Below are 67,572 nucleotides of genomic sequence, written 5' to 3' on the forward strand. Positions count from 1 at the left end.
CTAGACCTTCCAAAAGGCTGAGGCCGAGTCACAGAGACTGGAGGATTTGAGCAGGGAACTTGGCTGTCCTGACAGTGTGGTGCATCAGTGGGTACATGATGTCAGACAGTGGGCTACTGATGCTACAGTATTTTAGGGAAGTACTGGAGTGATTTGGGCTCTAAATAAATTGGAGCTTGAAACTCTTTAAATGTATAGCCTAGAAGATGTCTGAACTGTTTATTTATATTGTTGTTGTTTTTTAAGATTCTGCAGGTACCAGATGTGGAGACCAACACAGCCTTCAGAGATCCATTGAACAGATGTTTCTTGGTGTTCATCAAAAAAAAGCCAGCCTTTATAATCATACTGGTATGTTTATAACTTTCGTAATGTTTTTGATAGATATTTTACATTATATTTTGTTTTGTTATATTACTTGCAGATGTCGTATCTGAATTGTTGTGGTATCAATCTGAAAGGCCTTATTTTTAAAATGTCTCCCTTTAAATCCTCCAGATATTAGGCCAATCATGCCTTTCAAGTCATTCAGTCTTCTAACATTTATATTTATTTATTTTTTATTCAGTCATAAGTCTTCAACAGTATTGCATTTACCTTTTACCTTATCTGTATACACACGCTTTTGCATAATGTTTTCTGTGTTTGCAACTGTATAGACAGCAACAAAATTCAACACCTGCGACGATGGAAACTGGGGGAAGAGAAGAAAAAACTCATGGAAACAATCAAGCTCTACAATGAGCAAGTGCTGGAAGCAGAGCGCATCGTTGAGGAGGTGGTGGAAAGCAAACTGTCTGTAGTAGGAGGAGACAGTGGGGCGGACAGTCTAATATGGCTGTGGGAAGTGCACAGCAGTGGTAGGGAACAATCTGTGAAACAATCTCTCTATTAGACTACTGTGTGTGTCTGTGTGCATTATTAAGCAGACTGATGTTATACAGTAGATGCTACAAAATACATCTGATTTCAGAGTGGGCATTTTTGTGCAGTTTTTAAATTTTAATTATTTTAATATCACATTTCGTCTCGCTGTGTCTTGCTTCCTTGCCGTGGTTGTGCACAAATTCTTCAAAGAAGGGCAATATGTCCAATACCACATGGTTCAGTGAAAACACTGGATTTTATATTACACACAATATGATTGACTTGAATGTTTAAGAGATGAGAATAGTAGAAAGTATAGATGAAATAGTAAGAAACAACCCATACACTGAGGATTCGCTCTCTTATTCTTTATTACAGAATAACATTTCAACCTGTAGGTTTTCAGCAGGCTTACACCATTTGTGCGATTAAAAAAATGATATTGCACCCTGCACATTGTTATGGGATGTGCATGCGCTACTTTTGGTTGCTGCAGGTATGATAGCTGTTTACAATGTACAGGTCAAATATGTGTTGAAGGGATGTTATTTGTGTAACCACAGAATCCAGCAATATCCTCACCAAAAAGAAGGTTTTTGACGCATGCATGTGAAAAGTGCGGCTTCAAGAGGAAAAGGTCATTCTGATGAGGGAGGTGAGACAGCACTGCACCTATCTCAGAAGGCTGGCTGAGAACATCCGGAGAATGATGTCAGACATGTCTTCTGGCAGAGACAGTGGTAAGAAGCTCACTCCTGGAACAATCCTGTTGATTTTGGTAACTCCATGACTTAACTCAATGGAAATATTGGCATGTCTCTCTTTCACTTTTCCCTCCAGACAGCTTAAGTGACGAGGGGCATCAAGGGCCACTGTCTTCTCCAGAAAAGGCTCGCTGATGTGGAGGACAAGTTCCAAGTGGCAAGACTAAGTTACAGCCAGGCTTTAGGACCAAATGCTGCTTTTCTGCTGGAGGATTTGCCAGAGGAGATACTGGAGGAGCATAAAGAACAGTATGAGAGTTCAGATGACAGTGACTTTGAAGCTGTGTAAATTTGTCAGGGTGCTAGGCTGTCGTCCTACTTCCTTGTTGTCTGGTGTGTGTGTGTGTGTGTGTGTGTGTGTGTGTGCGTGTGTGTGTGTGTGTGTGTGTGTGTGTGTGTGTGTGTGTGTGTGTGTGTGTGTGTGTGTGTGTGTGTGTGTGCGTGCGCCTGCCTGCCTGTGAATCTGGTGCTGGGCATGGTCTAAAGTCTCCCGGTTAGATGATAAATACCCATAGTTGAGTCTTGAGTATAGTATTTCCTCTTATTACTGTTATTACCATGACAACTAATGCAACTTTAACAAGTCATTACTTCAGGTAGCTGTAAAACTATGTGTTGCAGTGCATGGAATGTAGTTCATTCAGAGGTGTTTTGTTTTTCTCTGTCTTGAAGATAAAATATGTATGTGAATGTGCAGTTGTTTGTCATTTCTTTGTCCATAGTGCAGTCCAACTCCAACCTGTTCTACTTTCGGCACAAGGTGGAGCGCTGAGTGGTAATTTGGCTGACCACCGGTGCAAGACCTCAAAGGCAGGTTTTCAGAGTGTCAGGCATATTTCAGTGGAATATATAATCGCAACAAACACTATTCAATGCAACTATCTGAATCACCATATACATTTACATCGCTGTCGATTGTCCGTCACATCTGTGACAGATCAAAGGTGTAATGGAAGCTCAATCCACAGCTGTAACTGTGATGCAAACTAACGAAAAACTATATGTGTGTGTGTGTGTGTGTGTGTGTGTGTGTGTGTGTGTATTATATATATATATATTCAGCTTCTCTCATATCAGAAAATTCCAAAGAAAAGAGAAAAAGGGAGACGCTCGCCACAGAGCTCGACGATGCGTCCTTTGCGCACAGCTGCTTCTGATTTTATCCCTGGTGCGCATGGTGTTTGTTTCCACTGGCAGTGGCGCCGCCAGCCGGAATCCTGTACGCACTGTGCATACTTTTTTTGAAGGTGAAAAAAAAAATGAAAGCAATTTGTATTCTGTGTAACTTCTCTCTCCCTCTGCTTAGCGTGAAAGCGGGAACTTGGGGTCACTTTTTCACAGCCTATATCGCTATATTTGCACGTTTGCAAAGTTTGGATGAAAACTGTGGTGGAAATTTCTGTCAATAAAAGAGTAAAGTCAGATCTGTCTTTTCGGTAAGTTTAATCCAACCATCTGCAGATGGACTCACCACACAGTCAAATTCATGAGCTGAGTGAATGAGCCCAGAGTAAAGGAGTGTTCACAATTTATACACAGATATCAACAAGGTCAGGGGAAGAGACAAGCACTCTCGCTGCCAGCAGTGATTAAGCTACACACATACGTACATACGACTATCCCAAACAGACAGGCTTCTCATCCACTCAAGAACTAAAGTTAAAACTTCATGGTGCATGACCTGGGACTCTGTGTGAAGCATAAAATTATCAGACATAAAACATGAGACAAGAAGGCGACTTTCTATCTGAGTTTTGGCTGGTTCATGACTCTGTTACAATCATATATAGCAGAGGTTAGGTGTTCATACGTCGTTTGCATAAGAAATCATATTCAACAAAATAGTTCAAAATTCATCAACCCATAATGAAAAGGAATTTTTCCATCACAAAACCAATGCTGCAGATCTGCAGTGCACCGTCCAGGGTGCTGAAATGGGGCCGCACTGGAAGGTTCAGCGAGCTAGATATCGCGCGTGTGTGCGCAATTGCGCATAGCGTGTGTTGCCCTTCTCCATTACACAATACAGCGCGGCATCAGCTCATGAAAGACTGGTCACTGTAAACTTGAACCCCCGGGACCAAAACATCAGTTTCCTCTTGGAAAAGGTTTGGCCGCCCCACATTGATATCTGACAACATAGGGATGCGATCAGGATGGTCTTTTCATCCCTGAACCAAACCCAAGCACTTCACGCCTCCCCTGGGGCCTCGGTAATGGCCTAGATTGCCAGCATATGTGTTATCTCTTAAAGTGACCCATTGTAGTCACTATTCCCAACAAAAAAGAGAGAAAAAAAACAAAGAAAATCTTCATTTTATATAATGGGTCTTCAAAGTGCCCTCTGAAAGTAAGCCTGGGATGACTTGTGTCAATGAAATGGGAAAATTAAAACTTTGTCACAGAGCTAAACCAAATTCATCACTGGAGAGGTCACGACCAGGAGAGAGACATCTGTCAGCATGAAGAGTCTGCATGCATCCTGCTTTGAAACACTGACCTTTGAACCTTGACCTGGGTGCATTTTTGAAGGTTGATAATTCAGCAAGAGAAGGGGCTACAGACATGGAACCAACTGTTATGGAGAGCTCTGGACCTCAGCTATTATGTCAGTATAGTCAACAATAGGGGGCGCTGTCAAATATTTGTAAAATAAAATTTCACCCATTTAACAATTGCATATTAAAAATTTGATTACACAAATGTGTTGCCCATCCCCTCCTCAGTGCACTTTCAATCCATTACTCACGATTTGCAATGACCGGAAAAACACCAACTTAATTTAAAACTACAATTCCCTAGCACTGCACCCGGCTGCACCATGAGCAAAATAAACAAGCACCATTTTTGTAGTTTTTCTGGTTTGTAAAGTAGGGCTGTGAAATCAAGGTTGTAAAAAGATATATCTGCTGATTAAATCAAATAGCTACTAAAGCTGAACTTGTAGTTACTCTGTATCTAGATGTTGAATGCTAACAAAAAGTACAGATTTTGGGAGAACTTCCCATCTGTCAAGCATACCGTCCACTGATGTGAATGGCAAATCCTTGGCTGATACGTGTCGAATTTCAATGAAACATATTTGATGGATCCCGATCTGAGCGCTAATTTAAGTGTTGTCCTTGACGTGTTCATGTGTATAAGTTAAAAGAATAAAGATGTTTCTCACTACACACTTACGCTTTTTGATATAATCCCTGTTATAAACTTATGCGTAAATAAACTAACATGTGGATTAGAAGTATATATTTACTACAGTAGTAGTAGTATATAGATGAGTGTACTTCTGTAAACGTAAAATGACCTTATAAAACAGTGGTGTCAAACTGATCCAGTAAAGAGCCATTTCATTCCAACCAACCAAGAACACACTTGATCCAAATCAGGTGTGTTCTTGGTTGGAAAGAAACACACCTGATTTGGATCAGGTGTGTTCTTGCATGGTTGGAATGAAAACCTGCAGCCACATGGCTCTTTACTTGAGCAGTTTGACACCACTGTTATAAAGTATACTTAAAGTATACTTTTAGAAACTTAAAATGTTCCAATTTAGTCTGAAGAAGTATTAAATAAGTATACTTTCTAGTACGCTACAAGTACATGGTCCATAGTGCTATACTTACACTCAAGCATACTTAATAAGATGAACTTATAGTATACTACTTTTTGCTAAGGGTTCAGTTTATCATTCTAAAATCAAAGTATTGTATTGGAAAAAATAAAACAAAACAAAACAAACAAAAACATCATCACACAACTGAAAATGCTTTAACATCTCACATAATTAGGCTGCAGTTACGAGCGGCCCTCAGCCCTTATCAGAGACACCAAATAATGAGGACTGGTCAAGTGTCAGGTATTGACCCCTGACCAGTTTTATGATCAGTTATATAACAGTAACTGCAAAGTGATTGCCAAAGATTTTAAACATAATCCCTTCCATTACCTTGTTACTGGAAGAAGATATGTAATTGCAGTAATCAGAGTAAAAGTAATCCAATTGCTTCCAACACTGCCGGTGACAACTATGCCATCTGGTGAGGAAGGGGTATGTGGTATGCTCCAGTCAGGAACAGGAAGTATCAAATTAAGGGACAGTCCCCAGGACACCGTGGGCATCTGGTCACCCTTCCTTATTATTTTCAAGTTGTTGTACTCGGTGATTGTTTACAAAACGCAATTCATCATGACACAATGCACACATCTATAAAACTTTAGGAAGTTCAGTCAGAAAACTCTGAAATGAGAATAAATAATTTATTTAGCATAAGCATGGAAATACAATATAGGTAGGGAGCCTTTTCATGTGCATGGTTCAGCAGGATTGAGTGTAGTATGGCAAGCTGAAGCACAGCACAGGTATCCTTCAGCATGGCTGCAGCAGGTTTGGCGTCAGGCTCTGTCTCAGTTATTCGTTCCCCGAATGATCTGGATTGTCAGACATTACAGGGAATGACGCAAACCCCTGCAGGGGATCATAGAGACAGAGCACACAGGTGGATGCTGGGGAGGAGGTGGGATTACAAAAATCCCTGGGCAGCAGCAGCAATGAGATGTGCTGACAAGATGTGATGGGTGCAGCTTGAGTCGTCTGCCTGAGCTAACTTTGCAGGCTTCACATCATTCACTAACACAGCTTGTAAAATAACTGTTTGTTGCCCTGTAGTTAACAATGTCATTATCAATGTCATAAAGCAGAATATGCACTAGTGTGTTTTATTAAAGAGGAAGCAAATTCATTCTTTGTGTTTTTTTTTTTTTGTTTTTTTTTATTGACCAACATACTGAAACTACTCTGAAATGAAAAATTAGAGCTTTGGGGTCCAGGCACAACAGAAAGTCTTGTAAATGTTATGTAAAACAACCTTCTCACTAACAAGTGTCCTTATCCGCCACCCACTCCAACGGCCACTTTTTTCCACTGTAACACAAAAAGGAAAGATATATTTAGCTGTTTTGGTTATGCAGATAAAATACAGACACAATGAGACACACATTTGGAGTGCTGTAGTTTTTTTACAACAGCTGTGTTGCAGTGGATTTTCATTAAATCACAGTAGGCCAATTATAAGATGGTGTAACAGTTATGTGATTATAGTATGGTACTCATAAAAGAAGCCTGTTCACGTCATTGATCAACTCCTTGTTTTTGTAGACTAGGAGGAACAGTCAATCTCATCTGTCTATCTTTCAGGTTTTGCAGAGAGGACTATTATTATGTTTTGGCCAGGCCTTATTTCCTACAAGAAGCATAGTACCTGGAACTGCAGCAGATAAAAGTACACCAAGTCCGGTAGAGAAGTATACAGTAGGTGACATGTAGCAATGTTAACTTTAATTTGAGTTATCCTGGCATGTTTAGTGAGTCCAAAAATGCACACAAATCAGTGACAAACCATGTCACCAAAGGTCAACTGGGCTCCAGCATGCAATGTCTGCAGCAGTGCTACATGCGAGTGGGAGTTCCACTGGTGAATAAAAGGCTGAATAATCATTATGTGAACTTGTGTGGCTTCATTTTTATTTTTTGCACATTTACACTAAGGAGACCTAAGACCTTCACAGTCACTTCAGAGTATTTCAGCAGTGAATTTTTACTTTGGGCATAATACTTTCTTCATTACATGGACCAAAATGGATTGTTGGTGTACATGTAAATGTAGTCAGTGTTAATGGCAAGTACGATACACAATATATATATATATATATATATATATATATATATATATATATAATATATATATATATATATATATATATATATATATATATATATATATATATATACTAAGACACTTTATATATATATATATAAAGTGTCTTAGTAAGGTGCTGGGCCACTAAGAGCCACAAGAGACTGCTTCAGTGAACTTTGGTATACATTGTACTACTACAAGTCTCTGGAATTCTACTGGAGGCATTGAAGTAATGACAGATCATACATACCAGAGTTGGCATGGCTCTCACTCCACCTGCTTCATCATTTGGCCCTGAAAAATAGTGACACTTTTTTCAGTGTCAGATCTTTGCAAGACATTACAGATATACCATACTCTTGAATACTTTTTGCCCTTTTCAACTGCAACATTCTGTAACTTGGGACTTTCCAGAAGTGGTGAAGTTAAGAGAGAGGAACAGAGTAACACTTCAATTAAAAGCTAAGTGGAACAGCACAACCAAATCAAAATCAGGTTCCAGGGGGGGTGGGGGGCTGTGTAGTGTTTGAGTGGGATTATAACCTTGACAACTTTGTATTTTACAACCCTCTTCACAGGGTAAAAATCCTGGCTCCCTGTCACTGTGTGTGGGCATTCTGAAAGGAAAAAAATAACATTAAGTAACATTACACAAGACAATTTATAGAATGACAGGAGGATATTGAGAAAGGAGGCGTTATACTTATACATGGACATATCGTCCAAACCTAATAGGACACAGCCACTTAAAGATGCAAATATAGCCTTCATGAAGACTCACAACTATTAATGTCAATTCAAATGTTTAAATTTACACAAATTTTCAGTTCATAACACACCTTTCTTTTGATGTGACACACTTCCATCTGTTAATTACAGGAAAACGTTTCAAATATGTAAAAATGAATTTAAAAAGTATTTGAATTTAACAACGTCTACCACATAAACAATAAACTCAGACAGTTTACAATGCCGACGGACTATTCATTTGTCAAAGCTTATTTTCATAACTCGCCAGTTCAATCAAGTCTATTGGTCACTCTATCACTTGAGGGATTTTTATCACCTGAGCACTTGATACATAAACTATGCATCATGGGTGAATTATCCCTTTTAGGATTAACAGACTCTGCCATTGAAATGAAACATTGTACTGTTGATGGGTATTGTCAAGGGCAAACTCTATGTAGAGAGATAAGGCCGGGAGCAGCCACGCCGTCTGTGTGGGCAACACACACTTGAGAACTACATCACTTTAGAGATGTACGCGTTGCTCAGCGCTCACAAACGCTTCCAGTCTGTAATAATTTAGTAATAATAATCTAATGATGACATCAACCAAACCACTTTCATATTTTTTGATATTATTTTTCTCTCCCAGAACTGTTATTACATCATGCTGTCTGTTCATGTCAGAAATCAAATGTTTTGTTGTTTTTTTTTTATTGTTCTCAATAGCTTCACTCAATGAGAGGTCACGGAGAGGGGAGAGGGACAAGGAGATGCAGTACTGTTTCACTCTGGACCTAACAGAGCATATTTTAATAACTGTGTTGCACTCAGTCAGTTTTATGGGTTTTTGTCATTATGACAGCAACAACACAACAGGGTAACCAGGGTAACAAGGCTACATTGAGTAAACAGTTGAGCATACCTGCATGAGCATGCTACAGAACAGTGATGCACTGGCAAAACAATCAGGTCCAACTCGTGCTTCAGAATTATTGATCTGCACGTCAGAGTAAGTGGATATTAAACAGTTTTAACAGTAACTGTTTGTGTCACCAAACGTGTTCTTTGTACAACTGCAAGCACCGAACTGTAACATCCGTACTGTGACAGCTCGGTATGAATACACATACCTACCTACATATAAACACCCATTTCTGCCATCCTGTTTCAAATGGTTTGCATACAGGGTTGCCCAGACATTACACAAAGTAAGTGTATGGTTGTGTGGGGCGTACAACTTATTTCCATGATTCTTGATACAGCTACTTTTCTCCTTACCTTTTTCAAAACAACCTGGGGAGGCTCCTGGAAATCCTCCTGGGGAATGGGGTCTCTTCAGTAGTCCAGTTGGGGCTGCTGGTGGTCTGGTTAAGGCCACTGGGGGATCAGACAGGGGCACTGCTACCGTGGGATATGGTGGGGCCAGTGGTGGTCCACTGGGAGCTTCTGGGGCCGCTGGTGGTCCAGCGGGAGCTGCAGGGGCCATTGATGCTCCAGTAGGAGCTCTGGGGGCCACTGGTGCTCCAGCGGCAGCTGCAGGGGCCAGCGGTGGTCTAGCGGGAGCTGCAGGGGCGATTGGTGGTCCTGCAGCATCTAGTGGGGCCCAGCCTTCATTGGAGGAGTACTCAATTAGTAGTAATAGTGTGATCCATTTATTATTATTATTATTATTATCATTGATAGAAACAGATGTTACCTACTGGCTGGAGTGTTGCAACAACAGACATGCATGAAGGTACTTCTACCAAACACTAGAGATTTAACAGAATCTTCCCAAGACCGTGTCAAGTGATGGAGATGACTGAGATAGTCTAGTTGTATGTATGCTAGGTGACCCATTATTCTACTGGAATTGTATAATTAAAACTATAGCATAGCTAATTACCTTGTCTCACAATTCAATTTCAAGGTGCTATATTGGCATGAAAGTTCAAGAAACAATGTTGCAAAAGCATCAATATTCCGTTACATGTATTCAGAAATGTAATCATTTTCATCATATATTCCCAGTTGTGTTTGTCTGAACATTTTTACCTAGAATGACGACATCATATACGTCCTTCATCCTTTGCAGACATGTACTGGATGTCTCCGTGAGCTGGCAACGGGGAGCCAAAACCTCTGACACCCAGGCATTTGGTCTTTGAGCAGGCAAAGAAACCATGTTAAGTGGGAGAACGAGTTGGAAAAATTGAAAACTTACTTGAAGACTGTGGGGCTTCCAGAAATGAAGCGTGTGCGTGTGTGTCAGTGAGTGTGTGTGTGTGTGTGTGTGTGTGTGTGTGTGTGTGTGTGTGTGTGTGTGTGTGTGTGAGTGTGTGTGAGTGTGTGAGAGAGTGAGAGAGAGAGAGAGAGAGAGAGAGAGAGAGAGAGAGAGAGAGCAGCAGGAAGAGGACAGTGTTGAAGTGGCTCTTCAAAGAGCCGTTGGTTTTTAATGAAGGGGTATCAGTAGAGGAGGTTGGTGCAGGTCAAAGGGATGTGTGGTGGGAAAATGACAGCTGTTGGACAAAGTAGAAAACACATGTCATAAATACAGACTGATCCTTTATTCTATTTATGAAAATGCTGTTGAAGGCAGATTTTGCCGTTTTCTCAGACTATGACCACATAGACCAGGTCCTGATCAAAAACCACTATGCCCAGGCTTGTCAAATCTGGATTAGATTATCCTACAGAGGACTATAACATTCATCATAACACAGTTTCTGATCCTTGAAAACTTTATTCTATATTTGAAAATGCAATAAACGCACATTTCACCGTTTTCTCATCACATAGACCACATTAGACCAGGTCCTGATCAAAAACCACTGTACTGGACTTTTCAATATCTGGATGATATACCGAAGCTATACATTCATTACAACACAGTTTCTGATCTGTGAAACCTTCATATTATTAGTGAAAATGCTGTGAAGGCACATTTTGCCATTTTTCTAAGACTATGGACCACATTAGACCAGGTCCTGATCAAAAACCACTGTATCTACACTTGTCAACACTGGCTGAGATTATCCTACAGAGGCTCTACATTCATTATAACTGACTTTCTGATCTGTGAAAATTTTATTCTGTTTGTGAAAATGCTATGAAGGAACATTTCACCATTTTCTCATCATATAGACCACATTAGACCAGGTCCTGATCCAAAACCTCTATGCCTAGACTTTTTAAATCTGGATTAGATTATCCTACAGAGGATATACATTCATTACGATACAGTTTCTGATCTGTGAAAATTTTATTCTGTTATTGAAAATGCTATGGAGGCATATTTCACCGTTTTCTCAGACTGTTGCAACATTAGACCAGGTCCTGATCAAAAACCACTTTACCTAGACTTGTGAAATCTGGATGATATTATTCTACAGAGGCTATACATTCGTTTACAATACAGTTTCTGATCCTTGAAAACGTTTTTCTATTTTTGAAACTGCAATAAAGGCACATTTCACCATTTTCTCATCATATAGACCATATTAGACCAGGTCCTGATCAAAAACCACTGTACCTGGACTTGTCAAATCTGGATGAGATTATCCTACAGAGGCTATACATTCATTACGATACAGTTTCTGATCTGTGAAAATTTTATTCTGTTTGTGAAAATGCTATGAAGGTACATTTCACCATTTTCTCATCATATAGACCACATTAGACCAGGTCCTGATCCAAAACCTCTATGCCTAGACTTTTCAAATCTGGATTAGATTATCCTACAGAGGCTATACATTCATTACAACACAGTTCATGATCTGTGAAACCCTTATTCTGTTCATGAAAATGCTATGAAGGCGTCTTTTGCCGTTTTCTCAGACTATGGACCACATTGGACCAGGTCCTGATCAACATCCACCATGTCTAGATTTGTCAAATGTGGATGAGATTATCCTACAGAGGCTATACATTCATTCCAACACAGTTTCTGATCTGTGAAACCTTTTTTGTATTTGTGAAAATGCTATGAAGGCATATTTCACCGTTTTCTCAGACTTTGGACCACATTAGACCAGGTCCTGATCAAAAACCACTGTACCTGGACTTGTCAAATCTGGATGAGATCATCCTACAGAGGCTATACATTCATTATAACACAGTTTCTGATGCTTGAAAACTTTATTCTATTTTTGAAAATGCAATAAAGGCACATTTCACCATTTTCTCATCATATAGACCACATTAGACCAGGTCCTGATCAAAAACCACTGTACCTAGATTTGTCAAATCTGGATGAGATTATCCTACCGAAGCTGTACATTCATTACAAGACAGTTTCTGCTCTGTGAAACCTTTATTCTATTTGTGAAAATGCTGTGAAGGTACATTTTGCCGTTTTCTCAGACGATGGACCACATTAGACCAGGTCCTGATCAAAAACCACCATGCCCATACAGTGGAACCCCGACTTACGAAGTGAATTCATTCCAGAGGGCCTTTCATAAGTCAGAATTTTTGTAAGTCGAAGCACCTTTTTGCCTATAAATAGCCTAATTCGTTCCAGGCCCCCCACCAGTCGCGTATTTCTTCTACAAATATGACTTAATATTTGAAAAAAAACACTAAGAATATTCCAAAATACAATCTGAAATGAAGAAAATAATTTATAAATGATAAATGTCTTAATAAATATCAATAAAATAAATCATGTATGTACCTTTTGAGTGAGGCGATGCTGGATGAAGACGAAGTTCTTGGTGGAGGAGGAGGTGGCGAGGCTGAAGAAAGCATACGTATGCATGAAAACATACGTACGTGTGCATGTACATAACATTATGGAATTTAATTCTAAACATTAAAACTAAAACTTACATTTACGTTAATTAATGTATGGACGTACACTGTGCAATGATATTTTTTAAAACATTTTTTTTAAATTATAAAAAAATAAATACATTTTCTATTTCATATTTTTTTTTTAAATTTCGGTCGCGGCAAATTTGAAATTAATGTGAATTTTCCTGTATTTGTGGGATTTCGTTACGCGGGCATTTTGCCGTACCACCGGCAGAAATATTGCCGTTTAAGTGCCTTTGTAACTTGAATTTTTCGTTAAATAGGGTCTTCGTAAGCCGGGATTCCACTGTAGTTGTCAAACCTTAATTAGATTATCCTACAGAGGCTAGACATTTATTACAACACAGTTTCTGATCTGTGAAACCCTTATTCTGTTTGTGAAAATGCTATGAAGGCGTATTTCGCCCATTTTCTCAGGACTGTGGACCACATTAGACCAGGTCCTGATCAAAAACAACTGTACCTAGACTTGTCAAATCTGGGTGAGATTATCCTACAGAGGCTATACATTCATTATAACACAGTTTCTGATCTGTGAAACCTTTATTCTATTTGTGAAAATGCTGCGAAGGTACATTTATCTGTTTTCTCAGACTATAGCCCACATTAGACCAGGTCCTGATCATAAATCACCATGCCTAGAGATGTCAGACTTTAATTAGATTATCCTACAGAGGCTAGACATTGATTACAACACAGTTTCTGATCTGTGAAACCTTTATTCTATTTGTGAAAATGCAATAAAGGCACATTTCACCGTTTTCTCATCATATAGACCACATTATACAAGGTCCTGATCAAAAACCTCTCTACCTATGTCAGGAATCTTGTTTTTGTTTGTTCTTGTGTTTGGTTTTTGGTTTCTTGTATTTGATTTACATCTTTGTATCATGTCTTGTGTTATGTTTTGCCTTTTCCATGTCTTGTGTCTCATGTTCTGATTTTTCCATGCCCTCATGTGTCCTTTAAGTTCTCCTATGTTCTCCCCTCTGTCTCCCTCTGTCTGTTGTCTTGTTCCCTCCTGGTCTGTTCCTCTGTGCTCCTCCCCCTCATTATCACGCCGGGTTTCATTCCTCCTCTCTCTCCTCACCTGTTCTCGTCATGTCATTAGTGTCTGTGTATTTAGTCTCCGTGTTCCCCTCACTCTTTGTCCAGTCATTGTTTTCTGTTTCCTGTTTCCTGTCCATGCTCCTGTCCATGCTCCTGTCCATGCTCCTGTCCTGTTTCGTAGGTTTTTGGATTTATTTTGCATTTTTTTCATGTTTGATTTGTACTTTGACATTGATTTGAACTTTGTATTTTTACTTTGCTTCATTGTCTCGCCCTTAATTGGGTTCTGTTGTAATGAGACCAGGGTCTGGATCCGTGAAAATGGTACTTCTGTCTAGTTCTATGCATTAGAAATTCTGATTGCTGCTTTGAGATATCATTAATCTCTTTTAACAAGATCATGTTTGGTCTCAATGTCCAAAGAGTAATTATTTTGCAAAAGAGAATCTAGTCTGGAAAATTCCAGTTCAAGAGATTGCAATCTGGAAGATTTCACTTTACATAAATTGGAACTAAAAAGTATGGCATTACTTCTTATAAAACCTTTTACTGCATCCCACAAAATCCTTGGGTCATCTACAGAGCCCGCATTAAAAGACAGAAACTCATCCAACCCAGTTAGGAATTGCGCTTTAAAATCCATCCATCCATCCATCCATCATCTGTACACATTATATGTACGCCGCTTAATCCTCTGCAGGGTCGCGGGGGCTTTAAAATCCCCATTCTTTAATAAAGAAGAATTGAGGCGCCACCTAGTGGCATGCTTGGACAAGCATTTCAAAGTGGCGTGACAGAAAACACCTTTATGGTCTGACAGAGCAATAGGAAGCAAAGTAGCAGTATAATTTTTTTTGAAAAAGGTTGGGGGATGAAAACAGAAAATTTAATCTAGAAAATGTTTTGTGCCTGTGAGAGAAGAAAGAGAAGTCCTTTAGGGTCGGATTCATTGATCGCCAAACATCCACTAGACCTAGACTCTGGGCCCAAGATCGCAAAGCAACAGTAGCCAGTTCCTGGTCCCTTGAGGCTCGTGAATGGGAGCGATCCAGAGCAACATCCCACACGGCATTCATATTAGCTCCAACTATTAATGACTACTCAGTCAGTACAAGCGTATAACGTGTTAAGCGGTCATAAAAATCTTTCTCAAATTTGTTTGCCCATAAATCTCCGCTTTCACAATTACCATCCTGCCCACATTGTCCGCCCTGATGTCCAACACCTTGATAGGAAGATTACATCTAGTTACAACCACCACTCCTCTAGTTTTCGTATTAACTGATGAAGATGCAATGACATGGTAAAATCTATTAGCCAGGCGCTTAGAATCAGGATTTAACAAGCGCGTTTCCTGTATAAGGGAAATATCAACTTTCTTACGACGGAGTAGTGACAGCACACTAGTCCGCTTATGTGGTGTATTTAATCCACCCGCGTTCCATACTAAAATAGATAGCTCACCCATTATATTGACCCGATCTCAAGAGTAAGCCGGGGAACTGAAAATATTGGCAGCAACCATAACTAACACCCCTGCACATAAGCAAATAACCATAACCCCCTGACACAAATGTTGAATTTCCCCACATAACATTCAAGATATCTACAGAATGAAATATCCCCCAAAGACGAAAACAACACACAAGGACAAACATTGACAGACAAGACAGGGCATAACTTGAGACATTACACTTAAAATAAAATAGGCAGGCAGACAAAACTCTAGGCTGATCCGTGACCACGTATGGATACGGGGCAGCAATATCCAAAAGCTCAACCCAAAGACCTGTGTCCAACCTGAGCTAAATATGCCACAAAGTTAACAGTAAAACATAACAATCCACAGAATAAGTTCTGCAAACAGAATAGGTTGCCGAAGTAGCACTATACTAATATGCTACTGTGAGAGAGAACAGATTATCCTTATCCTTCACCTCTCCAATGCTGAGAACAAACAGTCCAACAACCGAAAAAAATAAAAATAAAAATATTAATTTTTGCAGCTGTCCATAGTGTCCAATCAATAGTTCAAAAGTGAAAAACAAAAGCAAATGCAATAGGATACCGCTAGTCGAAGATATGAAAAACAAGAATTCAAATGAACTTCAAAAGGTCCATGCAAAGTCCAAAAGCTTCACAGAAATATCGGTTAGCGCCAGGCACTGTACCACGGTCGCAGCCAGAAAGCGCTAGCATTAGCTAGTCCAGGTTAGCGATCCAGTTTAAGCTACTCCAATACCACACAGACAATAGTAAAAAATATATATATATCCACAAGGTATCCTAAAATATGTCCCGGACAGTATATTCCAAAGAGCTGCAAAAAATATGGGGAAAAATAGGAGAGGTGGGGAATGTAGTCTTCTGCAGTTACTCTTCGCCATTAGCCGGCTGCACCTCGTGTCCAATGGAACCTGGTGCGGATTCTCCGTAGCTTCAGCCGTCGACAGAGAGTTGACGAAGTCCTAGGCGTCTTTAGAAGACTGAAACGACTCAGTTTGTTCCCCTGTTTTGATCTTTAACGTGGCAGGGTACCGTAGAGAAAATTCAATCCCCTTGGCTCTCGCGGTATTCATGGCTTGGGAGAATGCTTGGCGTCTCCGGAGAGTGTAGGCACTGTAATCTGGGGAAAGGCGAATCCTTCGTCCGTTCACGGTGGCAGGTGATTTCCTAGCTTCTCGTAGGATGTGTTGATGGGTGGTAAAGCGAAGGACATTGAAAATCATGGTACGGGGACCGGTCCTATTCCTGTCGTCTTTATATATTCGATACGCCCTCATAATTTCGCCATTAAGATCTCCCAAGGTGGGAAACCACTCTGGCAAGGAATTCGTCAGGAATTGTACCGCATTCGATCCTTCCACTCCTTCAGCAAGGCCAACAGTGCGGAGGTTGCATCTCCTGTTGCGATCCTCCATGTCAGCTAGCTTAAATTGCAGCTGTTCAAGTACATCCTCATGTTGACTTAGCATAAAAGAATTGCCTTTCACCTCAGACCTAATCTTCCCCATTTCTGCCTTCACATTCCCAATACTTCCTTTTAAAGATGTTAAGTCCGCCTGTATAGTGGATAACTTCTCTTCGGTGTCTTTCCGATTTGTTCCAGCTGGTAAAAACGTGCTTCCAGGTAGCCATGCTGCTTTTCTAGCACGAGTTCTGCGATAGCTTCAACTTTGCGTGTAGTTTTTTTTGAGGACGAAGCTGTTCCTTTCTTGCTTGCATCAGACATCTTATCCACAAAAGGCAGGATATAACTTCTAATATCAAAAGAAAACTCTCTTACGGGTATATGAAACGTGTTTTACAAGTTGGGGTTGAGGAGAAGAAAATTAAGCCGCCATCCTGTCCAACCGATCATGTGACTCCGGGTACCCAATGTTATAATCAGTTTCTTACCTCTCTTGAGTCCATTAACTGCACAGAGATGTCACCTTATCGTTGAGCACGTGCTTAACGATAAGGTGCCTTAGGTTGAAGCCTAGATATTGCAGATTATCTCTCCAAATCTCGCAAGATTAGATATACCTGGCATTTAAAGGGACAGCGATCAGGCGTCATTTGACAGTGTGGACAGTGCACCATAATTCTTTCTCAAAAGTGATACAGAGGGGCGCTGCATAGCTCAGTCGGTAGCGTGCGCGACCCATGTGCCGAGGCTCTGCAGCGGACCCGGGTTCGACTCCCGGCCCGGGTCCCTTTGCTGCATGTCACTCCCCGTCTCTTACCCTGTTTCCTGTCTAACTCTTCAGCTGTACTATCAAATAAAGCCAGAAAAGGCCAAAAAAAAAAAAAAAAAAGAAAGTGATACAGAGATGTTTGGTCATGCAGTTTGTGAAATTGACAGAGCTGTTGGCTTTTTTACATTATGATATAAAGATAGTGGACCATAATGTCGATGTAGGTCGTCCAGCTCATGGCAGTCAGAGAGTTGGTCATCTGGAGGACTGGAGAGGAATCATGAGCTCAAGAAGCTCCATTCTTCAGTGAATCAGGCAGGGACGAGCATTGTTTCATTCTACTGATGTATCTTTGTTTATAACTCGGTGCATCCGTCTGTGAAATAGTTTCAGGATCAGAATTAGAATCCTTTATTAATCTCTTGCATAAAATTGTTGGATTGCAGTGCTCCATTTCACAGTACATGTAAATATCGAGGAAAGTAACGTAACAAAGATACAAATAAAATAAGATAAAATGGCAATGAAACCCAATCCATGAAAATAAATAAATAATTAATAATAATAATAATAATAATAATAATAATAACAATAATAATAATAATAATAATATAAAATAGAAATACAATAATATAAAATGAAGAAGAAGTAAATGAATATACCCTTCAAAATGAGCACTATATACACAGTTAATATTTACAGACATTTTACACTATTAAATCAAATTGTGCAGATAGAAATTATGTACAGAGTAGTAGGAGATTTTGTGTATTGCACACATAACAAGAGATCCAAAGTGGTCCTAATGTTCAGATGGACCTCAACTTTGCAACAATAGTGAGTGCAATTTAGCACATCATCATAAATATTATTACTGGGACTACTGTAATTTCTAGCCCTGTTAGGATTATTAATGTAACTACTACTTCTATTACTGTCTCTCTCTCTCTTTTCCCACTCAGAGAGATGTAAAAGAAAGAAGACAGGATAAAGGTATTCAGTTAATCTATCTGAATGAATTTGACAGCTGAGTTTCTTACAACATCAAAGAACAAACTTCCTACAGTCTCTAAAAGTAGAATGGGAGGCAGAGCCTTCAGTTATCAGGATGCTCTACTGTGCAACCAACTTCCAGTCTGGGTCCATGGGGCAGACACCCTCTCTCTAGTAGACTTAAAACTTTACTTTTTGACAAAGCTTGCAGTTGGTTCAGGTGTTTCTGCCTCTAGAGACGCAGAGTCTGGATCTCTCTCTCTGATACACCCTGGGCAGATTGCCAGTCTGCTGCGGGGCTAACATGTATAGACAAACAATCACACTCACGTTCACACCTACAGGCAATTTAGAGCATCCAAATTAACCTGATGTGCATGTCTTTGGACTGTGGGAGGAGACTGGAATACCTGGGAAAAACCCCAGGCAGACATGAGGTGAACATGCAAACTACGCACAGAGTAGCCCCAGGCAAACTGGGGCTCAAACCTTGCTGTGAGGCAACAGTGCTGACCACTGTACCACTGTGCACCCTCAAAGTGGATCTGATCCACTTTACTCTTGACGGTGCATGTTGGGTTTGTTATCCTTCACATACTGAGAAGCTGGTCTTCAGCAACCTCCTGAAATGTTGGGTCTGAGTTAGATCACTTTCTTTTGTGACAGATGGACAAGTCATTGGTCCTAATGTTCAGATAGACTGAAACTTTGCAACAAAAGTGAGAGAAAGTCAGCAACGGCAGGTTCAAATTATTAGGTCTTAGCCAGTGGGCTGATGGTCATTGGAGGTCAGCTCAGAGTTTTTTGGATTAAAGGCTCTTAAGGCTAGATGTTGGGTTTGTTAGCCTTTATGAACAGGGAAACTGGTCTTCAGTAACTTCTTGAAATTTGGTGACAATTCCTGTTGTGGTAGAGGAACAAGATAGACGTTAGCTTCTCAGCAAAAGTGAGTGCAAGTCAATACACTTGCACAGTCTATTAGTCAGACATGCTGCAGAGACTGGCCAATGGCTTGTTGAGCTTCTTAAGCCTCCGCCATTGGGATGATGGCCTTTGCTCATCTCTGGACAAATGTCGGTATTTATAAGGATGTAAATAATGATTTCATTTATTTATCATTTACATACTGAGAAGGTAGTCTTACCTGGCTAATGTCAGCTATTTATGAGGACTTTTAAAAAAAGCTTTGACTGCAAAGTAGCATTGGATGACCTGTGTGTGACATTAAATTGAAACATCATGGTTTGGAGCCTTGAAAAGAGCTAGCCACTGGAAGATGCTACCAGGTTGGGTTTCGGAAAGCTGGACAGTTGGGTCTCTGTGTTACAGTGTCCTCCTTGTGTTACCTCCTCTTAAGTTGTGCGTGTGTGTGTGTGTGCTTTGTTGCAGGGGCGTGATGCTGTGCTGTTTGCTGGTCTCACCTGTTCTCCATCAGCTCATCAGATCAGTACATCTATCAAGGCTCCCAGTCACAAGCTGCCAGATCGTTCTTGTTTACCATATGGTAACACTCCAGCCCGCTTAAATAATAATCCAATTTTTTTTCCTACCTCTTTTAAATCTCACACAAACTGTGCTTTTCACTGTGCTTCAGCCCTGTCAGTTCCAGCACAGCTGTCCACCCCACTGCAGAAGTTCTGCTCACAGCTCCTGCTGCCAGTCTCCCCGGCCTCCCTTCAAGCGACCTCACCTTCCCCACCGCTTGCCCTACGCACTTTTCTGGAAGGCTGATCAAGAATCAGTAAAGACGACTGTTCCCACATCAGAACTGTGTCTGTGTCTTGAGTCAGCTTTTGGGGCTCATTCCAGAGTTTTAGCTCAATCTTGGCTCTGCCCACTATTAATGTTTGATGCCACTTGAAGGTCAACAGGTTTTTTTTTTTTTTTTAACATTAAAGGCCCTTAATTGAGCCCCCCAGGGCCACAAACCCATAGTGTTGATATGTCATGTCTATTTGATCACACTTCTCTCTCCAAGACGCTTCGCATTAAGTCCTCGGCCAATAAAATACATTTGTGGCAGGGGATGTGACTTCACTGGCCCAATACTTGTGTAGAAAACTACATTTCCTACAACAATGCCCTTGACAACCACTAACTGGTTCTACAAGAAAAGTTTTTAAGTATTTCTAAGTCTGTGTTAAATGTATTACCATTTCTGCTTTAAAAGAAAAGTCCACACATGTGAAATGTTTTAGTTTTAATTGAACATGTAGAACTGAACTATACACAACCAATTGGTTTCTTTCTCAAAAACATTATGACTTCAAGAATTTTCTATGCATCTTCATGCATGTCATCAACCTCCTTTGTGACCAACCTAACAAATAAAGAACACAGGGGGGTTCAATAGTGGCTGATCAGGCCAAAGACACACAAGAGGAATGACACAACGCATTAATACATTAACTACTAATGAACTAAACTCAATAACCCCAATTCCCCCCTATTGTAGCAGGCTCTTGGTTCAGTCTCATTGGCACTTCTTGAACTGTGCCACTGCCCTGGGGCCTATACTTTTGCCAATCCAGCCAGATGAACTCAGCAAGGACAACAGGAACCCTGGGGCACTGGTAAAACAGAACAAAAAATTAGAAAAAACCTAAGTCAAACTAACCTAACATACTGTTGAATATACATCACTAACTAAATGTGCATGTTACAAATACAGGTAATGTATTTTAAACAAACACTAAATAAATCATGAATATGCTGTATGAACTCCATTTTTTGTGCTCTCAATATTACTAGCAAGGTTTTCTTTTTGTGAACTGAGCATTCACATTCTTGTAGGGAGCCCCAGACACACAGAGACCTACCCAGATAGGGCATGGTCCTTCATATGGTCTCTGGATCAATTTGACCTGCATCCGCAGAGACACACAGAAACACATCCACAGCCACATACACGGACACAAACACACAGAGACATGCACAAGCATATGCTATAATATTCTAAGAATGATGTATTCTAACAGCATTTTCTCACACTAAATGACTTGTACCTGCACTACAAGGGGGCTCCGAAGATATCAGTACCTCTCCATCACAGTACAGAATCTTCCATCATCAGTATAACCAAAAGATTTAGCTGTCAGGGCTGGAGGGCTTTAGAACTTATCTTTGAAGAGAGTCAGGCACACAGCGATGTGAAAGAAGAAGACTTAGAATTTTGAAACATTAATCAGTGAGTCTGAAATGTCCTACCTTTATTTGAATATCTGGAACAGAACTGTAAACTAAAACAATGTTTTTTTCTTATGCATCAAGAACATTCGAACTTCTGCAGGGTAGCAGCTGGATCTCCTTGTCCTCCTTTGTGACTCCATCTTTAATGTTTCTTCTGCAGTAACACAAAAGTGAAACACTAATGTAGGGCATGTGACCATTCTCATATATGATAGAAAAAACCTGCAAGTAAATCACTGAGTCCTCCCCACTCACTCCCCCTCTCACTGACGACAGCAGGGTCAGAGGTCGGCTGACTTACCTGATTTACTTTAATATTAACATTATACAGATGTGGTTAATGTTTGTACACCGACATGACCCCATCATTGTCTCTGCATCCTGTCCCTCCCTGTCCAGATGTTTAGGCTATGTCCAGAGTCTAAAGTCAAAGTCTGAAATCAAGAGTCTAAAGTCAGACTTTGAGTGCGTATCAGAGGACCTACGTCTTTGGTTCATGAACCTCACATTCCCACTTCCTAGACACATTTCTTCAATCATCTGGCAGTTTTAGTTTTCTCACCGGCAGTAGAGGGAACACGGTGTCCCCGCCCTCAAGCTGGTAGCACACGATGGCTGGGTCCATATCAGATAGGTCCTCCATCGGCTCTGAGAAACCAAACTGACACTCTTTATTAAGAGCAGCCAGCTGATGGCAACTTCGACTGATTGGAGAACAAACAAACAGGACACGGGCATTACTTAAATTTAACCTTTAATGTTATTCTAATGTTAGAGTTCTTTATGACCACTGGGGGCACCAATGTAGGACATTTTCAGAATTGTACACAAAGCAAGTTAATAAAGATCAATAATATTCAGACATGTCTTTATTTTGAAATGAGGTTGTCATGGTAATCTGGTGTCTTATGACTTCCTGTGACTGTTCACTTAGTGGTGAAAATACCGACAGATGTTCACTGTGATATCATTATTGTCAATATTAATGTCAGTATCATAATTATCAGTAATATTATCAGTGATATTATCCATTATATTAAAATCAACAATATTATTATCAATAAAATTGTCATGTGGTGGTTTCGTTGCCGTTCACCGTGACCTGAAGGTGTAGTTCTCGTAGTTGTGATAATATCGTCTTCCAGGGTGGTGTAGTGGCAAATAAATCTAGGTTATGATCATGCATATAAATAGATTTGGGAATATCCCATGCAGTCCCAAATGATGCTCTAATAATGAGTTTTGAGCCTGATAAAAGACCAGTTTTTTTTCACCCTTTACGATCACAATGTTAAAATGAATGAGCAACGAGTGCAGCCACAGCTCACCCAAGGCCACAGATAAGGGCCTGGGTGAGACATTTTGTAGGCTTTTACATAACACATTCAAAAATGAAAATAGTAGATAACAGCCTTGTGTGATCATGACGAAGGGGGGTGGTCCAAGTGGGCACTGGTGACCTTGACCCCAGGTATAAAAGTGGGTGATCCGAGGAGATTTCTCAGTTGCCCCGGGGTACCTCATGGATTTATAACTTCTTCTCTTCGAATAAACACCTTTTTGGACTGAAGACTTCCTGCCTCACCTCTGTTTTGGACTTAATCTCTGAGCTGTTCTTGCCTCTGATTTGGACTTAGTCTCTGAGCTGTTCTTGCCTCTGATTTGGACTTAGTCTCTGAGCTGTTATTGCCTCTGATTTGGACTTAGTCTCTGAGCTGTTCTTGCCTCTGATTTGGACTTAGTCTCTGAGCTGTTCTTGCCTCTGATTTGGACTTAGTCACTGAGCTGTTCTTGCCTCTGATTTGGACTTAGTCTCTGAGCTGTTATTGCCTCTGATTTGGACTTAGTCTCTGAGCTGTTCTTGCCTCTGATTTGGACTTAGTCTCTGAGCTGTTCTTGCCTCTGATTTGGACTTAATCTCTGAGCTGTTCTTGCCTCTGATTTGGACTTAGTCTCTGAGCTGTTCTTGCCTCTGATTTGGACTTAGTCTCTGAGCTGTTCTTGCCTCTGATTTGGACTTAATCTCTGAGCTGTTCTTGCCTCTGATTTGGACTTAGACTCAGAGCTGGTTCTCCTCTGATTGGGACTTTAACTCTGAGCAGATTACCAAGGTCTCATAGTGGAATAATTTAACAGATAAGGAAGGTAGTATCCCACTACAGTGGAAATAGGTCAACTGTGGACCAATTAGGTGACGTTTGAGGAAGTGGGCGGAGCTTTTGACCAGAATCCATGAGACTACAGACAGAGACACACACTGACACATAGACACATAGACGCACAGAGACACAGAGACAGAGAGACAGACATACACCACAATCAGTTCAGTCGTGGACCAATCAAACCTGTTGAACATCCAGGACAACAAGTCCCACCTGGAAGCTCCATAGCGAGGAGGTCTGGCTATGGGGTGGTGGTGTGGGGGTGCAGTGGGGGGGTAGGCCATGGCTCCTGGGTAGGGCGGGGTTGGTGGGTGGGGGTGACCAGCGGGCGGGAAGCGGGGGGGGAGTGCAGCGGGGGCGGGGCCTCCATAGTAGGATGGTGGTGGCATCAGAAGCTCTGTCCCCGGCCCTCCACTGCTACCATGAATCTTCCTGAAGTTGCAATGGCGGTGATGACGCCCACCACAAGAGTCCAAGTCTGGATGGGGCCAGAACGAGATCAAGACAGAGTTCAGCAGGGGGACACAGAGGTCAGGGTGGGTCAGAATAGTCACAAGGGGGGATCACAGAGGTCAGAAGGGGTTCACAGATACTCATAAGGGGGGGATCACAGAGGTCAGAAGGGGATCGTTGGGGATTCACAGAAGTCGGGGGGGGGGGGGGGGTCACAAAATTCGGAGGAGTCACAGAGGTCAGGAGGGTACCACAGAGGTTAAACATACCAAGGTCTCCATTTCTGGTAGGAGCAGCAACATTCCAGGCAGGAACTGGATTCAGGTCCGTTGGGGGGAACAGGAGTCTGACACAGAGGCAGAGACAGAGATGTACTGAACTCTAACTAACTCAGACCAGACCTCCTCAAAGTCACCAGTCTGAGGGGATTCAGTCTGTCCTCAGTGGTCTGAGGGTTCAGTGATATTATCAATAATATTAAAATCAACAATATTATTATCATCAATAAAATTGTCATGTGGTGGTTTCGTTGCCGTTCACCGTGACCTGAAGGTGTAGTTCTCGTAGTTGTGATAATATCGTCTTCCAGGGTGGTGTAATGGCAAATAAATCTAGGTTATGATCATTCATATAAATAGATTTGGGAGTGTCCCATGTAGTCCCAAATGATGCTCTAATAATGAGTTTTGAGCCTGATAAAAGACCAGTTTTTGATTCACCCTTTACGATCACAATGTTAAAATGAATGAGCAACGAGTGCAGCCACAGCTCACCCAAGGCCACAGATAGGGGCCTGGGTGAGACATTTTGTAGGCTTTTACATAACACATTCAAAAATGAAAACAGTAGATAACAGTCTTGTGTGATCATGACGAAGGGGGGTGGTCCAAGTGGGCACTGGTGACCTTGACCCCAGGTATAAAAGTGGGTGATCCGCAGAGATTTCTCAGTTGCCCCGGGGTACCTCATGGATTTATAACTTCTTCTCTTCGAATAAACACCTTTTTGGACTGAAGACTTCCTGCCTCACCTCTGTTTTGGACTTAGTCTCTGAGCTGTTCTTGCCTCTGATTTGGATTTAATCTCTGAGCTGTTCTTGCCTCTGATTTGGATTTAGTCTCTGAGCTGTTTCGCCTCTGATTGGGACTTTAACTCTGAGCAGATTACCAAGGTCACATAGTGGAATAATTTAACAGATAAGGAAGGTAGTCTCCCACTACAGTGGAAATAGGTCAACTGTGGACCAATCAGGTGACGTTTGAGGAAGTGGGCTGAGCTTTTGACCAGAATCCATGAGACTACAGACAGAGACACAAACTGACACATAGACACAGAGACACACAGAAACAGACATACACAACAATCAGTTCAGTCATGGACCAATCAAACCTGTTGAACATCCAGGACAACAAGTCCCACCTGGAGGCATCATAGTCAGGAGTTCTGGCTATGGGGTGGTGGTGTGGGGGAGCAGAGGGGTCGTGGGCCATGGCTCCTGGGAACGGCGGGGGATGCGGGTGAGGGTGACCCACTTGCTGCAAGCGGGGGGGTAGTGCAGAGGGGGCTGGGTCTCCATAGTAGGATGGTGGTGGCATCAGAAGCTCTGTCCCCGGCCCTCCATTGCCACCATGAATCTTCCTGAAGTTGCAATGGTGGTGATGACGCCCACCACGAGAGTCCAAGTCTGGATGGGGCCAGAATGAGATCAACACAGAGTTCAGCAGGGGGACACAGAGGTCAGCCGGGGGTCACAGAGGTTAGGAGGGGGTCACAGTGAGTCATAAGGGGGGGGTCACAGAGGTTAGGAGGGGGTCACAGTGAGTCATAAGGGGGGGGATCACAGAGGTCAGGAGGGGGTCGTTGAGGGCGTCACAGAGGTCAGGAAGGGGTCACAGTGAGTCATAAGGGGGGAATCACAGAGGTGAGGAGGGGGTCGTTGGGGGGGGTCACCGAGGTCAGGAGGGTATCACAGAGGTTAAACATACCAAGGTCTCCATTTCTGGTAGGAGCAGCAACATTCCAGGCAGGAACTGGATTCAGGTCCGTTGGGGGGAACAGGCGTCTGACACAGAGGCAGAGACAGAGATGTACTGAACTCTAACTCAGACCAGACCTCCTCAAAGTCACCAGTCTGAGGGGACTCAGTCTGTCCTCAGTGGTCTGAGGGTTCAGTGATATTATCAATAATATTAAAATCAACAATATTATTATCAATAATATTGTCATGTGTTGGTTTCGTTGCCGTTTACCCTAACCCGAAGGTGTAGTTCTCGTAGTTGTGATGATATCGACTGCCAGGGTGGAAGTAGGTCAACTGTGGACCAATCAGATGATGGCTGAGGAAACAGGAGGAGATCCGGCCCGAATTCATGAGGCAGACAGAGACACACACAGACACACAGAGACAGAGAGACAGACATACACGACAATCAGTTCAGTTGTGGACCAATCAAACCTGTTGAACATCCAGGACAACAAGTCCCACCTGGAAGCTCCATAGCGAGGAGGTCTGGCTATGGGGTGGTGGTGTGGGGGAGCAGAGGGGTGGTAGGCCATGGCTCCTGGGAACGGCGGGGTTTGCGGGTGGGGGTGACCAGCTGGCTGGACGCGGGGGGGTCGGGCCGCGGGGGCTGGGCCTGCATTGTGGGATGGTGGTGGCATCAGAATCTCCGTACCCGGCCCTCCACTGCTACCATGAAACTTCCTGAAGTTGCACTGGCGATGATGACGCCCACCACGAGAGTCCAAGTCTAGATGAGGACAGAACGAGATGAAGACAGAGTTCAGCAAGGGGTCACTGAGGTCAGCATTGGGTGACAGAGATCAGAAGGGGGTCAAGGAGCTCAGCATGGGGTCACAGTAAGTCATAAGGGGGATAACAGAGGTTAGGAGGGGGTCACAGAAGTCAGGAGGGGGTCACGGGGGTTAAATATACCAAGGTCTCCTGTTCTGGTAGGAGCAGCAACATTCCAGGCAGGAACTGGATTCACTGGTTTCAGGTCCGGGTGTCTGACACAGAGACAGAGACAGAGACAGAGATGTACTGAACTCTAACTAACTCAGACAAGACCTCCTCAAAGCTTGACCCCCTTCAATGTGAAATATATTTCCACACAACGTCTCAGAATTCTTTGTAAAGATCAGTTTAACTCTCACACTCCATCTGTCCTCATCTGTCTGAGGGTTCTGAGGGTCTGGTTTTAGGGTTAAACTTAGTGTCAGGTATAAGTGGTTTGTTACTTTTTTCTGAGTTCCTCGATGATGAGGGTGACGGCCGTGGAGTCTGTTTCTACTTCCTGATTGAAAGCGTTAGAGTACTTCCCTATTGCCTCCAAATGCACCTGAAACACAGGTGGAGGTGATGACACCCACATGTGAGACAGACAACAAAAGCCGTCCACAACATACACAGTCCTGACCCTGATTCAGTATTAACATCAGTATCGTGAAGTGTAATGTTACCTGACAATTGTCTCCCAGGAGGTACTGCCTTCCTGCAAACAACTTGTAGTCTGTCTTCTGCATCTCTGTCTCACACACACACGCACAGATAGACAGACAGAGAGACACACACACACACACACACACACACACACACACACACACACACACACACACACACACACACACACACACACACACACACACACACAATCAGAACTACTGTCTCAACAGAAACCCTCTATATTTTTCTGTCAGATGTATGTAACCAGTTACCTTCGCAGGTATCCAGCCGGATGTTAAACTCCACATCTCTGTAATACTCTGCGTCCAGAGACCTCATCACCTTATATGAAAGAGACAGTCTGGCGCGGGGCGGGGCTTCTAGTGGACACTGACCAATAAAAACATTCAATTTTGCTCCATTTCTCTGACGAGTTTATGTTTTATTACCTACAAATTTAACTGAAAAGCCACTCAGAGCTCGTATGTGTGAGTCACCATGAGCCAAGCTCAGTTCTGTTCACACGAGCAGTGACCCGAGTCTGAAGAAGGAAGCAAAAACCAGCAGTTCCTTCAGTGGCCACCTGAGGCTTCAAAAGCAAGTCAATCCCCATAGATTCCCATGTTAAAATGTCCAAATTTACAGCAGATATAAAAATGTTTGCAGCCTGGTACAAAAACAGTTTTGGTCATGACAACTGTATGGGGGGTGAGTTTTTCTATAACTCACCCATTTAGATATAATAAGGCTTAAAGTTAGACATAAAAAGGGCATGGCCATGCCGTAGCTGTTTGGTAGCTTTGAGCTAGGTGGGCGTGTTTCATCAACAGGGCTTCATTCACCATTTTTAGATTAGCTGAGACTAGGAGCCCCGCCCACTTTGAGCTTCAGAACAAACCTGCAGGTGACACCATGGATCATGCATTCCCCCACCATCCCCACTCCCACCCCCACCCCCACCTTTGCCCCCTCTGTCACAGCTCCTCGCGTCTCTTCAGCAGCTCCCCCGGACTCCACATCCTCCCTGCTGGACAAACACACAGGTGTGTTAGAGAGTGACATTATAGCAGTTACCTGAACATCACGGACAACAAACAGAAATCCACATCAAGCCAAGAAATCTGACGGCAGTGCGATGATGTCATCTCTACATCAGCTGTCAATCTGTCGAACATTAATGTGTGTACCTGTGAGCTTGATCCTCAGGTGTGCTGTGTCTATAGCGCTGACCTCCAACTCTGCAGGCCTCCATCGCCTGACAGAGCTCCGTCTCTTCTGACAAAAACACCCGAGTGTAGAACAGCTCATACAGGAGAGCTAGACAGACAGACAGACAGACACAAAGACAGAACACTGTTTGTTCTTCTTTACTTGTGAGGGCCCTCACTGTCATGATCTCACCGACACCACCATCGAAATACATCTCACCTGAACCTGGTTCTGACCTGAACCTGGTTCTGACCTGTGAACCTTCACTAAGACCAACACAGTGGGTCTGACACTAAATGTTGCACACAACAGTTGTCAACCATACTGAGCCACCAATCAGTGATCTGCACTCACACTGACGGAGGGCGGCAGAGGCGTGGTAAGTCCTTGGGTAAATGATGTCATAGTGACCATTGATGGAGTGGGACAGCATCACCTGGACAACAGACAAGACAGAGCTGGCCAATCAAAACACAAAGAAGAATGTCATGTGACCTGCTATGTTCATCGTCATGACAACCATCAAAGGGAAAAATAAGAGTATTCACCTCAACTACGAAGTTGTCCTCTGAGATCACTTTGGCTGGAATCCCCGGGTAATCGTAGATCAGGAAACAACACCTACACACACACACACACACACACACACACACACACACACACACACACACACACAGACACAGATAGACACACAGAAACACACAGACACAGCCACACACACACACACCCAAGTCAAGTTCTGATCTAGGTCTAGCTCTGGCCTAAGCTGATCTGTAGGTGAAAGCGATTGACTGATTGAGGTCACAGAAGGTGAGTGAACACCTGAGAGCCTCTCACCTGTACAGCTGAGATAAAGCTTTGATCTCCACCTGACCCACCGTCTCCTGAAAAAACACACTCACTGTCACACATTGCCACAACTATCCACAGGTAAAAACAGTGATTCAATGGTCAAAGGGCACAGCAGCTCACGTTCGGGTTCTCCACACGTCCCAGATGCTTTTCAAAGGAACCTTCAACAAACTGAAAAACAGGGTGGAGGAGAGGGAGGATGTAAGAGAGGAGGTGAGGGAGGAGGTGAGGGTCGAGATGAGGGACGAGGTGAGGATGGAGGAGAGGGCTGAGGTGAGGGTGGAGGTGAGGGAGGATGTAAGAGAGGAGGTGAGGGAGGAGTTGAGGGTTGAGGTGAGGATGGAGGAGAGGGCAGAGGTGAGGGTGGAGGAGAGGGCCGAGGTGGAGGACGAGGTGAGGATGGAGGAGAGGGCAGAGGTGAGGATGGAGGAGAGGGCAGAGGTGAGGATGGAGGAGAGGGCAGAGGTGAGGGTATAATGAATAAATTCATTAGTTAACGATCTCAGACTCACCAGCTCAAATTTACATCTGTTGGCTCTCATGAAGTTAGCGCAGTGCTGACGGACCCTCCGGTGGTAGTTCTGAGAGTAATACAACTACACACACACACACACACACACACACACACACACATTAATTAAGCATCGTGACAAATGTTAGCGTGATGATAATCTGTCTGTGTATATATTTTGTCAGATGAAAGAAGTAAACTGGCCAGGTACAGTTTTATATTGAGGCCAGTGTACTAAAAAGCCTGTGTAAATGTGTAAATGTATTATTTTATTGGTAAGAAATATTAGCGACTAAGGAGTGAGTTCATGAGCTTGGTCAAGAACTCACAGTAGGGAGGGAGTGACATAAACTAGTTTATTTGGAAATATTTTTCATCATTATTGTGATTAATTCGGTTATAAGCTGCTCATAGATATTCCATCTTTTGTTATGTTTATCTTAGCTGGATCAGCAGCAGCCAGGGGTCAGAGGATGCTCAGTCAGTAAAGCAGCACAAGATGGAAGAGCAGGGCCAGATCAGATAACTGAGCCATATCAGCCTAATGCAAAAGAAATAGCAGTTCAAAACTTGCAAGCAGAACCCTACATTTCCAAGAGAAATGGTTTAAAAGAATTTCCTTGGATTCATTACAGTCATAGTATGAATGTAGTCCTGTGCTTTTACTGTGTAAAAGCATTTCAACTTGACAAGTCCTCACTGACGAAAAACACTGATTCAATATTTGTCTCCGCTGGGTTCAGAAATTGTAAAAAAGGCTGTGGAGAAATGTACAGATCATACAAAAATCAAGTCTCATAAGCTGACAGTTACTACACATTGTCAAAAAGCAAATCCATTTAATTCTCAGCTTTCTAGTGCATTGGCAGCATCACAGCAAATAGCAAGGGCATGCTTGATGAAGATCATGAGCTGTGTGCATTTTCTAGGCAGACGAGGCCTGGCTCTCAGAGGAAGGAAATCTTTCTTGTGATGCCATTGTGGACCAGTATCCAGAGATTAACAGGAGGATGTTGGATGTGCAGTTAGCCATGTTCACGTCAAAGAACACCTACATATCAAGCACAGAAGCTGCAGACATCCTGAGAGGCATGCTGCCTGAAGTCAGAGGTCTATTTGATCAGGTGGAGGTCCTTGTGAGGCTGTTGTTGGTTGTTCCAACATCGTCTGCTGAAGCTGAGAGGAGTTACAGTGCACTGAGGAGGTTAAAGACCTGACTCAGCAACTGCATGAAGCAGAAACGCCTGAACAATGTGGCAGTTTGTCACATACACCAAGAAAGTGTTGATGCCTTGGACAGGAAGAAACTCTGCCAGAATTTTATCTCTGCCAATGATCGAAGACGTCATGTGTTTGGAACCTTTGGATGAGTTGATTATGTTGACCCTCCTGTGGACTTTGGGTCAAAATGACCCTTGTTCACTTTACATTTACATCAAAAATAGGATTTTCTTCCATATAACTGCCTTTAAAATGAGTTTTACACCCATTTCAAATAAAATTGATTACTTGACTACTTACTCTGAACTATGGACATTTTATTCAATTTCTCCCCACCTGTGATATTCCTACCAGTTTGACCTGCCCACTACTGGGTGGTGATATGTAAATGAGGACTGTTATTATTTTATTATTATTAAATATTATTAATATTTAAAAATAAATAAAACTGGTTTGATGAGTTGGAGTGAAAACAAGGTTAAACACCAGGTGATAACGTTTTGCTACATGCTTTGCAACCACTCAAACCAAAAAAGGGAACAGTAAACTTAAAAGTAGCAATAGAAAACTAAAAGAACTACTAGAAAACACAGTGAACTGAAGGAGTTAGAGTTTTATTAAAAATACGTGTGTCTCCCCCCACCTCTGAATCAAAACTTCGTCCTTGCTTGTGTTTATTCAAAACTGGCTTAAATGTGGTATCTGTTTCAATGGCGACCTGCTCAATCAAGACTGTGTGCAGAGTGATAACTTTAGACACCAGGTGCCGTCACCTGGTGACACCAGACCCCCACACTCCGCACCGCCATTAGCTGTGACTTTTAGCCCGACTCACCCGCTCAGACACGGCTCGGAACAGACTGCACGCGTCCCGGGCCACCATCTTCCTGTAGAGGCCCAGACTGTACAGGTACTTGTCCATGTCGACGTAGAACTTATTGAGGGCTTTCTTCATCCTGCCGCCGGTAAACACACAGCAACATTCACGGTAACGTCGGTAAACTCGCTCCAGTTCACGCGCCACAGCTCGAGTCGCCGTCCACTGGAATGGTCACGATAGATCACTGTCATCTGAAATATGTCAGCAATGCTGGTTACTGATTGGACTGGTCCGTCCTGTGAACCGGAAGGACATAGTTTACATGTTTTCAAAACAAGAGCACCGCTAGTGACGACCTACGCGCCGCTATTATTTAATTTTGATGCAAGACATGGATATGATGATGTTTGAAGTTTTATGGTGTTTTACCTATTTCGGCCATAAGCGGTCATATTGACATATTGACACATCATTTCGCAGGGTTTCATCAAGGCCGGATTATCCATAGACTGGGTTGGGGTGTCACCTCATGATACAAGCTTTAAAAATCTTTTACGTAAATGTATATATTATTCACTGGAAATTGTTGAAAGACCATACATTACTCGTTTATGAATATTCATTTCACAAAAATAACAGCAATAATAATAAAAAATCACGATTACATGACCCAGTCACAGCAGAAGCACAAAGAAGACTGATATCTGAGACTGCTATCAAAGTTAGTAGATCAGGTTTATATTTTCACAGCCATTTGGTTTATAACTCTATCCTGAAGCTACGGAATTTCAGAATAAAAGCCTGTGACTTTCTACTTGGCATCTGAGTCATCTTTCTAGCCCAGGCCTTACATATGGGGTGTTTTCTGAAGCCTAAGATTTGTCTGATAAAAGAGTTCATACTTAAAACTTAATGAGCTTATCTGTTAATTCCTCTAGGTGTTTCAGAACTAATGTATAATTTACTTTGTGTGTGTGTGTGTTTGCTTCATAAGGGAGACTAGAAATTTTTAATACTGTTTGAAGAAATTTGTATTTGAAGAAGTTTGTACTTCTGGTCTGATCATGAAAGTGTATAAAAATTAAAACATCTATCAACACCAACATTTGAACATGCTTGTAATGTAGGAAGACCTGAAAGTGTAATGTAGACGTTCACACGTTCACACGTTTGTACATTTGAGATCTAATCATGAAAACATTTTCAGCGTACATATAGTTCAAATACCCATCAGCACCAACACTGAAGTGTCTCCCCTTGTAAAAATATCTGAAGGGTAAGACAGTTTCCATGTACTCTTGATAATGATAAAGGAAAGTTCAGTGCTCACAAACTTGAGCTGCTGAGATTTTAACAATTCTAAACCCAACCAGGTTCCCATATGGGCAGAGGCTCTTCCAATTTTTTTTAAGTTAACATTTGTGTTAACACTCGGACTAAAGTGTGCATATCACACTTTTGCAATATTACACTTTCACCTTTCATGAGAATACCTTCTTAATCCCTTGTGTTTCTGTTTTAGTCCTTTTGAACAATTTTTCTGTGGTGTATAGTAGCTCTGCGCAAGCACCGTCCAATTTGTTATACCCCCCGTGCAATGACAACAAAGACTGTTCTATTCTGTTCTATTCTATTCTATCATATTTAAGACCACCATCTCAATATGAACAGATGCAATTTTGGAGCCACAAATCCACTTACATTGTGCTAAATAGCCACATTTGCCCAACAATCATTGAAAGTCACCTACCCATTCACTGAGGCCAATTTCTGCAGTATACATGAAGATCGGGCTTTGCAAGTGTTCGGCTGATACTTGTTCAGCCAGATCTTGGTGTTTGGACTAGCAGTGAGTCTTGCCATAAAGCTGACACTAGGACCTGTGACATATCTCATGGCTGTAGTTTTGGACCCAGAGGCAGACACAGTATACCATGTCCAGTAAACTGGATTTATTGTGGAAGCTGGTGGAGGAAAAGAGCGGCACTGGGTAAGGCAGCGGACCGGAAGGTAGGTGAGCAGGTTGGAATGGTTGAATTTAATGAGTTGAGTTGTAAGATGGTTGGAGGTGAAGCTGGCACTGGAAGGTGTTCCACTTCCTGTGTGTAGCCAAACTCATAGTTAATGATGCATCTGACCACTGCTGTGTCATCCATGCACCTCACAATATAACAGATTGGATGCCCAAACATATTCCATAGGTGTGTGTTTGTATGTATGTATGTCTGCATGTATGTATCTATCTAGAGGAGCCTCACCAAATGAAAAACACACAGGGACCACACAACTGAAAATACATACGTCAAGTAGATGGACCTTTTGCAGGTTAGTAGTATAAATAATTAGTAGTGGTCATTTCTGTTAAAGTAGGTTGTTTCCATCAGCCGTTTTTCTAAGAGCCACACTATCACAGAGCTTGGCCTAGCCTACTACATCAGATACCATAAAAATCACTCTAACAGGCATGAAAACGGGTCAGGGTTGAAAAAGGTGAGAAGGATTCGACTCCTCTCGGGGGTCCAGGGGCATGGCCCCTCGGAAGACATTTTTTAATATTTCATATTCAAGAGCATCAACCTGATGCATTTTTGAGAGAAAAATCAAGCAGAATTACAAGACAGTATGAATGTATAACAAAGTATCTATCTATACATGGTCACATTATGCTATATAAGAAATGAGACTGACAACTTCTCTCATGACATGCGCAACAGCACAAATTTAATAGCGCAATCTGCTGCAGAATTAAAAAAAGCAAGCCCTTAAAGAGTGTGTTTTGACTGTGTCTTCTTCCTGTGCACTTCTGTTTGACAGTGTGCCTGCAGTGCATGGCTGCCCTTGCTTGCATAGTTAATAGCAGTTTTTATACCGGGCAGCAAGCCGCCAATTCTGTTGTACTTTTTGTGGCTAGGTCCACGGATTTAGAGAGAGGGCGATATATTGGAGGTCTGTTCTGGTCCACCAATTTGCCGCCTGGGAGATTACACCTCAGAGGTTATCTAAATCCGGGATGTTGATGTGCCAGCTATGGCATGAGATGGGTGGAGGTGTAAATGACCTGCACTGTTGTGCGACCCACAGCCGGGGAGTTTTAAAACCAGGAAACAGCTGATCACAGCAGTCAGTCCATCACTTCATCCACGGACATTAAGATGAACAACTGGACAGCTGCAGAGATCCAGGAGATGCAGCGTCTCCTCGATCTCTGTAGCTGTTTGGTTGTGTCCACTTGTCGTTGTAGTGGCAAGCTATGAATGGTTGCTACTTTCAAATTAAAAGCCCCCCCGCTAAGAACCCAGTTCTAAACTCTATATATGCACTATAAAGCTCTTATTTGAAGACAAATTCTTTCTTTTTCAGACAGAGAATGTAATACACTCTCTCTCTCTCTCTCTCTCCCACAATATTCTGCGTCTACATGCCGTGTTCCCTCAATACTTCTGTTATCATCCCTTGCTCGGTCATTAATCTAAATTTTCATAACGTAAAAGACGACACACAATGGGTTTACTTACGGACATTTTCAGTGCATCGAGTTTGAAGAAATGTGTTTTTACGAATAGATTCCGGTGTCTTTGAAAAACAGTCATTAATGCTCTTTCTGCCTGGTGAAAGACATCTTAAACGTTAAATTAAACGTCAACATCTTCCCAAAATGTAAACGACCTAACCTGAATCGGCATCGTCATGTTGTCTGCCTGCAGCCGCTGCTGACAACTGCGGTTGGTCAATGTACGGTTAAAATGACATCAAGTGTTCAATGTTTACACCTCCTAACCGGGAACTTAAAAATAATATGCGTCTCACCTGAGCTGGCATTGCCATCTTGTCTTTGCTGCTGTGATAACTTTAATTGCCGTCTCGTATTGCCGCCTTCTTCTTCTTCTTCTTCTTCTTCTTCTTCTTCTTCTTCTTAAATCATTAAATCGTCCTCCCTGACCACCGTAGCAACACGTAGGCGTGGTTTATATGGGGCGTGGTTTGTATGGGCGTGGGTTGTGGTGGCTTCGTGGGTCCCAGTGGCTGCAGTTGAGTATTAATGGACTTTCACAGGAGTGGCAGCTCATTTCTAGGTAAGAGTCAACTTCTGATTTCTTTCTGCTACAGTGCTGACTACTTTTTTTTGTCTGTTTCTTTTTTTCTGCTGAAGTATTCTTCTGGTGTGAAATTGACGGCCACTCTTTTTTTTTGCTAAATGTGAAACTGTAACCGATTTTTTTCTGTTTCATCCGCTAAAAAGTTAGTTTTTTTGTGCTACAGTTAGAGAAGGTGGACTTAAAGACTGTGTAAGTGAAACTATCCACTGTTTCTGTTTGAGGACGAGTTGAAGTCTACTTTTGCTTTAAAAGGTCCTTTGCTGTAAAAACTTTCATGGCATTTATTGTGCCCTGTATCTTTGCTTCTTCCGTTTCTCCTCCTCTGTCTTTCTTTACCCCGACGCCTTCCCCTGTGTCTTTGCTTCTCCTGTTTCTCCTCCTCTGTCTTTCTTTACCCCGACGCCTTCCCCTGTGTCTTTGCTTCTTCCGTTTCTCCTCCTCTGTCTTTCTTTACCCCGACGCCTTCCCCTGTGTCTTTGCTTCTCCTGTTTCTCCTCCTCTGTCTTTCTTTACCCCGACGCCTTCCCCTGTATCTTTGCTTCTTCCGTTTCTCCTCCTCTGTCTTTCCTTTTCTCTGACATGTCCCTCTGTATCTTTTCGTCTCCCATTTCTCCTCTGCCTTTCCTTTTCTCTAACAGCTCAGCTCCTCCTGTGTTTGTACTTCTATTGGTTTTCCTTCTTCATCTTCACTCATCTTGTCTGAAGGCTCCACTTGTGTATTTGTGTCCCTCATTTGTTTTTCTCCTTCACTCCTTGTTTTTTCAATAAATTCCTCATGTGACATCCCCTCCTGACACACCACTTGCACTGTGAGTCCTTCATTGTAAGAAAATAATGATTGGTAACACATGACAAATTGCCCAGTAATAATATTGTGTATGATATCTACCTAAATTGATCATCTGTGTAAATCCAATGTTTCCTATGATAATCTGGAATAATCAAGAAAAAAATTCAAATGATAACAAACAACTGTACTGTCTGTCTTAAGTCTGTATTATTGTATTTTTCATGACTGTTTGTGTCCACTTACCAAATATTAGTATGTTGACTTCAAGTGAAGAACATATATAACAACATTAACATTTTCAGATCAGTTTCACTAATGTCATTTTAAATGACATGCACAGAAAGCTCCTTTAATCACTTATACACAATGGCAGAGATTCTAAATATTTCTTCTATTGACACAAATGTCCATAATTTAAAAGGAATGGTTTAACTACATATGACTTACAGTTTTAATTATGTGAATATGTATGTTGTAAAATGAACTTACTAAAGGCGTCTTCAGAGTGACAAGATCCAGTGTAACACTAGCTGAATTCAGTGGTAGGACTCGAGATGGGCTCATCAATGCTTTCTCATCCTGTAAATTTGACAACATAAATGTAATAATTGTAATAAAAAATAACATACTGCATTGACATTTCTTGTTTACAAATAAATAGATTTATCAAGAATGAACTTCAATCCCCAATTTGCAGGTCTTCTTCCAATAAAGGTTTTAAAATTACTGTGGTGACTTCTTAACAACTTCAAAACACCTCCAGTGATAAAGACTCAGTACTTTTTCCATAAATGGACCTCCAAGACCATAAGTTTGTTTGCTGCTGCTTCTTGTGACCTTGCTAAAAACTGATCGAGCCCCACCGACCTGTCCTTGCATCATGTCTTCCTTTCTCTGTTTCTCTTTTGAATCTTCTCTTTCATTTGGTCCATATTTCCCTGACCTCATCCCATCGTTATCAGATGAGCTCTCCTCTGTTTCTGAAAACCATAAAGACATATTTTGCTCAGTTTGGACTTCAAGATTCTGGTACGTGTCAGCACTGAAACTGATGACAAGTCTCACCTGTCGCTGCAGGATGGGCCACTTAAACTCACAATCATATGTCCCATCTCCTTCAGAGGAGTGCTCTCTGTTTCAAAAAAACATCAAGATTTATTTTACTCATTTTGGATTGAAAATTCTCACAAGGAATCAAAACTGATGACAACTCTAACCTGTCTTTGCAGGACATAGCGCTTCACTGTCTTTTTCTTAGGCAGGTTGGGAACCCTTTGTGTAACTTCTCCCTCTGACTCTTCTGAATCGTCATCTGAGTCATCCTGCATGGGTTTCTAGTCATCTGTCCCACCCTCTCAACCGTCATGATGGTCTGTCCCGTCATCTTCTGAGGAGGATGGTCTGTCCCGTCATCCCCTCAGGAGGACACCATCTTCTATTTTTAGAAAAGGGCAATGACGATTGTCATGATTGAAAGCACAGGAAATGATTCAAACAACTCTTACTTTTTTCTGCTGGTTTGGAGGCACACATTTCTGTTTTCTGGAGAATTTGTAAGTCTTTTAACTGTGGTTGGCAGATTCTCTTTACTTTCAGAGAGGGCTGAGGACTCAGTAATTTACCTGCAAGTATTTTCTGTTATATATGAGAAAGGTCACACGCCCTACATGAGTCTTTCACTTTTGTGCTCCGGAAAAATTGAAGACTCAAAACAAAAGACGAGGATGAGGACACCCAGCTGCCACACCGCTTAAGTGTTCATGTTGAACTGTATTTGAGGGGAAAAAAAAAAGTTTCTGTTTATAGTTCTGCTCCAAATGTTCAAAAGTTGGGCCATTTCAAACATGTGGATTAGTGTTTTTAACAGGTAAATAGTAAAACAATTATGAGTGAATGAATGAATCTTTATTGTCATTGTACAAAAATGTACAACGAACAAACTCCATTGCTGTCAGAGAAAGTATAACATGTAAGAGGTAACAGAATACTATGCCTCAGCAAGTACAACGTAAAGTGTCAGCTGCAAAGTGTCAGCGCAATAAATTATGCAGAGATAAACTGTATATATAAAAAATAAGTCAAAGTCACAAAAGAGGAAGAGGACATCTACTCTGAATTTTGCCAGGAACCAGTGTTGAAAGCATGGCACTGGAGAGATATGATCTTGCCTTTTTGTCACAGTAAACAGAATGAGGAACCCACGTGCAGAGCATTGGTACAAAAGACTAGGGAAACTTTTTGAAGAGGGCTCTGGTACAGGCTGGTACTCGGACACAGAAAGTGTCCATGGCTGCACCTCATGCTCAGGCTGAGGCTCAGGAACAGTAAGCTGTAGCGGCGGTTCAGGTTCGGGAACAGGAGCAAGAAGACATGACTGAGTGGGGATTTTTGAGCGTGGTGCTACTAGTGGCACATGGGGACTTAAATTAGTATGTTAAGGGCCTAATAGGGATAACCTGGCTGCTTCCTGAGAATACAGATAATTACATGAAGCTGTCAACTAATCCCCATGTGGCCAAGAACTAACATTGCAGTGTAATTGTGGTATAGCTGGATCCTGGAATTGGAATGCTGGGTTATACGGATTTTATGGACTATTGGACGCAATTCACGCACATTAGTCTCATGCAGCCCAAAGACAATGTTGGATTTTGAAGACACCATATAGGTATATCCATTATAAAGGATCCAAGTTCACCCTCATAACCCATAAAATGAAGGTTAGGAGCCTGCAGTGCCTCTGACTAGAAGTCCCCGCAGAGGGTGGTGAGGACAGCGGAGAAAATCATCTGAAGCTCTCTTCCTCCCATCCAGGACATTGCTAAAAAACACTGCCTGACCAGGGCTCACAACATCAGGACTGACACCTCCCATTCCCACCATGGACTGTTCTTGCTGCTGGACTGGAAAGAGGTCCCACAGCCTTCGCAGCAGAACAGTCAGGTTCCACAACATCTTCTTCCCTTTTGCCATAAGACTGAATTCCCTCCTCCATCCATATTGTATATTGTGAGATGTATTGTATATATATTATACATTGTATTACATATATTTTGTCTGCACTTTTTAATGATTTATTTTTCATGTAAATACATGCTGTTTTTTAAAAAACCGTTAATCCTGCACTATCCTGAGCCACTGAAACTAAATTTGGTTCCCATTGCACTGTAAAGTGTAATTTGAATGACAATAAAAGAAAGTCTAAGTCAAAGTCTAAGTCTATAGCTGCTGCAGAATTCCAAATCACTCTAGCCCTGACCTCCAAATAAAGACATGGAGCAGTGGGCACTTTTGGACATTTTGGCACCTCCCTCTGGCAAAAAAGGTTGTTCAAGTAGCATCGACTGCACCTCACATCCATGATCTCACTAGGCACCCAGCATGTCACTACCAGTGCCTGACTATGCCAACCTAAGGCCCCCAGGAGCCCCAGGGGCTCCACCCCACGTCCATGATCTCAGTAGGCACCCAGCATGTCACTACTAGTCCCTGACGATGCTGACCTAAGGCCTCCAGGGGCCTCGCCCCACGACTAGGAGGCCGTGATCTCAGTAGGCACCCCGCATGTCACTACTAGTCCCTGACAATGCTAACTTAAGGCCCCAGGCAACCCAACACCTACATGCATCTTGAAATAATCTGAGTTGCCTCCCAGAGGCCCAAATAGGCCTCAATGGGCTCAAAGTGTTCTAGATGTGCCCAAAATTAAAATGTATTTTTACTTTGTCTGACTTGTCTACAGGGTCAAGCAAGAGCCCCAGATGGCTCCCAGGAGCCCCAAACTGAAATTGTAATTGAAGACCATCAGACATGTCTGCCAAGTGTCTGTGTCAACACTGTGGTTCAACACTGTGCGCCCCCAGGGGACCCTGAAAAGACCTGGGCTAGGGAAGGTACTAGAAGGCTGTGCTTCAGTGTTCTCCATGAAAGAGTGTTTGTGAGTCTTCAAGATTGACAGCATTTGGTGCTGAAATCAGTTTTTCTTACATTAAAGAATCTTAAGGGTGTATGTTGGGTGCTATAGCCTTTATTTACTGGGAGGGTGGTCTAAACGACCTCCTGAAGTTTGGGGTCAAATTCAGGTCACTTCCTGTTGGGACAGACAGACAATTTATGGGTCCTAATGTTCAGCTAGTTAGACCTCAGCTTTACAGCAAATGTGACAGTGAGTTGATACAGCCACATTTGGGTGAACAGGCCTCAGTCATACACTTGCAAAGTCTGCCTCTTGATTAAGCCTCGCTGCTTCTTCCACCAAAACTTATACAAATGATCTAGGCCCCCCACGGACCACGGTTATCCCCCGGCCTTGTAAATACCAGAGCAAAACATTGGTATCTCGCCCTTTCCTACCCCCCCCCCCCCCCCCCAAAAAAAAAAAAACCCCAACAAAAACAAAACAAAACAAAACACCAGAACAGCAAAAATAAGGGATTTTATTTACCCAAATGAAAAATACTTCAGGGTGAGCAATACCTAAAACAATAAACAGCACAAGCTGGGTTTTAAAACAAAAGTCAACATAAATACAGGTCTTCTTACCTCACTCCCTAACAAAAAACAGGAGAAAAAGGTGTACAAAGAAAAAAGGCTACTCACCCCTACTAACCTGGACTGAAAAAGTATTTTAACAATTATTTACAATATTTACAATATGTGCCAAAAAAGAGATACAAAATCTCTGCAACACCGAGATTTAAATTTGCAACAGTCACTAAATCAAGACAGTGATCTGAGTGAGAGAGAGGAGCTGGAGGGCTCATCAAGTTATTTCTAAGTTGTTTTTTTTGTTTTGTTTTGTTTTGGTTTTTTTTTAAATTGTATATTCTCACAGGATGGTCTCCACTGACCTTTAACCTTGACTCAGGCCTTCCCAGACCAGTTAGTCTTCTGAACTAATTTGGCCACTGAAGCAGATGGAGGGCTGAAACTTGAACTATGTACCGGGGGCAGGGCCAGAGGGCACGTGTGGCATCCATTATATTCTTAGGTCGAAGGGACAAAGTTGCATACGTTGGGAGTTTCTTCATTTCTATCATGATAACATGGTGTCCAGTTGTCTTTAGGCCTCTTGGGTCATATTGTTTTCATTTCCTATTAAGTGAGACAAACTATGTCATATGCACTTGTGTTTACTGACGCCTTCGCTTCACAGTAAAAGTGACTGGGAGTTGATAAACCCTTATTTGATTGAACAGAACTCAGTACTACATCATATTAATCTGTCTGTTTGTATAATTCAGAAAAAATAAAAAAAATACAACGTCTCACTTCTTAGGCCTCAGCCAGTTGGCTGATCACCTGTGGTGCTTCAAGGTCTATTTAACCACATACTATCATGTAAATGAATACAATATATAAACACATTTATTTATATATTGATCTTTACAGCATTGAGCATTGAGCCACCATGGTTAAAATGTACATCTCCTACTGCTTCAGGATCCAAAAGAGGACACAATAGCAACAGATCAAGTCTTTGACAATAGGCCTCAAATTAAATAGATGTAGAACCCAACAACTTTTCTCAAGACCTTTGAAACTTTGGAGTCATGCTTACCCTCTCCAAAATATCACGCTCCTCCCCCCAGCAGGTGGCCCTCAGGAATAAGGTTGGATGAAGATGCATTTTATGGCCTTGTGAATGGCCAGGACAACCAAGGGCCCTGCACTGGGGACCCTCATAACCCCCCAAGTAATGATTGGAGCAAATTCTGAAAATTAAAACAACATTTTTACTTCCCTGCATCATTGGTGGGAGTATAAGAAAACTACCTTCCTCTTCTGAACTGTTGAACATAGGAGACACCGCATAGGGCTTTTGGACAAATCTTTACTGTGAAGCTTTTCACAATTAGAAAAGCGGATAAATATGGAAAAATAGATACAAAAAACTCTTTAGCTAAACCCTGTTAACATTTAAATGTGAGGATTACTGGACTTATGACTTTGGGAAAACAAATTCCACTATTTTGCAAGTTGAACTGTTCTATTGATCACATCAAATTCAAGGAACTCTGCAGGGTGACTGAACGTTTTAATGCACATGCTTATTTTTCCCCTTTTCTGAAGGTTTTGAACAGTTTCCATTTCCTCCTGCTTTCTCCTTTCTTCCCCTGTGATTCTTGAAATTTCCTTCTCTTAAAGGGCATCTTCCAGGTTTGTGCTGTTCCACTTGATCCTTCTTCACTTTCCCTCTCATTCGTCTCCAAATGCTCCTCTTTTAGTTTTCTCCTTTGCACTTCTTTAGCCCTACTCCTCGTCATCACCACATGCTCCTCTTGAATCTTTGTTTCTCTCTTCTTTCCCTTTTCACTCCTACTCTCCATCTTCTCCAAAGGCTCCTCTTGAATCTTTGTTTCTCTTTTCTTTCCTTTTTTACTCTTACCCCCCATCTTCTCCAATGACTTCAGTTGAATCTTTGTTTTTCTCTTCTTCATTTTTTCACTCTTACTCTCTATTTTCTCAAAAGTCTCTTCCTGTGTCTCTTTCTCTGTCTTTTCTCCTTCTTTTATCTTATCTTCTGTCTTATATTTGTCTTCACCTTCAGTCTTTGACTTCTCCAAAGAGCCCTCATCCACCTTCATTCACCTTCTTTTTCTTGTCCATTATATTGTCCCGCCCTTTCTTCACACAGATTCTTGTGGAATGTTGTGTCTGCCACTGAGACTTCATTCTCCAACAGCCACTCCTTGGACACTGTTTCTCCCACGGATCCTTAACGGATTACGTTAAGTAAATAATGATGATGGTTACTATTGAAAACTGTACCAGTATTCATCCTTTGCACTATGTATTTACCTGAGGGAAATTATCTGTCCAACTGTGGATCCAGCCTGGTGTTTGATGCTGTTGCCTTAAAAGTGTATAGTAAATACATGTTGAGAATTATTTTGAAAGAACATGTTATTTGTAAGAATGAATAAGTTAAATATGAGTCAACATTCAAATTCAGAAAAACGGTTAATGTGTTAAATATGTAGTTAAGGAGAACTGAATCTCATTTCATTTGATGTGGAGTTATACTAAAAACAGACTTCATTACCCAGGATGCTCTTGGGAAAAAGGTGAACGTGGCGTGATGGTGTCAGATTCTGTTGCAGGAAGCTATGCTGTACCTTTAGTTTAGTTAGCACACGCTGTATGTATGTTTTTCTTGTCGCTTTTCTTTACTCACTAAAGGACTGAATGGAATGGAATTAACAGTCTTGCTTCGTCATTTTTAGTCATCAGCTGATTCTGATACATTTTTTGGTGCTGAAACCCAGGAAGCAGGAGATAATGGCTGACGAAGACAGAGACTACGAGGGCGACTGGACGGTGGGGAACAACTTACTGAAAGGGCAAAAAGAAAGTGTCGGACAATATGGAGTTCCACCACGAGACTGCTGAATCAGATCGATGCCGAACTATTAAAGGAAGACCCAAACGTTGGCCGTGTACAAGAGATGCTGGTCATATTATCAGCAAAGGAGGACAGCTTACGTGAGCTTGACCGTGTAGTGGAGTAACACACTTCACTTGAATATGCCGAGGAGGAGATCAAACTCGCAGAGGATTACAGAGACCGCATCATCGGTATGAAGGCGCGAGCCCACCAAGTGATCAGAGCACATGAGACTGTGAGTAACGGCGATCCCTGGGCTGCTCGGCTAAGTGATGTTAGCGCAAGCTCCGCCGGCTCTCGGTACAATAACCTGACCATGAGACTGCCAAAGATGAAGATTGATAAATTCGATGCAGATGTAAGTTTATGGCAGGTTAAAGCTTCAGTCTCTGTGAAAGTGAAGGAGTACAGGGAAGGCGGGAAAAAAACCCAATGTTAATTTAAAAATGTAAAAAAGGAACAACCTGGATAAAGTTCAAATAAAGATGATCAGTAGTGAGATTGTTGTTTTCATGTTCAAGCACTAGGCTTTTTGCCAATTCTCCGCCATTGTTTGTTCACACAGAACCAAGCAGCTCCAGTGTAAAGACGAACCAGTGTGTGCTTCACACAGAAAGCCGGCGCTGCAGGTCCAAAAGAGGCGTGATGGTACTGATCATGACGTTGAGATCTGTGGGGGTTTTTTTTCAATATGTTTCCCCTGGTGTCCTCCTGCTAATCTAAACATGTACCCGCTGACTGTTTTAATCATATGGATGCAGCTATAATGTGTAGTGATTAAGGTCTTCACCCACCAAACATCCTGGAAAGTGACAAAGTTACGTTTTTTTCGCTCTAAATGACATGATTACATAATGGGCACGAGTAAACAGGACGCTGTCTGACTCTTTCACTCGCGGGGAGGGATGCTGTTTTCTGAGGAAAGTTCGTAGTCTGTACTCTCGTCAGGAGGGCTGACCGTCGCGGTGATTTTTTTCAAGACTAACTACAACAACACAATAGTGGAAGGAGACAAACACTCGGGGAATTAACTCCTTACGACCCTGTGTCCTTTGTCTCTAGACCAATAAATACTCTGTAACTGAATGATGTCAGCAATGCTGGTTACTGATTGGATCCTGATTATCCAATCACAGTCATATCATGACTTTGATCACGCTCAGAGAGAGGGACAGACATCGGACAAGACAAGACAAGCATGGCGGAGCAACTGCAGAGAGGGAGGAGTAAGTGCCCATTTTCAATCAAAATATACATTTTTGTTCATGCTGGCCAAAAAAAATGCTGTCAGTAGTAATTTTAACTGTTACAAGTGATAATATTTGAAGTTATTTTAAACACATATCATTAATTTATAGGAATTTTTCAAAGTCCATTGCAAAGGACATCAGGAGCTGGGTGGGTTTAGCTAACACTCACATGTTTAGTGTCAGTATATAAGCCTGTAAGCTTTTCATAGGTAAAGTATGGAGTCACAGTTTATCTACTCATGATTATAACTTTTTAAACACATATTTTATAATTCTAGTCACTGTGTGTGCTTCCACCAGCTGCGAAACTACATCCTGTTATATCGTGCGATCATGCGTGAATTCGAGAGGGCTACACCATCAGAGAAATCAGCCTAACAAAAGGTGGGAGTCAGCTTGAGGTGAAGCCAGTGCTGGTGTGGAAACACAACATGCATATCGAGTACTTGGCAGTCGCCTGTTGGCCATTGGCTGGCACTAAGAGAACCACCTGTGTGGAGGTGACGATGGAGGGAAGCTATGACAGTGGATAGAGGGACAGTAGAGGAGATGGAAGATGAGGAGAAGGAGAAAGAAGATTCAGAAGTGCCAGGGATTTCACACCTCGGCTGGTAAGGTTGGTATGGGGAAGGCTCTGTCGCCTCCCCCCAATCCATGGATTTGTACAACCATTTTAAAAAGGAGGGAATGCATATTTTCTTTGTGAATTTACAGAATGCATTTACAGAAAAATGTGAACATTTGTCAAAGACCAGGATGTTAACTGTGAAGTATGTGGTTTCAAGTTTTCTTTTTAAATAGAGGAGTTACCCCTTGTTGAAAAGTTTATTGTCATATTACCCATGTTTTCCCTCCCAATAAACCTCATGCTTTCCTACAGTCAAGGAAAAAAAAAGAAAAAGCTTCCGGAGAGGGTAGAGAGTCCCCTACCCTAAACCTAAACCTAAACCTAAACCTAACCCAAGCCAGGCAGCACTCAGATCAGATGACTGCTCAGTGATAACGCAACAGCAGAGTGACCGGAATGTCAGCCGTCTCTTACATGTACATCTGCAGCGGCTGAATTATTTATTATTACAATTGTAAGCCTAGCAAGGGGAGAGAACCTGTTGGAGAAGGCAGAAAAACAGACAAAAAGAAGCAAAGCTAACGGTTGACAAACATCTGGAAACGTGGAAAACACTAACACACAGAAATGGGAAGTTTGGATGGAGAGTGAACGTGGTACGTTACGGAGGGAGATGCCAACGCACCTACCAGCCCTACTGGGATATTACGGCTGAATACGACAGGGGAAGGAGAGTGTACTTCATGTCGCCTTCAGGGGGAAGGTGACCCTGTGGATTTGAACCACCATTTAAACCAGAAGGAAAGCTTATTTTCATCTGTGTTTCATCTGTTTTGACTTTTTATTCCAAAGCACTTAAGGTGAAACATGACACTACAGAGATTCTCCCTCCCTTTCCCTGGAACCTGCTTCATCAGAGCTGGTTGTTTAATCTATCAGTTCAAAATCAGAGGAGGCAGCAGCTGCAGACAAGACGGACGTGGTTGTTCATCCTCACAGCCTCATATTTGTACTTCTGTCTTAGGTTTCTCTGTTACGCTGTTCGTCTCTTCTTCAGTTCTTCTCTGTATTTAGTCTTTGTTCTCCCTGTACTCCCTGTCAGTTTTCCAGAAAGGAAATGTCAAACCAATCTGTGCAGATTCCTAATCTTTGTATAGTTTATATACATTTAAGGTGAAGCCTGTCACTTTTTTTCAGGTGTCAGCGTGCTGAGAGGAATTGGGAGTCAAGGTGAAGTGGGAGAGTACAGGACATGGACGAAGAGGAGGGGGAAGATGAAGATTCAGCCTCCCTCCACACAAGCTCACTACTGAAAAACTGTAAATAAGTTTGTTTTGTAATAAAGTTTGTTATTTAAAAAAAGTCAAATGTTTTCTCAGTGTCTACAGAAAAAAATGGCCCTGTGACAGTCATTTTCCTGTTGTCACGGTCAGTGTTGCCACAGTAATCTTGAAAAAGTAATCTGAAACTGATTACTGATTGCTTCTTTAAAAAGTAACTTTGTTACGTTACTGATTACTTGTCTTTAACAGTAACTGAGTTAGATTACAAGTTACTTTATTAGTTACATTCAGCAGCTGCCAACAACACCCTCGCTGCCTCAACATAAAAATGACCTCCTGCAGAAGTGGAGGCTGCAGCTCGCTGCTTAACACCACCTGGTGGGCCTTGCTCTGTGAGCTTAACTGTGCTGTGCTGCGACTGTCATGTTTTTGAAGCTTGATAGTAATTTGTTGCCAGCACAGAGTTTACGACAAACCTTAATATTCTCATCTGTAGCTGCCACAAACTCAAAATAATGACTATCTCCTGCTAGAACTTGTTGCGTACGTGACATCACTCCCCGAGATGCAAGAAGAAAGCAAAAATACATACTTTTACCAAGGAAAATGACTAAAGTAAGAGTAACACATAGTGACTTGAATACTTAACTTTATTATGATTACTGGTTTGGAAATATCAACGCGTTAGATTACTCATTACTGAAAAAAGTGGTCAGATTAGAGTAATGCGATATTAAGCAACAATTTACAGTACACACAACAGCAAAAACACTAATATAATCATAGAGAGGCAAACATTTCTCTGCCTCTGCCTCTTCCTCCTTGGGCTTTGGGTAAGGGACATGGCCCTGGTGGGGGATCTGGCTGATACCTGAGGTTGCAGAGGTTGCTGGGGTGGCCTGATGCAACAATCCGTAGTTCCGGAGACGCATCACATTCTACAAAATCAAAAAATCAACGGTAACATTTAGTGCCACTGGACTATCCTGCTGTTCCGTCGTGGATCACTGAAGGATTACTCTTGGCCTGTTGTCCACTCAGAGCAATGGGACATATAACACTTCAGTCCAAAGAGTTGCTGACATGTTGCTCTTTTGCTGATTCGTAAGCTCTTCTTCTTTTTTTTTTCTTAAAGTATTTTTTGGCCTTTCTGGCTTTATTGACAGTACAGCTCGAAGATAGAGACAGGAAACAGGGTAAGAGAGGGGGACTGACACGCAGCAAAGGGACCCGGGTCGACTACCGGCCCGGGTCCCTTTGCTGCGTGTCCACTGCAGAGCTTCAGCACATGGGACGCACACGCTACCAACTGAGCTAAAACAGGCTATATTACAAAACGAGGTGAACTGGTTTAGTCTTAACTCTTGGTTGACGGTGTTGGGAGGGGTCACGTGTTGATTCCCCAGTGTCAAATAAACAAATGGATAAGAAGAGGACACAGCCATCAGGTGCCCAGGTCAGGAAAAAGACAAGAGAAGAAGAGGAGAAACCAGCAGAAGATAAAGGTACGGAGCCATGTCAAACACTCTTCAGAAGTGTGACCATGCATGTAATGAGATGAAATGACGTTAATTAGTAGAAGTTAGGCTAACTGGTATGTTTGTTAGCCTCTTGCTACACTGCTGGCTACAATAGTAGATGACGACAGCATCCGTTTTCAGTCCAGCTGACCTGCAAACATTCTATCTAATTCATTTCACCCTAATAATGTAACACAACATGACCAGCTCACATAGTGTGTGTTAAACATCACGTTAGGTCCTGTGCTGCTCAGTAAAGTCAATTATCACTTCTGGAAGCTAATTGCTGGTGTAACTTTCTGTTTTTCATTTTACAGACAGTGGCATGTATTTTGTACACAGCTGTACATAGTTTTTTTTTTTTTTTAAATTAGTCACAGTTACTTATAGTTAGGTACATTTTGTTATTTTTTAATTTGTTAGCGTTAGGGCTGCACAGTGGCCCAGTGGTTAGCACTGCTGCCTCACAGCTAGAAGATCCCCGGTTCGCGTCCCTGTGTGGAGTTTGTATGTTCTCCCTGTGCAAGCGTGGGTTTTCACCGGGTACTCCGGCTTCCACAGTCCAAAAACATACTGAGGTAGGTGTCCGTAGGTGTGAATGAGAGTGTGCCTGGTTGTTCGTCTCTATGTGTAGCCCTGTGATAGACTGGCGACCTGTCCAAGGTGTCCCCTGCCTTCGCCCTAAGTCAGCTGGGATAGGCTCCAGCCCCCCCGCGACCCTGCAGAGGATTAAGCGGCGTACATATATAATGTGTACAGATAATGGATGGATGGATGTATGGATAGTTAGCGTTAAATATTGTTAGTTAGATCCCTGCACATGGACTCTGCCTTGACGTGTCGTGGAGGCTTGCGTGCCTCTGTGATACCAGGGAGTGTCCAAGTCCCTAGTATCACCGAGCCAGACAAAAGAGTCCATAAAAAAATGTCGAGTCGTAGAAAATATCACAGGAACTTATCCAAGCCAATTAAGGAAAAGAGGAGAAGAGCCAGAATGAACGAGAGCTTGGGCAAGTTGAAAACTCTCATCCTGGATGCATTCAAAAAAAAGATAGCTACAGACACTCTAAACTGGAGAAGGCGGAAATCCTGGAGATGATGGCGAAGCATCTCTGGAATCTCCAGAGGGCTCAGATGACCGCAGCCCTGAAGCACTTCGGCTTCATAAACCCCCTGTTCTTCCACTTTTAGGAGGTCTTCAACAATTTTTCAACAAAAATGTTCCTTTAATTTAAATTTTCAACATTATTTTTATTTCACTTCTTCTATTTTCTATACACTTAATTTTCATTTTATATTTTTGAATACATACAAAATCAATAGGAACCAGATCCACTGCATGACGCCCCCAGCTAGTGGGGTTCATCATTTTTTAAACCTTACCTAACCCCTAACCCTGAAATGTGCTCCTAAACACTTTCTGGAAGTAGGAGTTTCACTCTGACACTTGGTTAAATTTCAGCAAAAAGTTGGAAACTTTTCAACTTTTTATAGGTATCTATAGACCTAAATGACCTGAAATGTGCTCCTAAAAACTTTCTGGAAGTAGGAGTTTCACTCTGACACTTGGTTAAATTTCAGCAAAAAGTTGGAAACTTTTCAACTTTTTATAGGTATCTATTGACCTAAATGACCTGAAATTTGCTCCTAAAAACTTTCTGGAAGTAGGAGTTTCACTCTGACACTTGGTTAAATTTCAGCAAAAAGTTGGAAACTTTTCAACTTTTTATAGGTATTAATAGACCTAAATGACCTGAAATGTGCTCCAAAACACTTTCTGCAAGGTGAATTTTCACTCTAACACTTTCACCAAATTTCATCAAATGTTTACTTGCTCGGATTCATGATCCATTGCTACCAGTGGACTCAGGGGACCTGGAAATGTGGGGGTAGACCAAGTTTTAGCTCAAAAGAAATATGGGGAAAGGCAACGATTTACCACTTGAAAACTGGCACTTATCCCTATACCCCCCTTTTCCTTTCCTTTCCTTTTCCTTTCTCACTTTTCTCCTCTGGAAAATGATGATGGAACAAGAACACTGTCTACAGCTTCATCACTTGTCCAAACATAGTGTGCCACATGCCACGGGCACCAGGTGGGCCCGCTGGCTTTAAACATCCCCTTCCCTAAGAAAAATAATCCCCACACCCTTTATCCCTCACCTCCACCCTCCCTATCCCCAAAACCCTGACACCCATCAGGCACAAAATTTTGGGAGGAAACGAAGACGATGGGTTTCTTTTGGGGGTGAGGGATTCACAAGGCCTCACCCCCCACATCCCCCACCCTCCCCATCCCCTACCACACCTCCACGCAAGGAGAGTTTTAAGGACAAAGCTATCTCAGCCCATTAGGCACAACCAGTCATTAGACGAGTGGTTGCTTGAAGGAGAACATTGGCCTTTTTTACTCCTTATCCCGGTTGATCGAGGTGACAGAGTGCTGTCAGTAGGAAAATTAACAAGACAACAAGCTAGAGTCAACCTATGAGGGCAGACATAACCAAAAGAGGAATTTAAGAATGTCTGTCCCCATAGGTTCGCTTTAGCTGCCGTCCTGATACCTGGTGAATATTGTGCTAAAAATTCTCCTTATTATTCCTACTGACAGCACTCTCTAACCTCGAACAACAGGGATATGAGTTAAACACATCCAACGTTCTCCTTAAAAATGTGATAATTTAGGGGTTAAGGTGTGGATAGACATTCACCACAAATGGCAACACACACCGACAAATGAAAATCTATGACATGCCTAGAGGTGACATACACTTATACCCCTTCCCTTCCCCTTCACCTACCCTACCTCCCTCCCCAGTGGCATCCCACCTGAAGTAGGGCCATGAATAAACAACCAAGCAAGGGCAGTCTTTTGTGTATATGTAAATATACATAGCTGCCATTGGTTTGGATAAACAGGCCACATAGAGGTGGAGGTGAATGTTTGGGCTTTGGGATGCGCTAAGGTGGAGTACACTCAAGGCAAGCAATACCTTTCAGGTTGCCAAAACCGTCAGTGGGCTTTGACTTCAAGCAGTTATTCTGAAAACTGTGTAAAGTAGGTGCTTTGAGGTGGACTGTGGAGAAACAAAGTAAAGAGAAAGACTGCATCCCTCACCCCCACCCTCCCCATCCCCCAAACCCCTAACCCCATCAGTCACAACCTCTCTTTAAATGAGTGTTTCGTTAAAGGGAGACACACTTATACCCATTCCCTTCCCTCCCCTTCCCTACCTCCCTAGTGGCATCCCACCTCCGGTAAAACAATGAATAAACAACCATCCAACAGGAGTCTGTTCTAATTTTGTAAGTAGTTCAATTTTATATATATAGTTCAGGTAGTTATGTTAAGATTTAGTTATGGTTAAATATAGTTTGAGTCATTTTCAATTATAGTTACAGATGTTTGCTTAGTAGTTAGTTAGTAGTATTTACATTTAGTTATAGTTTGATAGTTTTAGTTAAGTTGAGTTACTGTTCTAAATATTTATTTGTAGTTAGGCAGTTATATTTATGTCATCATAGTTAGATGTAATAATAGTACCATTTAGTTAGTTGTACATAGTTATAGTTAGTTAGGATCCCCCACAAGGACTCTGCCTTGACGTGGCGTGGGGGCTTGCGTGCCTCAGTGGTCCGAGGCATTCTCCAGAATGGCTGTACCCAACATGGCATACTCCTGCCTTGCCACACAGGATTTAACTGTGCTGGGTATGGCCGTTCTGGAGAATCCCTGGGATGACGGGGGGCAGACTAAAGAGTCCAACTTTAGCAGTTTTAAAAGCACTTAACAGTTTCACTAAATTGTTGACACTTGGACATGACAGCCAGAATGGTAATTTGACAGCATTTGCTTCATTTTTCGAGCCAACTCTTAAGGCAAACTTTAGAGTTTCCAAAATTTATGTATGTTAGTGCGGTCATATAGATGAAACTTGAGGTTTTTATGTTGTTATTTAACCTGATCCGTCACCGTCATCCTCCCCATCACCCAAGAACTGCACCCATCATGCACATCACTTGTTTTGTTAAAGTGCCACACATTTATACCCCTTCCCTTCCCTTTCCCTAACCCTACCTCCTTCCCCTGAGGCATCCCACCTCAGGTAGTTTAATGAATAAACAGCCAAGCAGGGGGAGACTTTTATGTATTTCTAAATATACTTCTTGCGGCCGTTACTTTGTTCAGACAGGTAGCATAGAGGTGGAGGTGAACGAGGTGAAGCAGGCACAACTTCTAACTGAATGAGTGATTGCTTGAAGGAGATAGTCTGCCTTTTTTACTCCTTATTCCTGTTGATCGAGGTGACCGAGTGCTGTCAGTAGGAAAAATAAAGAGACAATTCGGTACAATATTTACCAGATGTCACAAAGGCAGCTACAGTCAACCGTGACAAGGAGACCAGCAATAGTGGTTCAAGCACCTCCCACTGTTCCTCCCACTTTATAAATAGAGGGCTGGATGAGGCCTCCCTCCTCTTTGTCTCCAAACTTTTACCAGGCTGAGTGTGTGCTGGTGCTCACCTGAGTTTACCATGTGTATTTGAAATCCCTCACTGTAAGTAGCACGTCATCCGCTTCATTTGGATTATGAAGTTTATTATTTGAAATATAAATTGTATCCTAATTTACAAGTATTTAACAATATTTGGAGCTGGATGTCTAATTTGTTTGGGCAAATACTGTAATTTGTTCTCTTTTGTTTAGAACCATGGCAATCGACCAGGAAGAACTATAATGCCAACATTCACATAATTCTGGGAAATAAACAAGACGAACTGACTGCAACCTGTGTTTCCTGGTGGTTTGTGGTTCCAGTTAGAACCATTTTATATACAACAAGCTCCTTACTTGATATTGCCGATGTGTTTCGGGGCAACATGTACTGCTCAGGTATTTTATTTATCGGGGGCAACTCGCAGATGGAACTTTTGACGCACAGAAAGAACATGCACTTTTGACATATCAATGCACAACCCCAATGCATAAAAAAATGAATAAATCATCAGAGCCAGCCTCTCCATAACAAAAACATGTCTTACCGTCTTACCATTTTAACTTTTGCAAACAATCAAATTTAAAAAATGTAGGTAGATTTGTTTTTATTTCAAACCATGCACGTTTTTAAGCATCTGAAGCAGACACTTCACCACAAAACAATGCAGACTGATGTAAAAGTTTGTGACTGTACACTGCAGGGCATGTGAGCGGAGCGTGTGAAATATAGTCGGAGCGCAGAGCGGGTTTTAATCCAAAGGCCAGAGTGATGGTTCCTTTTCGCTCCAGTTCCAAGACTGGCCACTAGATGGCAGTACAAGGCCATCCACTGGCTCAAACAGACAGAACACAGCACCCCAAAACAATCTACTGTTCTTTACAAACTGAAAAGGGTTTCAATCGACAGGCTCTCTCCAGCAACAGAGCCGCTGCATGTTAGTTTAGGCCACATCGGGCAGTGTGTCCCAGCCGTAATTCAGTGGAAAACGTCAGGAATTGCTCCCTCTTTTAAATTTGAGCGAGCGTGGAGCGATTTCACCGGAGCTGAATGAAATTTTAGGTGAGCGGAGAGCACTCTTTGAGCGGAGCTGTCTGGTATAACTTTGAGTGATGGAGCGAAGCAGCGAACACCCACGAAAGCAGGGAGCAGAAATTCTCGCCGCTCAGCTCCGCTCACATGCTCTGGTACACTGTGTACTGATATAGAGACGCATATGTGGCATATAAATACTGATAAGATAAAATAAATACCAGTGTGAAGAAATTGGAAAGATTTGTCTGTAATTTAGATTAAGCTCATTATTGACACTTTAAAAGGGGGCGAGAGAAATGCAAATATTTTGCACAAATTCGATTGGCTGTAATTCTGCTCCCTGACCTCGCAGGAAAAAGGCACACCATACGGAGGTTATGTAAGGTTACATAAGGTTACGTAAGGTCCATCCTCCACTATGTGATTTCGGACCCAACAATTTCACTTTCAACAGATATAAATTTAAAAGATTAACCCAAATTGACTCCAAATGGCAAGAAAAATGCTCCTGAACACTTTCTGGCATAACAACTTTTGGCTCTGACACTTGCAGAATCATGTCAAAGGCCGTAACCCTCTGCGATGTACCCTTGCAAAGTTACAGAGCATCCGCTCCCTTACAGAGCTAACGTAACATTAGCCCTCCTGTAAAACACCATGTTTGCCATTATCTCAACTTCTCACAGATTAAGATCAATCATATGGCATACACTTCCTCATAGCATGTAACTTAACTTTTAATTAGTACAAAGGAAAATAGACAACTTGAAAAGTGACATTTTAAAAAACAAAAAAAAAAATGTAAACAAAATCAAAAACTCAACTGTGCCAGTGGGAGTGTTTGTACTATCCAGCCTCTGCTGGGTGTCAAGTGTGGATGGACAGTCAGATACAGTCTTAGTGCTGGAAACAGAGTCAGCCAGTCTCTCAGTCTCTCTCTCAATTCAACTGGCTTTATTGGCATGAGGTAACACTGTACATACTGCCAAAGCACTCGTTTGTGTGCTGAATGTGTTGGCGATCCATAAATATATGTCTGGACTAAAAGCAAAACAAATAATGGCAACTACTTAGAACAATGAAACTTACAAAACTACTTATCAAAATTTTAATAAAACAGCTGGAATTAAAATAGAACAAAAATGATAAACTATGAAAGCAAAATATCAAATTCAAAGTAGGAAGCAAACATTAACAACGTGTGCAAAAACTCTCAGATATGAACTGAGACAACAATAGAGAACACAGTCAACTGTTGTAATGGTTCAAGGTTTGTCTTGTTGCACTGTTGACACATTAGCTCAGGCCCATTGTCAGACATCTATAGCTCCATCAGAGCCTTGATGTCATTGATGCAAGATGTTTTCCTGTCATTGTTCTTGGAGCCAAAAGCCTTCTCCACCAGGTCCTGCTTCCCCCTCTGGATCTCCACCATCTTCTCCTCTACTGAGTCTTTCACAATGAACTTGGTCACGACGGCTTTCCTCGTCTGTCCCAAAAGCCGGCAGCGGTTAATAAACTGCTCCTCAGTAGCAGGATTCCATGCAGGTCCATGAGGAAAACATGTGAGGTGGCTGTCAAGTTAAGCCCCACCCTCCTGCTTTGAGTGACAGAAGCATGATAGCAGGACTGTCTGCTGCAGTGCTCTGAAACTCCTGGATGACACGAGTCCTCTCCTTTTGACTCATGGTGCCATCCAAATGCATGAAAGTGAAACCATGCTCTCTCAGTGGAGTCTCCAGAATGGAGAGGAAGCATGTAAAGTGAGAGACGACCAAACATTTGATGCTGCTATCTTCACATCGTGGCCTGAGGAGGTTTCCCATCAGTGCCTGCACCTTTGAGCTTGTCCTCCACTTCACCTTCTTCATTATCTTGTTCATCTTGTGGCAGGACTCCACCTTAAAGTCTCCACAAACAGGAAGTGGCTGCAGGAACTCAAACAGCATCAGCTTGTCTTCTCGGGTTCGACGTGTTGGTACACCATGAACTGAGGGTTGCAGGTTCCTCCAGTAAACATGGGGATGGTTTCAAACAGCATCTTGTGGAAGAGCAGAGCGATGGGTTTGTACAGCAGCTGGTTCCTCAGCAGGAAGCTGTAGTAGATGACACAGTGCCGCTGACTGGGGATGGTCACACACTTCTTGTCTCGTGTCAGGACCTCTCTGTAGAAGCCCAGCGCCTCCTGGAACTTGCCCCGGTGCAGCAGGTAGGCCCAGATTATCACAACTGTTCGGCCTTTTCCTGCTTTGCAGTGGATGACAGCAATGTGCTGCTCATCCTCGCTCAGCCACCGATCCAGATCCTCGCAAAACGGCTTGATTAATATTGGGGGGGCAAAGGTACTTAAAATTACTTAAAAAAATGGAACAAAAATCTCAGTGTTCTGCGTACTTCCCAGTTTTAATAAGACTAAGACAATCATCACAATCACATTTTTCCATTTCACATCCCTCTTGCAATTCCTGGTGGGTCTCAGGAGTTGTGGCTGCACCAGTCTGTAGGAGACATCAAACCACTGTTGGCAGAGGAGAAAAAATTAAGGTTAATGTTCTGACAGGTTCTGACAGGAAATGTGATGAACTTACATGCATCTCCTCCTCTGATGGGGCAAAGGCAGCCACTTGCTGTGCTGCTGTCTTGTGCTCCTTTACCCCAATCACCCACTGTTGCCCTTGTTTTGCCCTGCCAAGCCACTCAGGGTTTCACATGAATTAGTAGAGTTAATGACTAAAATATCAGGGTGAAATTTACCAATGCAGACCAAAAGATCACAGTAACACTCACAGTCATGTGCTCTGCTCTGCTATCGTTCTTTCAAACAGCTCAAATATCTCTTCAGCAGCCTTCAGCATGTACAGCAGCTCCCAGCTGTCAATCTCCAGCAGTATCCCAGTAATTTTACCAGCCAAATTTGGCTGAAGGGCCTGAATCATTGGGTACAGTCGCTCCCCAAGAAGCTGTTATTGATCCATGAGTGGAGCTGCAGCTAACATGGAGGCAGTGAGTGGCTCTTGTCCTTGAATGTGTATGAGCGGCTCCATCACAGGTGCAGGAACAACCTGTAGTCTTGTCATGTGTGCAGGTACAGTAATGACCTGCTGTCTGTGTCTCTCTCTCTCTCCCTCCGTCTCTCCCTCACTCCCTCTCAGGTGTCGCTAACGTTCAGTGTCACAGAGGCCAACGTGCTGCTGGCGTCACAGTTAGCTAATTCTTCTACCGTCTTAGTGAAGTACAGCTTCACCGTTGTCATCAGTGCCTGCACCTTTGAGCTTGTCCTCCACTTCACCTTCTTCATTATCTTGTTCTACTTGAGGAAGGACTCCACCTTATTGTCTCCACAAACAGGAAGCGGCTGCAGGAACTCAAACAGCATCTTTTTTTTTGTTTTTAAGATTTTTTTCTGGCATGGACACCTTTTATTAAGCAGTAGACAGATCTAAAACACGGGAGAGAGAGGGTTAGAACACACAGACCACTAGCATGTTTGTTGTACAGTTATCAAGGAGTTAGTGCTTCATGCTCTGTACAGCGAACATAGCAGTGTTCTGTCTAGTAATCAGTTTGAAGCACCACTTAAATTCTTACCATGTAACAACAATATCCTTTAATAATAACCTACTGGTTCTACCCTGTCCGTGCTGAGTACGAGGGAGGGCGAGCAGGGCCTGCAGCTCTGGTTTGAGAAATGTCTGGAAATATTAAAAATTAATCCAAAATGAGTCTGAGAAAAATAAGACAAAAACAACACATTATTTTTTGGCAGGAGACTCACCTCAGTGATAAAGAGCATGAAAAGTTTAAACAGTTGGCTTTTGAAAATATATTAGCATATTACTAATCTTACAAACATGGACAAAAGAGAGGAGTTATAATATTAATCTCTGACAAAATTATGTTCCAGATCTCCAAACAGATAAAGGACACTGAGGGGAGATACATTCTAGTAAAAGGTTACATTGACCACAAGCAGGTAACACTATTAAATGTGTATAGACCCCCAGGTAATGATAAAACATTTATGGAGGAAAATATTGGATATAATTGCTGAAGACACTGGTGGGGTCCTTATCTGTGGTGGAGACTGGAAGATACAATTCCAACAGTCCCTCGACTCGACTAATTTAACAGAAAGAAATAATCCTGAGAAAGTCACCGTTAAGAAACTTCTCCTTGAAGCAGCTATGATGGATGTTTGGAGGGAATTAAACCCAACAATGAGGCAGTTTACCTTTTTCTCCCACCCTCATAACGTCCATTCAAGAGCTGATTACTTTTTAATGTTTCATTCAGAAAGACACAAAATTTTCAAATGTCAAATAGGGGTAAAATATATCTCAGACCATGCGGGTGTATATCAGTGGCATATCCAGGATATTTTTACTGGGGTGGCCAAGATGGGACACAAAGCTAGTGTGGGGTGGCCATGGCATAGCCAAGTTTAATGGCACGTACGCAGCCGACCGCGGTTGAGATCTACAGAGCAGATTGTCTATGTTTAAGCATGGGGTTTGCTGTGCATTAGCAAATAAATAGCAAACACTTTGGGCAAAATTGGACCATCCTTTTTAAAATAATCATGTATGAAAGTACACAACAACTTCAAGTAACTGTTCATGAATGACACATCTGGACAAAACAGAACTTGACATACCATGCTCAGCAGGTGGAGCTCCAGACACTGCTGAATCACACTCATCTCTCACTATCTCCTCCTCTTCTGGGTGTGGCCGGTCAGCTGTGGGAACACACAGATATCTGAGAAATCTGAGCCATCAATAGGTTGGAGGTTCTGCCACACACACACACACACACACACACACACACACACACACACACACACACACACACACACACACACACACACGTCTATGTATGTATGTACGTGTGAAAAAAACTGTATATATATATATTTATCAATTTATTTCTTTCACACTTACACATTCATATATACATACATTCATACAGTTGTAATTGTATGACTGGAGTGACAAACAACTTGAATGTGAGCCTACATGGTACATTCCATCTGTCCAAGAATGACCCACCATCCTGTGCAGGGGGAGCTGACTGCTCTGGGTTACTACAGCTGTACTGAGGCTGCTGACTGGACCGGGCCATAGCTATTCTCTAAATAACCCTGGGGAAATGGAATTCAATCACTCAATCAGTCAGTCAATTCACTGTGATGTAATAGCTGTAACTACAAACATCAAGCAGGATCATTGTCAAACTGGGTTAGAATCAGTATGCAAACTACAGGTCTTAAAAACAGCTTTGACTCCATTAAAATGCCAAAAAGAAAGGAGGTGTCAACAATGTGCCTAATTATGTCTATTTATAGTATCTACAAAGGTTTATTTTTACATAACTACCGACAACTTCCATCACTTTTAATAACACAATTAACACATACTGCATCTCAAGCATGTGTGGCATTTGAATGCAATTTGCTCGTCTTCTGCATATTTAAACATCTAAAAATATGTGAACTGTTAAGATGAGCTAATTGATACAAACACAAAGTGCTTTATCTCCAAGAGCATAAAGTCTTTAAACAGCCCTTAAATCACAGAGCAGATAAATAAATCCCAGCTTGTTCTTGTGTAATAGCTACTTAAATCTAGTCTGTCACACTTTATTTCACACACTGGTTGGTCAGAAATATAACATCAGCTCTACTGAACACACACATCTGTAAAAAAAAAAAAGAAGCCCTCAGTCTTCACTCCAGAAAACAGCTGTTCATATTTCATGGCAGTATGCAAATAACATTTTTTTTTTTAAAATGCTAACGTTAAATGCTTAACTTGGTTTGCAGACTGCTAAACTAGCTCCTCTTTTAGCTGCTACTTAGTACCAGATAAAATTTTCCTACACATTCAGAGGGAACTACGACATTGCTAAACATTAAATTACCTCTCAATAGACAGATTTCAGCGTTTTTATCCAGCAGTTGATGTTGTCACTGTGGCCGTCCTCCTGTTTCATTAACAACCGGGCCGGACCGGACCAGCAGCAGCAGCAGATGCAGTGTGCTAATGGCTCACCTATTACACCTGCATGGCCATTTGCCAATTGTTCGCTGACCAGAAATCAGCTCTCACAGCCTCTGTGTGCCCATTACTGTGTTAGTTAGAAATATAAAACTGGCCCTAAATCAGCTGATCAGCTGTCGTCATTGATTGACAGCATTTCTCTTGTTTCTTGTGTTGATGAACTTGACCAACTACCTATCAGATCAGGGGTGGCCAATGAGTTTTCAGGGGTGGCCATGGCCACCCCAGGCCACCCCCCAGAATCACCACTGGATAATATCTATCCCTACATTTAGATGGTGAAATTAAAAATACCACATGGAGGCTCAACACAAGCTTATTAAATGATCCTCTGTGCAATCAATACATTCAAAACGAATTTAAAGAATATTTGGAACAAAATTAGACTGAAGAACTTGAAAGCTTTTATTCCTTGAAGAAAAAAAGAAGAAGATATGGCAGAAGGCAAGGCAGTCCCTAAGACCCTTGCCAATCTTATAAAAGATATCTTAAGGTTCATCAGCACCTTTATTACTGCTTCAAATTCAACAGGAAAACTTTGGAAAATACAAACATTAAGGATGCTTACAAATGTCTTAGGCTGGCTGTGCAAACCAAACCATCAGATGGGAACGTGCACACGCAAGTTAACACAGCTTGCAGCGACTGGACTGAGGACACAGTTGCAGTTATCACTAGACATTTTGAGGGTGTACTGGCAGATTTCCACTTCACTACTGACAGCACAAACTGGCAGGAGCCATGGACCATGGCAGTAAACTGGGTCAAGAAAGAACTGGTTGATTTTAATATGGATGCTGCAATGAGAGCTGAAGTAAAGCTGAAGGAAAAACTGGATCAAGTGGCAGAGGACAAAGCCCTGTTTACAAGGCACCAGCATTACAATGACACATTTAAAAGCTAAGCATCCAGAGGCCAATCCTGATACTTGGTGACTCAAATACTTCACGGCTACCAAAGTGCAATGACAGCAGAGTACAGGTCGACTCTTACCCGGGAGCACGATTGTGCCATGCCCTGCACATTTTGGAGAACACAAAGCAAACGGATCATGTCCTCAAAGTCACTCTTTCATTTGGAATCGATGACAAAAATGCCAGGGATGGAGAGCAGGTAAAACGGGAACTGGAGGCAATTTTTATAGTGGCCAAAGAAAGATTTCCAAAAGCCGAGGTAGTCATGCCTCTGATCTCCTTCTCAAAACATTTTCCAAACAAATACCAACAGGTGCTCTCTCATATTAACACACTGATTGAAAGCTTGCCACACCTTCCAAAATTACCAAAAGCAATGTTTCAAACCGTACATGACCGAGTACACTGGTCTCCACGAGCGGCAGAACACATGTTGTCTCACTGGAGAGACATGTTGCAATTTGAATTAGCCATGGTAAAATGTATTTTTTCTCCTTTGGACAGAGTTCTTCAGCTAATTCTACAGTCGTGCATTGGCTAGGCAGTATAGGCAAATGCTAGGGGCACCGTCATCCACAGGGGGGCGCTGAAAACGGAGGGAGAAAATAATAAAAATAATTTAGAAAGTAAAAAATAGATATATTTTACCAGCGCCATTACTACAAGTAATTCGAAATATTATAAGATCACAGCAACATAGCATCTGTCACTCCAGAGTCTGAATTAGTTGTCTCGACAGTGACATTTTGAAAGCCTTGCATTTTAAAGCAATAAATTAAGGGTAGGTAATTGAAATCAATGTTCCTTTTTAAATGACTGGATCAAACATCTTGTAGCAAAATTTATTTTGGGGATGTTTGTTGTTGTAACTTTGTGAGTATTTATTAAATAATTTACAGTTAAAAAATGTCCTTTTTTCCAATTACACCACAACAGTAATTGTTCTGAATCAATAACCTGATGAAAAAGATGGTGGTAATCGTGGGACAGAAGGTCCTGGTAATTCTTTTTCCATAGCTGTTCCACTGCAGAGAGCACTGCCCATTCTTAGGACAGACAAAAAAACAGAATGGCAACAGGAGACAGATCAATAGTGGTTATTATTTTTCACATATTTCTTCATGCATATAGGCTCCATCTTACATAGTCATCAAATCAGAACCCTAAGAAGTAGTAGCTCTGTTATGATTTCTACTGCAAATAGATGATGTTGCAGTCACACTCTGATGCAACTACTATAGCTGTCACAATACAGCACTTTGAGCACAAAACAGGAACAAGAGCATTCACAACACATAATCATACTCTAATTATGCGTCACAGTCTTCACATGTTTTTCACTTGACTCAGAACATGGACTTGAATTAAGTAAACCTGAATTAGTCAAAACCTCTTACCTGTCACCACATGTGCTTGTGTGAGATGGGAGGATACCAACTGGGTATGATACGAGACAGACTGGGCAAACCTAAAAGAAAATTTTAAAAAATAAATACTTTAATTTTTAGGAGAAATATATTGTGGTTAATGAACCTCTCTCAGACATGTCACATCTCCTGGACACAGGAAATATAATTCTGACTTTAAAAAAATATTACAACTGTCTTCTACCTTGCTTCCCAGGGACAAAAAGAATAAGACTTTATTTCTCAATAGCAAAGTTACACTGGAGGACAACATCCATTACCTCTGAGGATTCCCCCATCCCTGTCATGGTGGAAAAGGCTGCGTAATAACTTGGCAATCTACTACAAGAAGGGTCACAGGTTCACCTCTCCTTAAAAGAAAAAAAGAGTAGTGCTATAGACTTTGAAACAGTCATTTGCACAAGATGAAATGTTACATATTTATTAGTGAAAATTATAAGAAAACTTACAGTCACCTTGCCATCGCATCCCTCTACATGCAGCGGCAACCTCTGGCAAAGGCATTTCACTGCCACATGAAATGCAGCATGACTGTGGCATCTTTGCGAACTCTGGCGAATCAAAAGGAAGCGCCTTCGGTGGAAAGTTGCTCCTGTAGTGGAACAACAAACACTATGTCTTTGCCGTTGTTGGACACTGATTTGAGAGCCTTGTGGAGTACCCCTCGTTGTCAGTAGGGATTATGGACAGCTTGCAACGTCTGCTCCCACCTATGTTTCCTAGATGTAAAGAGGGAACAACACACTGGGTCCTTCACAAACATTGTAAAAATATACATGCTATTAATATCAGGCAACTTTAGTACTGTCCTCTACCACTTTGTGTAATATGAATGGTATTTCAAAGCAGGATGTCACATAACACATCTCTGGGGCTCTGAATGTGAAAAAAAATTATAGCTATATTTTTGGTTGAGAAAAATGCCACCTGTAGATTTGAAGAACCTCCATCCTCCTTTTAATAATTTTGGTTTTGGAAACTCCTCCTCAAGGAGAGCCACCATCTTTAAATCAAAGTGAATATGATTAACTATTCAGCAGGTTATTAACATCAGTCATTGAACATTGTACAAAATTGTTTAATACATATTCATATACATATATGTATGATTACCTCACTGTGTGTACTAATAATCCTTTTCCCAAGGCCAGCATAAGCAAGTTCCAGCTCCCTGGGCCCTCAGGCGGGAACTGGCTGCGTCCTGAAAGGACACAGATATGGAAATCAGTCCTTTTGACAATAATAGGTGGCAGTAGGGATCGACCAATTATCGGCTTGGCCGATAATATCGGCCGATATTTGGCATTTTTACGATCATCGGCATCGCCGTTTTTTCACCGATAACCGATAAAATTAATTAATGTATTTTAAAATGCGCTCCTTCGGCTCTGATGCAGCTGTCTCTGCCTGAAGTCACCACTCTCTTGGTTGTGTAACAATGTCCCACCCACATCCCTCACTGATTGGCTACTTGGCACAAGTGAGTCAGTCCGAGGCCATTATAGCCTATAAGTTTAACACCACACACTAACGTGTCCTCTCCCTCGGTGCTCATGCTGCCACTACACACAATGATCACACAGAATAGTGTTAAATATTCATCTTTTGCCGGTCACTCGTAAAGTCCAGGGAAATGATGGGCCATTTCAATGAGTCAAGCAGAGAGCACGAGTTTTTTCAATCAATAAATTTACCGTCCCGTCTAGAACCCACGTGTGTAAAGTAGCCTTTATTGTTTGCATTTACAATTGCCAAGTGCCTTATTCTTATGTAATATGACATACAGTTCTAAGCACAAATAGTGTACATTTTAATGTTCTGAGATTCAGAATATGAATTCATTTCTCTAAGATAAATAAATAAATATAATAATAAATAATGAACTATAAGTGAAAAACTCCTGGTGAGCACTGAAAGTTGTGTCTTTATTTACTCCTGCTGTTTTATGTAAAATTTTCATCTGAAAAGTAACTATTATATCTATAAAATGAATGTAGTGATCCAAGGTTCTGGCCACCCTCTTTATTGTTTGAGTCTCTAACTCAGGCTGGATCAGATGTATCCTACCCTGAGAGGGCGCGAACATAAGAACATCATTAAATTAAATGTTATTAATGTAGAAATAGAAGAACATTAAGAATTAATATGTAGTGTAGCGGAAGTTTAACAGACCAGTTTTGCCTCTAATAAATTAATATATATTTCTCTTTTTTAATTCTCACTCTCTTTTGTCTCCTCTTTCTCTAAATCCTCCATTACAGATGGATGGATCAAAGAAGCGGGTCAAAAGTAAAGTATGGCAGTTATTTCGCACAGCCAACCCCAGGAAAGGCAGTCTGCAATACCTGCCAAGAAAATGTGAGCATGGGAGGAACAAGTGCAAAGACATTTAACATGTCCAACCTGTGGTCCCATCTCAGGATCCATCACAGTCAGTTGTATGCAACTGCACAATCACAGCTGGGGACGACATCAGCTCCATCTCAAGCAGGGACAGCAACTTTATCTCAGCCTACTATACAAGACCTGTTTCAGAAACAAAAACAGTGGCCAAATTCAGATCAACGATCTAAAATGTTGGACAAACTGATTACAGAAATGATCATCACAGACAACCAGCCGTTCACAGTGGTGTCTGATGTAGGCTTTAAACGCTTCATGGGTGCAGCGGCACCGCAATACTCTCTGAAATCTGAGAAATATTACCGCACCGAAATGCTCCCAGAGGTTTACAACAAGGTTGTTGAAAAGGTAAAAGCCCTGATCCAACCAGAGAATGCTGGCCATGCGCTTTCTTTCACTACAGACTGCTGGTCTGGATCCATAGAATCATTGACGAGTTTAACATGCCACTTCATCGACAATCGAATGGAACAGAAAGCAGGGTTGTCTTTAAACACAAAAGCAATGCATGGAATCCCACACTGGAGAGTATATAAGAGAGACGTTCCTGGGCATGCTTTGATGACTGGAAAATCAGCAAAGGCCCGTGTAGCACTTGATGCTTCGAGGACAGTGGAGCAAATATGGGTCAAAAGGCATGAGGCTCGCTGAAATTCCAGACCCTAAGTTGCACACGCGCTTTCCTTTGCAGCTTGTAGTAAATGATGGGCTGTCCAGTCAAAGAGCAGTTACAAACATCATAGCAATTCTGAAAAAGTGTGCCACCCATTTCCACCACTCCATTCTTGCCAAGCAGTGTTTGAAGGACATTCAGAAAGAGCTTGGCCTGCCACAACACATACTAATCCAGACTGTCCCAACGAGGTGGAATTCAACACTACACATGCTGCAAAGAGCACTGGAGCAAAAGGACATTTTTTCAATGTAAACAAAACAAGTAATACTGTATTCATTCTAATCCAAGGTGTCTTTCTGTAAAATTCTGACACCAAAATTCTTCATTTTTACTGCAAATAAATATCGGTTATACCATATCGGCTACTCGGTTTCGCTTGGTTATCAATAATCGGTATCGGTATCGGCCCTGAAAATCCATTATCGTCGATCCCTAATAGAACCTATAAAAAAGTTGAAAAGTTTCCAACTTTTTGCTGAAATTTAACCAAGTGTCAGAGTGAAACTCCTACTTCCAGAAAGTGTTTAGGAGCACATTTCAGGGTTAGGGGTTAGGTAAGGTTTAAAAAATGATGAACCCCAGTAGCTGGGGGCGTCATGCCGTGGATCTGGTTACTATTGATTTTGTATTTAGTCATCTGCCTTTTTTTTTAAAATTATAAACTCCAAATGAAACAATACAAAATCCCTATAAAATGAAACTTAAGTGTATAAAAAATAGAAGAAGGTAAATAAAGTATTGTTGAATTTTTAAAGGAACATTTTTGTTGAAAAATTGTTGAAGACCTCCTAAAAGTGAAGAACAGGGGGTTTATGAAGCCGAAGTGCTTCAGGGCTGCGGTCATCTGAGCCCTCTGGAGATTCCAGAGATGCTTGCCATCATCTCCAGGATTTCCGCCTTCTCCAGTTTAGAGTGTCTGTAGCTATCTTTTTTTTGAATGCATCCAGGATGAGAGTTTTCAACTTGCCCAAGCTCTCGTTCATTCTGGCTCTTCTCCTCTTTTCCTTAATTGGCTTGGATAAGTTCCTGTGATATTTTCTACGACTCGACATTTTTTTATGGACTCTTTTGTCTGGCTCGGTGATACTAGGGACTTGGACACTCCCTGGTATCACAGAGGCACGCAAGCCTCCACGACACGTCAAGGCAGAGTCCATGTGCAGGGATCTAACTAACAATATTTAACGCTAACTATCCATACATCCATCCATCCATTATCTGTACACATTA

The 67,572-nt window shown here is 41.9% G+C and overlaps 2 protein-coding genes and 2 long non-coding RNA genes across 7 annotated transcripts; 2 read left to right on the plus strand and 2 right to left on the minus strand.

Annotated features, from left to right (window-relative positions):
- Window positions 1–19: 19 nt before the first annotated feature.
- Window positions 20–2,327, plus strand: LOC119016113. Of its 3 annotated transcripts, none has more exons than XR_005073829.1 (5): window positions 20–91; window positions 247–351; window positions 660–860; window positions 1,431–1,607; window positions 1,708–2,327. It is a non-coding gene; the product is annotated as an uncharacterized LOC119016113 (long non-coding RNA). The 3 variants fall into 3 exon arrangements; XR_005073828.1 differs by having other exon boundaries at window positions 35–87; XR_005073827.1 differs by lacking the exon at window positions 20–91 and having other exon boundaries at window positions 183–351.
- A 4,087-nt stretch (window positions 2,328–6,414) lies between these two features.
- On the minus strand, window positions 6,415–17,383 carry LOC119016116 (oleosin-B6-like). 2 transcript variants are annotated; one of them, XM_037092018.1, is made up of 6 exons: window positions 17,303–17,383; window positions 10,094–10,200; window positions 9,338–9,667; window positions 7,871–7,944; window positions 7,578–7,621; window positions 6,415–6,552 (listed from the first exon to the last, which is right to left on the minus strand). In XM_037092018.1, the coding sequence occupies exons 2-5, from the start codon at window positions 10,122–10,124 to the stop codon at window positions 7,595–7,597; spliced, it is 462 nt and encodes a 153-aa protein (XP_036947913.1). In that variant the 5' UTR covers window positions 10,125–10,200; window positions 17,303–17,383; the 3' UTR covers window positions 6,415–6,552; window positions 7,578–7,594. The 2 variants fall into 2 exon arrangements, with proteins under 2 accessions (XP_036947913.1, XP_036947912.1); XM_037092017.1 differs by lacking the exon at window positions 17,303–17,383 and having other exon boundaries at window positions 10,094–10,278.
- A 2,187-nt stretch (window positions 17,384–19,570) lies between these two features.
- LOC119016117 lies at window positions 19,571–21,143 on the plus strand. Its single transcript, XR_005073830.1, has 3 exons — window positions 19,571–19,649; window positions 19,966–20,080; window positions 20,171–21,143. It is a non-coding gene; the product is annotated as an uncharacterized LOC119016117 (long non-coding RNA).
- Window positions 21,144–24,211: 3,068 nt separating this feature from the next.
- Window positions 24,212–32,732, minus strand: LOC119016115 (putative bifunctional UDP-N-acetylglucosamine transferase and deubiquitinase ALG13; the record flags this gene model as incomplete). Its single annotated transcript, XM_037092014.1, has 18 exons — window positions 32,454–32,732; window positions 30,399–30,482; window positions 30,007–30,057; window positions 29,872–29,918; window positions 29,583–29,655; window positions 29,389–29,470; window positions 29,013–29,142; window positions 28,786–28,849; window positions 28,098–28,215; window positions 27,843–27,907; window positions 27,621–27,721; window positions 27,316–27,389; window positions 26,866–27,130; window positions 26,630–26,716; window positions 26,366–26,442; window positions 25,770–26,064; window positions 24,650–24,726; window positions 24,212–24,405 (listed from the first exon to the last, which is right to left on the minus strand). Coding segments are annotated over exons 1-18 (2,004 nt in total), but the record flags the coding sequence as incomplete, so codon positions are not given.
- Between the last annotated feature and the right edge of the window lie 34,840 nt (window positions 32,733–67,572).

The sequence above is a fragment of the Acanthopagrus latus genome, unplaced genomic scaffold (assembly GCF_904848185.1).
Source record: "Acanthopagrus latus isolate v.2019 unplaced genomic scaffold, fAcaLat1.1, whole genome shotgun sequence".
Classification (NCBI taxonomy): domain Eukaryota; kingdom Metazoa; phylum Chordata; class Actinopteri; order Spariformes; family Sparidae; genus Acanthopagrus; species Acanthopagrus latus.

Coding starts and splice junctions, on each gene's coding strand:
- LOC119016116 (XM_037092017.1), bottom strand. CDS start 10,223: ATGGTTTCTTTGCCTGCTCAAAGACCAAATGCCTGGGTGTCAGAGGTT. Junction 7,945..9,337: donor CCCAGGTTGTTTTGAAAAAG/GTAAGGAGAAAA, acceptor TTTTCCTTTCAG/AATGCCCACACACAGTGACA. Junction 7,622..7,870: donor TAAAATACAAAGTTGTCAAG/GTTATAATCCCA, acceptor ACTATTTTTCAG/GGCCAAATGATGAAGCAGGT.